The following is a 70,924-nucleotide window of genomic DNA, read 5'->3' as shown; positions in this document are numbered from 1 at the left end:
TATAGGGTGAGTTGGAAGCACAGTTTGGATACAGGCAGCAGAGGTCAGGGCTGCTTCCTGGAGTGACCCCCATCCTCTCTCAAAACTTATGTATTTATTATGTATCATAGTGTCGTGCCTACATGTATGCATGCACACCAGAAGAAGGCACCAAATCTCATTATAGATGGTTGAGAACCACCATATTGTTGCTAGAAATTGAACTCGGGACCTCTGGGAAAGCAGCCAGTGCTTTAACCTCTGAGCCACTTCTCTAGCCTGGTAATCAATCAATCAATCAATCAATCGATCCCTTATATTTTAAAAGATCTGTCTATCTATCTACCCATCCATCTATCCATCTATCTATCTGAGGGGAAGAACTCATGCCATTGTGAGACTGTGAGAGTCTGTTCTCCTTTCATTTATGTGCATCCTTGGGGCTTGACCTCAGGTAGTCAGGCTTAGCACCAAGAATGTTTTCCTGTCAAGCCACCTCACTGGACCTTATTCTGTGCTTGAGGCAAGGACTCATGTAGTCCAGGCAGGTCTTGAACTCATGTGTAGTTAAGAGTGACTTTGAATTCTTGAGCCTCCTGCCTCCTCTCTCTAGACTGCTGGGATTTTAAGCAATCACCCCACACATCCTGTGCTGGGGATTGAATCTAAGGCTTCATCCATGCTAGGCAAGCACTCTAACCAAATGAGCTAATTGTCCAGCCCTGGGTTTTAAAAACGTATTATTGTTGTGTGGTGTGTGTGTGTGTGTGTGTGTGTGTGTGTGTGTGATGTGTGTGATGTGTGTGATGTGTGTGATGTGTGTTTGTGTGTGTGGTGTGTCTGTGATGTGTGTGTGATGTCTGTGTGTGTGTGAGATGTGTGATGTCTGTGTGTGTGATGTGTGTGTGATATGTGTTTGTGTGTGTGTGTTTGTGTGAGTGTGTGGTGTGTCTGTGATGTGTGTGTGATGTCTGTGTGTGTGTGATGTCTGTGTGTGTGTGATGTCTGTGTGTTTGTGTGTGTGTGAGATGTGTGATGTCTGTGTGTGTGTGTGATGTGTGTGTGATATGTGTTTGTGTGTTTGTGTGAGTGTGTGGTGTGTCTGTGATGTGTGTGTGATGTCTGTGTGTGTGTGATGTCTGTGTGTTTGTGTGTATGTGAGATGTGTGATGTCTGTGTGCGTGCATGTGTATGTGTGTGTATGTGTGTGTGTGTGTGTGTGTGTGTGTGTGTGTTTGACGTGCATGGTCAAAACAACTCTGAGATTCCATCCCACACCCCTCAGAATGACTAAGATCAAAAAAATCAAGAAATAGCACCTGCTGGTGAGGATGTAGAGAAAGGGGAACATTCTTCCATTGCTGGTGGGATTGCAAACTTGACTACAACCACTTTGGAAGTCAGTTTGACGGTTTCTCAGAAAACTGGGAATAATTCTACTTCAAGACAGCTATACCACTCCTGGGCATATACCCAAAAAATGCTCCACCATCCCACAAAGACACTCGCTCAACTATTAGCAGCCTTATTTATAATAGCTGGAAACTGGAAGCAACCCAGATGTCCCTCAGCTGAGGAACGGAAAGGAAAATGTGGTACATCTACATAATGGACCACTATTATTCAGCCATGAAAAACAAAGACACGATGAATTTTGCAGTCAAATGGATGGAACTTGAGAATATCATCCTGAGTGAGGTGACCAAGATCCCGCGAGACATGCACGGTATATGCTCACTTATAAGCGGACCTTAGCCATAAGATATAGGACACCCATGCTACAGTCCACAGACTCAAAGCAACTAAACAAGAAGGAAGACACAGGCAGGGATGCTTGAATCTCACTGGAAGGAAGAATAAAATAGACCTAAGAGGCAGATGGAGGGAGAGAACTGGATGGGAGAGAGGACGGGACTGGGATGAAGGGTTTAGGACCAGGCCTGAAGGGCACAGGACAGATGGCCAGATGCTCATGAGAATGAATGGAAATTTGCAACTCATAGGGGTGGGAAGGTGGGGAACATCTCCAGAATATGACAGCGGCCTGGGATAAGGGAGGCACCCAAGATTCAATGGAGGTGACCCTAGCTGTGACTCACACAGCATCCGGGCTAAGGAACCTGAAGAGGATACCTCCTGTAGCCAGACAGGAACCCCACCCAAAATTTATCTTGTCTACAGGAAAAGCAGGTGGGGGTTAGGGCGGAGACTAAGAGGTTGGCCAACCAATAACCAGAACAACTTGAGACTCATCTCTCGGTCAAGCACCATTCTCTAACACTATTAACGATATCTGTTATGCTTGCAGACAGGAACGTGGTGTCCTCTGAGAGGCTCCACCCAGCAGCTGACTCAGACTGATGTAGACACCCCCAGCCAAACAGTGGATGGAGTTTGGGGAATCTTTTTTTTTTTTTAAATATGTAAATACACAGTAGCTGTCTTCAGACACTCCAGAAGAGGGCGTCAGGTCTCATTATGGATGGTTGTGAGCCACCATGTGGCTGCTGGGATTTGAACTCAGGACCTTCGGAAGAGCAGTCAGTGCTCCCAATCACTGAGCCATCTCTCCAGCCCGAGCTTGGGGAAAATTATGGAAGAATTGGAGGAAGGATTCTGGACCCTAATGAGGATAGGAACTCCACATGAAGACCAGCAACATCAACTAACCTGGACTGTTGGAGCATTTGGAGTCTGAACCACCAACCAAAGAGCACACACAGGCAGGACGTAGGCCTCCCCTCACACGTGTAGCATGGTGAAGCTTGGTCTTCATGTGGGTCCTGAACACCTAGTGCAGGGGCTGACCCTAAAGCTATTGCCTGTCTGTGGGATATGTTCTTCTAGCTGGGCTGCCTTGTCTGGCCTCAGTGGGAGAGGATGAACCGAGCCCCACAGAGACTTTAAATGCCAGGGTTGGGGGAGACCCAGGGGTGCCCCACCAGCTCAGAAGAGAAGGAAAGGGGGGATGAGAGGAAGGATCGTGGAGGGAGTGACCAGGAGGGGGCAGTGAGCAGGATGTAAAGTTAAAAGGATAGATCTATTATTCTATCTATCTATCTATCTAAAATAAAAACAAGCTGGGTGGTGGTGGCGCACTCCTGTAATCCCAGCACTCTGGGAGGCAGAGGCGGATTTCTGAGTTCAAGGCCAGCCTGGTCTACAGAGTGAATTCCAGGACAGCCAGGGCTATACAGAGAAACCCTGTCTCAAAAAAACCCAAATCCAACCCCCCCCCCCCAAAAAAACAAAACAAAACAAAAACAGCTTCTATAAACCTGTAAAAACATAAAGAAATAAAAATAGATAAATAATAAATATGAAATGTGCTGTTTTCAGTCACTAGAATAACAAATGTTTTAATTGCATATCATTTAACATATAAAAATTAACCAGAGTGTAAAAAAATATTCATGTGTGAAGGAAGGGGAAAAAAGGTGAGTTCCTCATGAGTAAAATCATTGTCTATGAGAGAAGCAAAAACCTATAGATAATGCATCATGAGGACACATCCAAAGATAATTATTCCTTTGAAATACCAGGAAAACAGAAAGTCAGAAAATAAGTTCCTTTTGAGACAGGGTCTCACGATGTAGTCCTGGCTGGCCTGGATTTCTCACACACAGATCCTGCCTCTGCCTTCTGAGTTCTAGGGAAGATGAGTGCTTCAGCCCCCGGAGAAGACACGACTTAAAACAATGACAACTGACAACGACAGAGAGTGCTTGAGAGTGCTTGCTGCAAAATCCTAACATCACAGCTTGATGCCCCAGCTCTCACTCAGTCAGGTGGGCGTCCTGCAAACTTCTGTAATCTCAGTTCCAAAATGAGTAGAGACTGGAGGGTCTCTAAAAGCTTTGCTTCCAGAGAAAAGGTAAGCCCAGTCCAGGTCCAGGAGAGACCCTGCCTCGAAGGAACAGACAGAAAGGGATAGATAACACCAACACACCTTTTCTATGTCCACTGCACTGGCATGTGCACACACACACACACACACACACAGGGGTTGGAGAAATAGCTCAGTGGTTTAAAATGATTCTTCTGCAGAGAATCCAGGTTCAATTCCCAGCACCCAAATAGTGACTCACAATCATCTCTACCTCAGATTCTAAAGGTCAGACGCCCTCTTCTGACCTCTTCCAGCACCAGGTACACATGTGGTGTGCATACATAGACTCAAGCCAAACATGCAAAAGTATAAAATAAAATATATAACTCTAAAACAATAACGATAACAAATCCCCACTAGCAGCTCTTTTTTTTTTTTTTTTGGATTTGGTTTTTTCGAGACAGGGTTTCTCTGTGTAGCCCTGGCTGTCCTGGAATTCACTCTGTAGACCAGGCTGGCCTCAAACTCAGAAATCCACCTGCTTCTGTCTCCCAGAGTGCTGGGATTACGGGCGTGCGCTGCCACCACCACCTGGCTGTAGCTCTTTTTCAAAGGATCAGGACTTGGGGTAGAAATGGCAAACTGTTTGTCTTAAAATCCCTCATGTACTATTTAGTTCTTTTTAACTTCAAAAAGTAGTTACTAGCAATATTGATTTATTTAGGAAATTGATTTTAATTTAAAATGAAAGTAGAGTTGCCCCCCCCCCCTCCAGTGGCTATTTCGCGTTAGCATTTCTCAATTGCGGCTGATTTTCATCTTGAAAGGGACTCTGGGCAGTGCCTGAAGACTTTGGTCATCACAACTAGAGAAAGGTTGCCAATTTTAGTGGGTGCCAGCCAGAGTTACTACTCAACCTCCCACAATATGAGATCCAGGCCTCAACACAACCACACCTGGGGTGGATGTCAGTCACATCTGGTTGGGAAACCGGCTTGACTTCATTATCTGATACACAATATTGACATCAGCTGACATCAATTCCCAACTATGTGACATCTTCTTTTTCTCATCTTCAGTTTTTGTATCAATAAAATGGGTGCTAAACTAGACATGGTGAGGCATGCCTGAAATCCCAGCACTTGAGAGGCTCAGGTTTAAAGCCAATGTAGTTTACATGGTAAGACCACCCCCCACCCCATGGCTTACTGGGTAAAAGGTACTTACACCAGGCCTGATGAACTGAGTTCCCTTTCTGGGATCTACAATGTGGAGAGGACCAATTCCCATTGGCTCTCCTCTGGTGTGCACATAAATATCATGGCATGCATATTCCTCCTATTCCCCAAAATTGCACAAAAAAATAAACACAATGTAATTAATGAAGCAATTTAAAACTAAGTATGGTATTGTACGCCTATAATCCCAAAGTTCAGGAGATACGGGCAAGAGGATCAGAAGTTCAGAGTCGTCTTTGGCTGCACAGCGAATTTCTGGCCGGCCTGGGACACAAGAGAATCTGTCTTTAAAATAAAAACAAATAACTAGAGGCTGTATAGGTGGCTCGGCCAGTGAGAGGCTCGCAGCAAAAGCGTGAAGATCTGAGTTCAAATTCCCAGCACCTGCGAAAGCATCTGAATGCAGCAGAACTCGGGAGGAGGAGCAGGAAAATTCCTGGGTTCTGCTGGCCGACCAGGCAGGCGAGAGACCCTGCCTCAAAATATAAGGTGGAGAGCACTTGAGGAAGATGCCCAACACTGACTTCCGTCCTATAGACAGACAGACAGACAGACACACAGACAGACAGACACACACACACACACACACACACACACACACACACACGCAAAGATGTGTACATACAGATACACAACAAGTAAAGAAGTAAGTAATTAAAACAGTACGGGACTAACCTCTGAACTGCTTCTCTCAGAGACTGAGACAGTGCTTACAAGGTACTGAGTCAGCAAAGTGAAAGTTCAGTTTATATTGGTTGTCATGGTGGTGGTGTCTGTTATATTCCTCTCCCTGGGAAAAGACGATGAATATATCCAGAACTGACTAGTGGGTCCCTTCCTTCCCTTACGAGTTGTTTTTATTTGCTTCGAAGCCAGAGGTGTTAGGATGTTTCTCACAATCTAGGGGCAGGGCGGAGATGAAATGAACTGAGATAAAGCAGTACTAATGAAAAAAAAATCTGGTGTCCTGATACAAGCCTGTCCAAACTGAGACAGGAGGATTGCCCAGTCTGGGCTAGAGAATGAGTTCCGGGTCAGCCTGGGCTACAAACTGAGATTTAAAAAAAGAGAGAGAGAGAAACAACAAAACAAACAAACCAACAAGGAGGGAAAAAATAAAGAGACTAATAGAATTTTTGGGAAACTAGGTATCAAGAGAAGATACAAAACACATCCAGTCAAGGACGTAGAGGGGAACATAGGTTGCCCTCTGTTCACTCCTGGGACAGAAAACTGCCTGGTAAAGGTATGTTTAACCGACTCTCAGAGTCAGCGAGATAGCTTGGCCCATAGAAGTATTTGCCATGCGAGCTTGATGGCCTGAGGCCCGACTCCGGGACCCACATGACAGAAGGAGGGAACCAACTCTTGCAAGTTGTCCCTGACCTTCACGTGCTTGCTGTGGCGTGAATACTTCCTCATTCACATACGCATCACACATACGCATCACACACACACACACACACACACACACATTAAAAAAAAAAAAAGAGTCTCTGAAACTCACCCATTCCTGGTCTTCCTCCACAAAAAGGCTGCTTCGACTCAGCCTTGCCTTGTATCCCCTGGGTGATCTTGAGTGAATGGCTTCCCATCTCATAGCCTCAGCCTGCCCATTTCACAGATATTTTGCAAGAATTTCTTGAGATAAAGTGGTTCGTTGGGCTGTCTAGCCCAAGAGAGAGACGAACCTTGGCTAGCTCTTAAGATTTTGATAATGTCGGGTTTTTTTTCCTCACCCCACCCCCACACCCATGTAGCTCACCCCAAACTCCCGGTGTAACCAAGGGCAACCTTGAACTCTGACGCTCCTATCTCTACCTTCCTGGGATCAAAAAATGTTCACCACCACTCCTGGCTCAATTTACATCGTCCTTTAAAAAAAAAATGTGTGAGGGGACTTTCCAGGTTGTTCTCATTTTATCTCTAGATAACTCTGGTCCCCAGAATGGCTGAGTTCAGAAGGACAGGACATGTTTGGTCCAAGGTCACCCAGAAGCCAGGGGACATTCCTGAAACTCAGACCACGAACAAAGTTAAAATCGCCTGGTTTTCTACCTCAAATTGGCCCATCCCATACTCACTGGTTAGTTCTAGAAGGGACAGCTATGCTCACAACTGTTGCCTAGTTCTCCAGCCCATCCTGGGGACGTTTATCTATCCTCTCTGTTCCCCAGCCTGATCCTTGTCTTGATGAGAACCGAGCGACAGCCTCCTTTTCCGTCAGGGTTAAGCTGTGGGGAAGCAGAGGGTACCAAGAAGAAGAAAATCGTTGGTAAGACTCAAAATGCTTCCTATGCTTCTAAATGAATTATGGTTCACTCGGAAGGAATCTTTGGTCCCGCTACCTGAGGAAAGAGGAGAAAAGACCCTGAGGAGTTGAGCTTTTCCTTGATTTTTTTTGGGGTGGGGGTGGGGGTGGGGAGAGCATTCCTGGGGTCTTTTTAAAAGGCCCTCCCCTCATTTCCGGCCGCTGCTGCCAACCTTGGCTGGGCGCCTGGATCCTGTTGCTATGACAACAGGAAGAGGCGGTGGCGGCGGCAAGCCATGCTGAAGAGATGGAGGCTAGTGGGGGTGGGGGTGGTGGCTTTGAAATGGGGTTGGGGGTAGGGATCGAGGGGATAGGGGTGCGGGTGAGAGGGAACAGAGATGTCCTCTCTCTGGCTTCCTCAGTGCATCTGAGATGGTCCCCTTTCCCACAATCATTCAATCTCTCTCTCTCTCTCTCTCTCTCTCTCTCTCTCTCTCTCTCTCTCTCTGTGTGTGTGTGTGTGTTTGTGTGTGTGTGTCTCTGTGTGTGTGTGTGTGTCTGTCTGTCTTTCTGTTCCCCCTTTCTCTCTTCCTTGCCATCCCAATTTCTTCATCACCCCTTCCTCTAGTCCTCTCCCTCTTCCCATGCTCTCAGTCTCTCTCTTCCCATCTGTCTCTCCTCCCTTTCCTCTGGATGACTACCTCTTACTCCTGTTCCCTTCCGTTGCCCAGACCCCGTCGCTCTTCCTCGCGTCTCCCCAGCCTTCCTCCAGCTTCCCCCTGCCCTCCTGTTTCACCCCCATTCCTTGCTGCTCTCCCTTTGCACCTCTCCCTGCCCCAGCCCCTTCGCTCTCTGGATATTTCTCCGTGTGTGTGTCTCCTCAACTTCCTTCTGCTTCAGCCACTGTCTCCCCCGATTCTTCCCTCCCCCACCTCTGTTCTCAGTCTCTGGATCTCTCTCTCTTGCCGAGTCTCCTTGTCTCTCTCCGTCTCCCTCCCTCTCTGGATCTGCTTCTCTTCTTCCTCAGCTTCCTTCTGCCACTCAGACCCTGCTCCCCAACCACTTCCCTTCCCCCCAACCCCTCTCCTCTCGGAGGCTCCCCCATCCCTCAGCAGCTACCCTCCCCCTCCCTCCCTCCCTCCTCCCTCTTCTCTTCCAGCTCCGCACTTTACCCAGCGACACGAAAACCAAATTGTCTCCTCACCTTTTCTTTTCTTTTTTAAATCCCGACCCTCACATCCTGACTGCCCAAGCTCCGAGCTACCCCCAGCTCCCCTCCCCCTCACTCTACACCCCTATTCTTCATACGCCTCCTCATCTCCATCCCCTCTCAACCAGGTCGGACGCCTGGGTCCCTTGCTGCTGGGGGAGGGGGAGCATCGAGAATCGGGAGCCCAGAGGTGTTTCTGGGGGGGTGCTGGCAGCAGGGGCTGGACCTTCCTCCCCAGTGCATCGGAGAGTTGACCTATCGATAACAGAGGTGAGAGATCTTTTTATTAATCGGAGGTGGGTGGGTGTAGAATTAAGGTTCTGTGGATCCCCCTGATTGTGAGAAAAAAGCTAGTCTCTTGAACGAAGGGCTGTGATTCCTTCTTCTATCCAGCAGCTTTAGAATTGGGGGGGGGTCCCCTATTCCTTTGCAGGTGGACTCAATGAAGAGTCTCCAAAGCAAAACAAATTGCCTCTCAAATTGATGAAAACGAAAAGCTCTTAAAAAATCTTTACTGATGAAGAAAGTCTCTCCTGGTCCCTTTCCTTCTATTCCAGGTTGTAGGGCCCACTAGGCATGGGAAAGAGGTACACCTCAGGATCAGAGCTCACGTCTGTAGAAGAAGCAATTTGTTAAGATAGTGGAGATAGCTGCTGGGGTGGTGGTGAGGGGCAAAGGCATGTCCGGAGGCAAGAAGAGAGAGAGAGAGACTCAGCCTGGGTCAGGGGCCAGCTTGGAAAATGGAAAGCTGAGAGCAGGAGAGAGAGAGAGAGAGAGAGAGAGAGAGAGAGAGAGAGAGAGAGAGAGAGAGAGAGAAGGCAGGAGCACACGTGTGGGGCACTAGGCCCTGTTGCCATGGAGACACCCCCCCCCCCATAGACAACCTTTCTCTCCATCCCCTCCTGGGAGCAGACCCAGTCCAGGGCCAGCTGGTGGGGGCGGTGGAGCCAGAGAGAGGAAACTGGGAGGCCAAGGTCACCCTGTACTAGGACCCGGGGTTTCTGGTTGCTGCCTCTCATCCTCAGAGCTTCCAGACTCTCCTCCTCCAGGGGGATTTGGGGAAGAAGCCCAGGGAAGACGGTAGAACAGGTAAGGGAGACAGAGAGGAAGAGGCACTACCCTGGGATCTTAGAGAAGACAGAAATGAATGCAGAGGAGTGAGTTATCCCGAGTTGTAGTTTAGTAGCTTTCTCCCCGCTCCTTTTTGAGATGGTGGGAGCTAAGTCTCTGCACAGGTGACACTGTTATGGGGAAGGGCTAGGGTTGTCCCAGTGACGTCCACGGGACCTGCGGAGGGGACTTTCCTACATGAAGGAGGTGCTGGAAGCTGCGGTGGGTGGAAGAAGTGGGCAAAGGGGAAGGGGATTCTCTAGGATGTTAAGAAGAAAGTTGGCAGGGCAGGTTCTAATATGTTGAAGAGAGTATAGCGGCAGTCACCTGAGAGCGAGCGTCTGGAACTGGGGGATTACTGATTACTGAAACTGTGGTGAGATGTCTCTGCAGAGGGCATGCTGGGCAGACCAGGAGAGGGTGATTGTGTTTTTGGACAGGTTGGGTATCAGGACGTTTCTGAATGGAAGGAAGTTGGGGTCTGGAGGACATAACTGCTGTGAGCAGGAGACCTTGCAAAGCTCGCAGAGCACATTTGTTTTCTTAATGAAGGAGAAGAAAGCAGTAGAAAGATGGGTTTGTGTAAGTTGTAGGGAGGAGAGAGGCCAGGTTCCAAATGCTTTGAAGCAAGATAGAGTGCGGAGTTTTCTTTGAGTCAAAACCATAGTAGGCTACTGGGGTTGGAAGGGAGACGGATGAAGGTACAGGAGGGACTGAGAGTCCGAGTGATGGCGGTAGGGGGTATAGTCTCCTGCATCTAGGGGACTTGGAAATTGCCCAGGGTGCTTTCTTTTCTGGATTTTTTTTTTTCCCGAGACAGGGTTTCTCTGTGTAGCCCTAGCTGTCCTGGAACTCACTCTGTAGCCCAGGCTGGCCTCGAACTCAGAAATCCGCTTGCCTCTGCCTCCCAGAGTGCTGGGATTACAGGCGTGCGCCACTACCGCCTGGCTCCAGGGTGCTTTCTAAAAACCCCAGGTGCTCTGACCACAGATCCGTTAAATTGGGATTTCTCAGGCAGGAGCCCAGGCATCAGAATTTTTACTTAATCTTCTGGGACTTTGAAGATGCATGTGTCGGAGGTGAAAGGCTAGCTCCTGAGGCACAGAGGCTACGAGAGGAAGAAAGGCCTGTTCAGATGAAACCGTGGAAGCCTTAAGACCAGTGAGCAGATATTGCACTCCTGTGACTAGTGAAGGCCACTTGAGAAGATTTTTTTTTTTAAGTTAAGGGGATAGTGAGGGATTTATGTTTCCTTAGTAGAGAAAATTATAAGGAGAAACGCAGGTGTCACAGAAACTTTTGGGGAGATTGGTATCCTGCTAAGGAGGAGAAAGAAAAAGAAAACAAACAAACAAACAAACAAAAAGCCATGGCCTTAGTGAGCATTTTCTTTTTTCTTTAGATGTGCTGTCAAGTAGCCCAGACTGGCCTCCAATTTACTGGGTAACCAAGGATGTCCTTGAACTGATCCTCCTGCCTCTATCTACTGGGTGCTGACATTACAGGCGCACACCACCATGTCCCATTTATGCTGTGGTTGGGATCAAACCCAGGGCTTTACACAGGCTCGGCCAACACCTACCAACTCTATCCCCTGACTCAGTTGCTGACAGGTGCTGCTCCCAAGTTGGAGAGATACTAGAGGTACAGTTGGAGACATATGAACCGGCTTTCTTGAGCAGTGGATCTACAAGGTGCAGGAGTATGTGTGTGGAGCACTATATGTAAGAGAGCTGGTAATGGGGGACGGGGCTCTAAGGTGTGAACGGAGACAGGGCATCCTTAGGAGGAGATAGCAGCAGGGTTTGACTTGAGAGTTGGCTTCACAAGAGGACAGAGGTGATCATAGGGAAAGAACTGAGGGGGCTGAATTATGACCTCTGAGTATATGGCTAATGAGGGATAATCTCTCAGTAGAATTTAGCAGGCAAGCAGTTTTGGGGCAAAAAAAAAGCCATCTCAGAGAACTAAATCCCTCTCTCTTTTGCCTCCACCAGCTGGAGACCATGGCTTCCCTCTGACCTCTGTCTCTGCAGCCACCTTCTCGCTGCCCACGTCCCCTCTGGCCCCTCGAGGCCCCCCAGCTTCTGCCTGTGCTGTGACACCCCCCAGCCGCCGGCACGGCCCCGCCTCCGCTGCCCCGGTGGTGGCCCACGGCCCCCCGGTTTCCCGTGGTGAAACTGGAGTCACTGAAACGCTGGAATGAAGAGAGGGGTTTGTGGTGCGAAAAGGGCGTTCAGGTACTACTGACCACCATCGGCGCCTTCGCGGCTTTTGGCCTCATGACCATCGCTATCAGTACTGACTACTGGCTCTACACGAGAGCTCTCATCTGTAACACCACCAACCTCACAGCAGGTGATGACGGACCGCCCCATCGTGGGGGCAGTGGCTCCTCAGAGAAGAAGGACCCCGGGGGCCTCACACATTCAGGCCTCTGGCGGATATGCTGCCTGGAAGGTAGGGTGCAGGAAGGCCCTGACTGGCCACCTCCTCTTGAAGCCTGTGCCTCCCTCAAATCGACTGCGAGCGTTCTGAGGCTCATCCCAAGGTCTTGAGGGCGGTGTGCTCCTCTGCTGGAGACACCGTGATTCCATGCATCCCTCTGTCCCAGCTCTCTTCAGGGATTCTCTTTTGATTTTTATTTTATATTGAATTTGATGATGCATGTGAATGTTTTGTCAGCATGGTCAACTGGCCACCACATGCATGCCTGGTGCCCTGTGAGATCAGAAGAGGGCGCTGGAGCCTCTGGAAGCCGGGTAACAGATGGTTGGGAGCCAGGTGGATCGCCATATATGTGTTTGTATGGCTCTGTGCTTTGCACACTTGAATGCATTCAAGAACCCACGGAAGCCTGAGTAAGGCCTCTGCTACACACGGAGTTAGTAATAAAATGCTGCCTGATACGGTGCTGGGAACTGGACTCCGGTCCTGCGGAAGAGCAGCTGCAGGGAGTGCTCTTCACTTCTGAGCCCTCTCTCCAGCCCCCTTCAAAACACGTTTCTTATCATACTATTTGTTTATTTAGTGTGTGCAAGTTCCAGTGTGCAAGTGGAAGGCGGAGAACAACTCGCAGGAGTTGAGGATCTTCTTCAACCCTGTGGGTCCCTGGGATGGGAACTCAGGTTGTCACGCTTGGCCACATGCGTGACCCCCGCCCACGAGCCATCTTGCCAGCCCATGCCATGCTTACCTTGCGCCTTCCCCGTGTCTGCCCTCACCCGCTTGGCTCTGTGGTTCCCAGAATTGAAACAAAGCTCTGTGTCTTATGGCCTACTCTGGTCTCACTCTGGTCTCACTCGGTCGGTCGGTCAGTCGCTTGGGTCGGTTTGTTGGTCGCTCTTGTTCTTGTAGGTCTTTCCGTCTCATCTGCAACCCTCAACTTCTCTCCCATCGGGACTGCTCCCAAGCTGCAACCTGGTCTTTCTAGTTTCAGCTTCTAAGGGCTTCTCCCTCACCTCCTGCCTTCCTCAGCAGGCTCCTGGGACATTTCTTGTCTGCGCTCCTCCCCCCCCCCCCCCCCGACAGTTTTCTTTTCTTGGTGATGCATCCTGGTTCCATCCCCTCTCACTGCAAGTCCCCTCATCTCCCCAGGACACCTGCTGTCTTCCTCCTCAGCTCCTTCTCTAGCCCACTTTCCATGTCAGTAATTCTTTCATACACATTTCGGGCGTACCAGCACGCATATAGAGACGTTGGGCTGGGAAGCAAGACTCTGGGAGCCTCACTGTGTGACCACGATCCTTCCTCCTCTGAGCCTTGGCACCCGTAGCAGTGGCTTCAAGGAGTGAACCAGGGACCTTGAAATATCTCCCATAGCACCAATAGGCTGAAGTTCTTTATTTTTCGTCTGTCTTCATGTCCATTGCCTCTAACTCCTCTGTCCTGACAAACCACTCATCTCAAGTGAGGAATGGGTGGACTTTGAAGATAAGTCTGTGGAATGTTTCGTACGGAAAACCAAAAAGTTAGTCACCAATGTATCAAAGCAGGGAGACTGCTTCCTGAAGGTCTGACTTCTGGCTCTTAGCCAGCCATCACAGAAGATCTGAACCCAAAGGCTCAGGAGTTCTGACCCCTCCTGCCCCTGATTGAGTAAGGGCAGTAGATTGCTGGCTTTTCTGGGTCTGGTTATGGAGTCACTCAGATATCATAGTCACCACTGCTCAGTCGTCACATGCCCCTCCTCTTCTCTGTCACTTCCCACCATATCCCCGGAGGCTATGTCATGCCACGCACACACTCTGGCCTGGCCAGACACAGGGTACAGAGTTTGCACCTGGACCTTCCATTCACGCATCCACTCACTCATTTTTTTTTTTTTTGATTTGGTTTTTTTGAGACAGGGTTTCTCTCTGTAGCCTTGGCTGTGCTGGAACTCACTCTGTAGACCAGGCTGGCGTCGAACTCAGAAATCCACCTGCCTCTGCCTCCCAGAGTGCTGGGATTATAGCCGTGAGCCACCACCGCCCGGCTCACTCATTTATCTGGATGCTCTTGCACCCATCAGTTTGTATTGACTTTAAACTGTGTAGCAAAGTTCTGAACTTTTTAAATTTATGGGCTGAGTGTGTGTCTCGGTGTGAATGTGGATGTCTGAGGAGAACTTATAGGAGTCATTTCTCTCAACTATGTAAGTTTGTGGAACTGAATTTAGGATGTCAGGCTTGGAAGCAAGACTCTCTACCCACTGAGCTGTTACCACCGTCCCCAGGTTCTCTTGGTTGATTCAAGAACAACAGGGGGCAAAACATACAGATCTCTGCTCTGGAAGGAGCAACAAAAGCATAATGGAGATAAACGAATAGGCAAAAAGCAGAAATGGAGAGAGGGAAGCATCAGGGCTGTGCATGTGCGTCAATCAGGAAGCCTGGGAGGTGCCACATGGTGGTGGAAGACGCCTTAATCCCAGGAGAGGCAGGCGGATTTCTGAGTTTGAGGCCAGCCTGGTCTACAGAGTGAGTTCCAGGACAGCCAGGGCTACACAGAGAAACCCTGTCTCAAAAACCAAAAAAAGAAAAAGAAAAAGAAAGAAAGAAGGAAGGAAGGAAGGAAGGAAGGAAGGAAGGAAGACTGGAGGGAGGCGTTTCATGCGGCAGTTGACTTTGGTTGGTGGCCTGAAAGAAGTGAGGTTGAAGACGCAGACAGGGTGTTGGGCTGTGGATACAGTCCCTGCAAAGGCCCTGAGAGGGGCGTGAATCTGTGTTTGGCCAACAGTGGGAGGCCGGTGTGGCTAGGACACAAAGAGTGGGGAGGGATGTGTGGTCAAAGAGAGATGATAGGCTCTCGATCTCACGGGTTCATACATATGTGGCATAGAAGAGTCAGCTTTTGCTTGCAGATGGGAGCAGAGAACCCCTGTGAGTGGCTTAAGTCCTACCAGGATGACTCCTGCTGCTGTGCTCAGAAACGGCTACTGGGAAGGGTGGGAAGGGAGAATGTGGGAGCTGTGGTTTGAATGCATAGTAGATTCCAAAGTTCCCCGTGGGAAGGCATTGCTGATGGAGCAATTATGGGATCTGAGAGGGAGAGCAGGGTGAGGGGTGTCTCGGAGGCGGGGCTTCTGAACCTCAGCCCCGGTGACATTTTGGGACTGAGAATTCTGCGTGGCGGGGGCTGAGCTGTGCATGGAAGGATGCGGATCTGCTTCTCTAGTCTCTGTCTAGTCCCGCCCACCCCCCAACAGTTGTGACAACCCAGATCATAAATTGTCTCCGTACATTATTTACATTCTCCAGGGAGGGGAGGGATTATCACCTCAGGTGAGCGCGCTCGGGTCTCAGGCGGAGGTGAAGCTTAGGCCAGAGCCCTTGGCAGTGCGGATCTGCTCTTTCGTCTCAAGAGCAAGCCTTTTTGTTTAAATTCCTTTTTATTTTCTCTTATTTAGCACATGTATTAAGGAGGGGTAGTGCAGGCTCTGTTGTGAGCATGTCTGATTTACAACGCTTGGTAAGAAATAATCCCTATGTCATGGGGCAGGAGAGAGGGGGAACTGAGGGCGTACTGAAGGGCTTCCAGCATGCGGTATGGGAATTGTTTACTTTAGGCTTTATGGAGCCCACGAGCAGTGTTAGCACTACTAGTGAAGCCGGCTGCACCACACGTGAGTGTGGCTGCTGTCCCCTGAGCGTCGTGTGTCATTCATGGACACCAGCGGTTGAATTCCTGCCCTCTGCCTTTCTCTTCCCCCTCCCCCACTTCCTCCTTCTCTCCCACTCTTTCTTCTCCCCCCCCCCCCCCCTTCTATCTCTGTCTCTCCTTTCTGTGTGGTTTGGTTTTTTTGAGATAGGATGTCAAGTAGCCTGTGCTGTCTTCTAATTTGCTGTGTAGCCAAGGTTAGCCTATAACTTTGTTTTTTTAAAGTAGGAAGTCTATCTTTTTTATCTTTATCTTTAAAGACTTTTTTATCTTTATTTTATTTACTTGTTTGGTGTGTGTGTGTGTGTGTGTGTGTGTGTGTGTGTGTGTGTGTTACACACCCATGCCATGGCCACATATGGTCAGTAGATAACTCCTGGCAGTTCATTTCTCTTCTCTTCCTACTGCTTGACTTCGACGGTGGAACTCAGGTCATCATCAGATTTGGCAGCAAGCACCTTAACCCAGCGAGCCATTTCATTGGCCCCAAACTAGATCCTCATGGCTCACTGTCTCTTAAAGTGCTGGAATTGCAACTTGAATTCCGATACATGGTTTATTGTTTCTGTTTTTAAGATGGGGCTAGGTGATGTAGCTCAAGCTAGCCTTGAACGTACAACAATTCTCTTGCCTCAGCAGCCTTAGGCCTGAGACCACAGGCATGAGCCACCACACCTGGCTCACCCCCACGCCCCAATAGGCTGAACCCAGAGCCTCGTGCATGCTAGGAAGGTATTCTAGCTGAGCTCTAGGCTCAGCTTTTTTGTTTGTTTTCTTTTGAGACAGAGTCTCACTAAGTTTTCCAGGCTGGCCTTGAACTTGCAGTTGTTCTGCCTCAGTCTCCCAAGCAGATGTAGTAATAAAAGGTCCGTGTCAAAAGGTCCATCAGAATTTTATGCTATTTTCAGAAGCCAAGGAATACACTCTTCCTTGACATGCTCTCCATCCTTTACAAATCACGCTAGGCCCATCTGTCGTTCTTTCCTCCCCTTGCCTGCTGGAGACGCAGTAGGGAAGAAGTCTGGAGATGTCAGTGTGACGGACATCAGTGCATGAGTGGACCAGGGTCATCTAAGAAGCAGCACAACCGAGTCACTTCGTAAAGGGCCTGATCTGTAAACACGAGGACCCGAGTTCAATTCCCAGAACCCACATAAAAAGCCAGACAGGGTGGCAGATTCTTGTAATCCTAGCACTGATGAGGTAGAGATCAGAGCATCACTGGAGCCTGCTGGCCAGCCTAGGCTCACAAAAGGCCCTGACTCGAATGAATTTGTCTTTAGAATGACACACACGCCGGGCGGTTTGGCGCACACCTTTAATCCCAGCACTTGGGAGGCAGAGGCAGGTGGATTTCTGAGTTCGAGGCCAGCCTGGTCTACAGAGTGAGTTCCAGGACAGCCTAGGCTACACAGAGAAACCCTGTCTCGAAAAACAAAAACAAAAGAATCTCTCTCTCTCTCTCTCTCTCTCTCTCTCTCTCTCATACACACACACACACACACACACACAAACATAAGAAAAATCAGTCAAACAAGCAAACAAAAAACCTTTGAAGCTAGGTATAGCGGCCCGCTTCTACAATCCAACACCTTGGGAGCCAAGGCATATATTTTCCAGGTCAGGCTCCATGTTCCAGATGGGCCTGGGCTACGCAGCATGACCTTGTGTCAAAACCAAACAAAATCCAGACAGTCAAAAGGTGTTCTAAAAAGGGACTTTTAATCTTATGATTCTAGGTGGCAGTGGATTGTTGTGGGGAAATCGAGGCAGAAACTTCAAAAAGCTTGACACATCAGTCCACCGTCGAGAACAGAGAGGAATGCATGCACGTTGCTTGCTTGTATGCTTGTGTCCAGCTTTCTCTCATAGACGATCCAGGACCCAAAGCCCTGGGAATGAAGCCACCCACAGTGGGCATGTGTTGACGCCTCTGTTAAGGCAATCAGGACGATCCTTCCCAAACATGCTCACAGTCCAACCCGGTTTCACTGTTCCCTCATTGAGATCCCTCTTTGGCACTCTCTTCTCAGGTGACTCTAGATTGTGTCCAGTTAGCAAAATTAAACCAGCCACCACAAAGGGTTAAACTATGAGGGAACTAGAGAAATGAATCACAGGAGAGTTGAGAAAGGATTAGATGTTTAGTTAAAACTGGGGAAGTCGGTTTGCTGTAAGTCAAAGAAGGTTAGTGTGTCAAGGAGCTAGCTGGTGAAGGCTGACTTGACTGTTACTGTAACTACCATCTATGTGCCACTCAGATAACCCTGCTAAAGAGCTACTGTTATCACCCCCAAGAGAAAACAAAGTCTCAGAGAAGCACAGTGTCTTGCCCAGCTTTACCCAGTTAACACACTGTAGCATCTGGATTGAAATTTAGGTCTGGAACAAGGCAAGGAAAACAGCAGCTTCCAGACCACTGGGGATTCTGAGACTGTCTCTAGCTTCCTTTGTGGGATCTGAAACGGGATAGAATATTGCCATTGAGACATGAACCCTAAAATAAGACAGAAGGGGCTTGCCTTGGGCTGTGTTCATACTCCCAGTTTCATTTTCATTCTTGCAGAAGGAGGATCACAGTAATGCCTTCTTCACAAGATTAAGGGGGAGTCCGCGTAAATCGGAAGGAATAAAGCACTTAGTAGGCTAGCTGGCACTGCACCTCCTGGTACTGTTGCTATGTATTTCTGTTTTCTTCTTATTGGTATTTCATGGGATTAAATTCAGAATCCTTCCTCCTTTAGCACTCAGCTTCTTTCCAACAGAAACGAATTGTATGGGAAACCCTGTCTTGAAAAAACCAAATCCAAAAGAAATTTTTTTTCCCTAGTACCTACATTAAAAGAAACAATTGAGCCGGGCGGTGGTAGCGCACGCCTGTAATCCCAGCACTCTGGGAGGCAGAGGCAGGAGGATTTCTGGGTTCAAGGCCAGCCTGGTCTACAAAGCGAGTTCCAGGACAGCCAGGGCTACACAGAGAAACCCTGTCTCGAAAAAAGAAAAAAAGAAAAAAAGAAAAGAAACAAAAGGCAGGGCCATGGGTGTGCACCGGTAGCACTTGCCTAGAACCTCCCATAGAGGGGCTGGGAATGTGACTTAGTATGCAGCACCTGCCTTGACGCCCCACTCCCACCCTGTGAGGTCTTGGGGGTACCGTTCAGTAGTAAAACACTTGTGTAGACTCCACCAATAAGGGCTTGGTAGAGTGGAGTCGGTGGTAAAACACTTGCCTAGAATTCACCAGGGAGGGGTCTGGTGGTGTGGGTCAATGGTAAGGTGTCTCCCTGGGATCGTCCAATGAGAGGCTAGGGGGAGGAGCTTTGCCAACCCATTCTGATGCAGCCCCATCTACCCGTAGAGAGAGACCGGGCTGGGGGGTGTTAGTGCAGAGTCCTTGGTCTGGTCTGGAGCCTGGAGACACTGAGGTGGCCTGTTCCATTGCTCCAGCACAGTGGGTTTAGATAAGAAGAGAGCTCATGATTTTAAAGCTTTATTATAGAAAAGTAGGGGGAAAGAAAAGAGATAGAAAAGCAAAGAGAGAAAGAAGAGATAGAGAGGTTAGAGCCGGCCATGGCCACGTGGAAAAAGAATGGAGAGAGAGGGGGAGCAGGGGAGCAAGAGACAAGGGAGAGAGTAAGAGAAGGAAAGAGGACAAGAGAGCGTGGGCAGGAGAGCCACGAGGGGCCACGCAGGCCCTTTTAGTGGGCCGGGCTACCTGGCTGTTGCCAGGTAACTGTGGGGCGGGGCAAACGGCTGTAGCCTGTAGCTAGGTGACTGTGGGGGTGGAGTCCAGCCAGAACACCATGGGTCTGGGGTGTGGCCCTACGTGACTGATGGCCACGCGGTTATGTCCGACAGAGCTTGGTGGTAGGGTGATTCTGGTATTACACTTGGGCTCCATTCCCAGCCATAGAAACCAAAATGAGGTGAGCTTGATATTTAAGCGAGTGTGACCCAAAGATCGCACATGATCAGTGTAAGGCATCACTCCTTTCCCGTTTTGCTCCTTCACTTACTCTTAGGAAGTCCACTGTCTTTCCCCCTCACAGCCCATCCCTAGGGCTGCAGTGGGGTGGGTGGTGACGCCCACACCCGGACAGCTGTGTTTCAGCCACGCTGAGAATTCTCAGCAATGCACCCAGCACCTCTCTGGGGACCCAAAAGTCTGGACCTACAGTCCCATTTATTGCCACCGACTTTGCAAACCCCTACGGTCAGCACTTTGCCTGCCTTATTATCTCATTGAGTCTTTGCAACTGTGCCGCAGGGAAGGTATTATTATGGCTCCTGTTTGTCAGAGCAGGAAGCTGGAGGCCTGAGAAGGAAAAGTGACTCAGGCTGCAGGGACACCCACAATGTGAGGCATGCGAAGATCACAGCGTGCTGGACCTGTTTGCCATGTGTCCCAGCCACAGCTGTGCGCTGCATGTTCGGCAGGTCCAGGGCGCCAGGGTTGGGGGGGTTCTAGAGACTCCGGGGCCATCTCACGACCATCTCTGGACATAAAAAGCTCCTGTGTAGGCCGGGTTCAGAAGTTAAGAGTCCTCACTGCCCTTCCAGGAAATGAGAGTTCAGTTCCCAGGATGCATGTCAGGTGGCTCACCACTAACTCCAGGGCAAAAGGGATCTGATACCCTCTTGTGGCCTTCCGGGGCACCAGTACTCATGTGCACAGATCCACCAGTCCCCAGTTAAAAATAAAACGAACCTGAGCGGAGTGTGGTGGTGCATACTTTTAATCCCAGAACCTGAGAAACGTACGCGGGCAGATCTCTCTGGTCTACATAGTGAGTTTCAAGACAGCCAGGGCTACATAGAGAAATCCTGTCTCAAAAAAAAAAATAAATAAATAAAAATTAAAATTAAAAAAAAAGAAGAAGAAGGAGAAAGAGGAGGAAAAGGAGAAGAAGGAGGAAGAGGAGAAATATAACCTTTTTTTTTTTTTTGATTTGGTTTTTTCGAGACAGGGTTTTTCTGTGTGGTCCTGGCTGTCCTGGAACTCACTCTGTAGACCAGGCTGGCCTCAAACTCAGAAATCCACCTGCCTCTGCCTCCCAAGTGCTGGGATTAAAGGCGTGCACACTACTGCCCGGCTGAAATAAAATCTTTAAAAGTAAAAGTTTCTAGCCTGGTGGGCTCAGATCAAGTTGGCACCTGCTGTAACTGTCACAGTCACAGGATCTGTGTTCACTGGAACCTCACCAGAACCCTCTAAAGCCACAATATCATCTTCCTTTCTCAGTGAGGAGACTGAAACTGGGGGAGGGGGGCATTCTGTTTCCTAAGAGCTGCCCTGCTGGCACTTGGCAGGTCTTGGATGCGAGTCTAGAAATGTTGGCTCAAAACCTGAGCTATGTAATGCCCCCCAAACCTGGCAGTGATTAAACCTCCTCCACAGGATGCAGCATCTGTGTGAGGCGCGGCAGCTTCTTCAGCGACCCTTGCCTCGGTCTCCTCGTTTATAGCGCAGGGAATCCTGCTAATGTATCCATTATAGGGCTGTGCAAAGTATTGAGCAATTTAAATTGTTTAGTGACCCTATCAAATCATCAGCAGTGACAGGGACGTAGTTAGCCGAGAGTGTATAGTGACTGATAACAAGTGAGGATTCTTTATTTTTATCTTATCCCATCTATCCATCTAATCTAATCTATCTTATCTATGTATCTATCATCTATCTAATCTATCTGTCTATCTCTCTATCATCTATCTAATCTATCTTATCTGTCTATCTATGTATCTGTCTATCTATCTATGTGTCTGTCTGTCTGTCCGTCTGTCTACATATTTGTGTGTATGTGTGTGTGTGTGTGTGTGTGTGTGTGTGTGTTCCTGCTTGCTCTCACATACTGGAGGCTTACCAGGAACGTGTGGAGGACAGAGAACAACTTTCAGAAACTGGTTCTTTCCCACATGCGCCTTTGACGCAGACTTTTTCTTGTCTCTGCCACAGGGCGTAGCCTAGGCTGGCTGACCATTGAATTTCGGGGCAGGCGTGCCATTTCTGCCTCTGATCTCTTTGTAGCGCAGGGATTACAGATGTGCACTTCTACATCTGGCTTCTTAACTGGGTTCTGGGAACGGAACACGGGCTGTCACACTTACCCGGTGCCTGCTTTCCCCCTCTTTACTCAGGGAGCCATGATAGTTCTTTGTTTCGGGACGGGTGGGCAAGGAGCAGGTTGAGGCTGTGGATGACCTCGAGTGCCTCATTTTCCTGATTACTGGCCCGTGTGCCCCACCTGGGGAATCGAACCCTGCCCAGGTACTTTGGGTCTTATGCCAGTGCCCGCCTAGCACCACCCTCTGAGCTGCATCTCTAGTACCACCTTACTCACTTTTTAAAAAAGATTTATTTTATGTATCGTTGCTGTCTTCACAGGCACCAGAAGAGGGTGTCGGATCCTATTACAGATGGTTGTGAGCCACCGTGTGGTTGCTGGGAATTGAACTCAGGACCTCTGGAAGAGCAGTCAGTGCTCTTAACCGCCGAGCCATCTCTCCAGCGCCCAGCCTTACTCATTGTTAAGCACACAGCTCAGTTCCTTTGAGTGTGTTCATGCTGTCTATAAACTAGTCTCCAGAATGCCTCTGGCCCTCGCAGAAAACTCATCAAACCTTTCCCCATTCCCTCTCTTCCCTGACCCACCCAAGTGGTCACCTTGGTCACCACTATTCTATTTCCTATATCTGAGAATTTGGTTCCCCCAGGTTCCTCCAATACATTTTTATTTTTATTACGTGTTAAATTTCTTCTTAGTGTTCCTGTGTGTGTTTGTGTGTGTAGATATGTGGGTGAGTGAGCATGCCTGGACCAAGGCATGGGCCTGAGGCCGGAAGACAACTTTCTTGAGTCTTTTTTCTCTTTCTGCCATGTGGGTCTCAGGGATTGAACTCAGACCTTAAGGCTTGGGGAAAGTCACCCTTACAGGCTGAGCCATCTCGGCAGCCAAATGATACAGTTTTTGTCTGTATGGCTTTATTTCACTTAGCATCATAACCTTAAAGTTCAAGTATGTTACAGCGAGTTTCATAATTCTCTCTTTTTAAAAAAAGATTTATTTATTTATTATATATAGGTTCACTGCAGCTGTCTTCAGACACTCCAGAAGAGGGCTTCAGGTCTTGTTACAGATGGTTGTGAGCCACCATGTGGTTGCTGGGATTTGAACTCAGGACCTTCGGAAGAGCAGTCAGTGCTCTTAACTGCTGAGCCATCTCTCCAGCCCACATAATTCTCCTTTTAAAAATCTTTTATTACCATATACTAAGGATTCACAACAAAGATGGTTTTATACATTTTATGCATTCTATTTTGTTCTGGAAATTTCCTCTTGTCTTGTGATGATTTTTTTTCCTGTTTGAGGGTTTTCCTTTGTTTTATTTATTTATTTATTTATTTATTTATTTATTTATTTATTTATTTATTTAGAGACATGATCTTTCTACATAGCCCTGACTGTCCTGGAACACATTATATAGATCAGACTGGCCTCAAACTTATAGAGATCCTCCTGCCTCTGCCCTCCTCCCCCAGTACTATGATTAAAGGTGTGTACCACTCACACACTCACACACACACACACACACACACACACAAAAGGGCTGGAGAGATGCCTCAGGGGTTAAGAGCACTGACTGCTCTTCTTAAGGTCTAGAGTTCAAATCCCAGCAACCACATGGTGGCTCACAGCCATCCATAATGAGATCTGATGCCCTCTTCTGGTGTGTCTGAAGACAGCTACAGTGTACTTACATATAATAATAAATAAATCTTTTAAAAAAGATGTGTACCACCATGCCCACCTTGGAGTGGTTTTGAAAACAATATTTTGTAGCCTAGGGGATCCAGGAGCTGCCTGAGATGGCCTTGAACTCTTGATGCTCCTGCTGGGATGACAGGCTTATCTGCCATCAGCCTGGTTTAGGAGGTTCTGGGGACTCAAACCAAGGTCCTCTGGTGCAGTAGGCCAGCTCTCTACATCATCAGCATAATTCCTTTTTAACGGTTGAATAATACGCCATTGCATGCATACTTTTTGTTTTGTTTTGGTTTTTGGTTTTTTAGGGTTTTTAGATTTGGTTTTTTGAGACAGGGTTTCTCTGTGTAGCCCTGGCTGTCCTGGAACTCACTCTGTAGACCAGCCTGGCCTCAAACTCAGAAATCCGCCTGCCTCTACCTCTTCCTCCCAGAGTGCTGGGATTTACAGGCACGTGCCACCACCGCCCGGCTGTATGCAAACGTTATATTTGGTTTGCCTAGTTCATTTTAAGAGAGGATTCAGATTATTACCAGTTTTTTACAGGGCAGTACATGGCTGAGATTGGCCTTTACCTCAGTATATAGCCTAGGATGTCCTTGGACTGCTGGTCCCCCTGCATCCTCCTTTCTAGGTGGTCGGATTACAAGCACGGTGTCTGCTGTTCCCACTTTTTGGCTACCATGAATTGGTGGTCCATCAGATCTATTGAAACTGGAGTTAGGGATGGTTATGAATTGCAATGTGGGTGCCAGGAAATGACCTCAGGTCACTTGTAAGAGCACCGAGTGCTCCTAACCACTGAACCGTCTCTCCAGTCCCCCCGTCTTTAACTTTTTGAACAAACCATACTGCGTCCCACAGTAGCCACACTGCACTTGATTCCTGCCACTGGTGCACTCGAACTCCAGTTTCTCCACATTTTGTCAATACTTGTTCCTTTCTCTTCTGTCCTTTGTCATTTGGATAGAAGGTGGTTTAATGGGCTGGGTGTGGGCTGCACACTTCCATCTCAGCAACCAGGAGGCTAAGGAGAGAGGATGGCGAGTTTGAGGCCAGCCTTGGCTACACAGTCAGACCCTTCTTCACCAAGCCAAAACAACTGGTGGGTGACACTGAATACATGTTTTTAAATTTTAGGTGTGTTACGTGTGTACGTCTATGTGTGTGTGAGTACAGCGCTCATGATGGCCAGAAGAGGGCCTCAGATTCCCCTGGAGTTGGAGTCACAGGTGGTCATGAGTCACTAATGTGGGTGCTGGGTGACAGAACTCGGGTCCTCTGCAAAAACTATGACGTTTCTAACTGCTGAGTCATATTTCCAGTCCCTAACATCTTTTAAGCAGCATTTGCATCATATTTATTAACTGATATGTTGATTGTGTGTGTGTGTGTGTGTGTGTGTGAGAGAGAGAGAGAGAGAGAGAGAGAGTGCACACGCATGTGCACATGCACTCATGTGCATGATCACTATTGAAAATGTGCACCAGAGTGAGCCTCTGGAGGTTGAAGGATAACTCTGAGAAGTAGGATTTTTTTTCTATGTAACCAAGGATAGCTGCGAACTTCTGAGTTTCCTGCCTCTATCTCCTGGTGCACCACCATGCCCTGTTTATGTGGTTTCAGGTATAGAACGTGTGGCTTTGCGCATGTCAGGCAAATGCTCTCCCAACAGGGCTGCACACCCAGTCCCCACTACGAGAATGTATTAAGCGTTTACTATGGATGTGGCCATGTTTGGGGTACTGGAAATCATTGATGAATATCCCAGATGCTGGCAGTCCAGTGGTGTGTGTGTGTGAATCCTTCAGTGCGAGGTCTGCTTCTGCCTTCATCATCAGTGCTGAATCGCCGCGCCCTTCTGTGCTCTGTTTTCCACATCTGCACGATGGGTGCTCTCTGGAGCTTCCGTTGCTGTGATAGAACACCGTGACCAAAAGCAACTTAGGGAGGAAAAGGTTTATTTCGTCTTACAGTTTATAATCTATTACCAGGGAAGTCAGGGCTGGAACTCAAGGCAGGAACCGGGAGTCGGAAAATGAAGCAGAGACCATGGAGGAACACTGCCTCTGGCTTGCTCCTCGTGACTTGCTCAGCCTGTTTTCTTACAGCAGCCGGAGCCGCCAGCCCAGGCGTTGTACCACCAACAGTGACCTGGACCGCTCATACCACTCACCTGTGAGAAATGCACACCATAGATCTCCCACAGGCAAATCTGGTGGGAGCATTTTTCTCAGTTAAGATTTTTCTCTTTCAAAATGACTCTAGCTTGTGTCAAATCAACACAAACCTGACCAAGACAGGTTTTTTTTTTTTTTTAATTTTTATTTATTTATTTATTTATTTTTTTTTTAGTTTTTCGAGACAGGGTTTCTCTGTGTAGCCCTGGCTGTCCTGGATCTCACTGTAGACCAGGCTGGTCTCAAACTCAGAAATCCGCCTGCCTCTGCCTCCCAAGTGCTGGGATTACGGGCGTGCGCCACCACCACCTGGCACCAAGACAGGTTATAATAGATAACAGAACATTAGATTATGTTCCAAGCAAAGTGTGTTAAATTTCTATATCTGGATCCTGTTTTCACATCAACATGAGTTAGATCTTATTTTCTGGATTTTTTTTTTTTAATATGTGAAGGCACAGATGCAATTAGTATATATGTTCACAAAGTCACAAAATAAGGATGGTATAGCCCAACAGAAAACAGTAGAAATTTTTTAAAAATTATTTTTATTTTCTGTGTATATATGTTCTGCCTCAATATGTGTATGTACACTGTGTGCATAACCGGTGCCCACAGAAACCCAAAAAGGCATTGGATGTCCTGGAACCAAAGTGAGAGACTGTGGGTAGGTGGCACATCGAGTCTTAGGAACTCGATCTGGGTCCTCTGCAAGGGCAACAAGCACCATCTCTCCAGCTCCCAAAGTGGGGTCCTGTTCTGTACAGGATACCAACCTTATCTCTTTATTTTTCATTAAAATTAATTAATTAATTAATGGGGCGGGCATGTTCTTTCCAGGTTGCCAGGCTTGGTGGCAAGCACGTTCGCCCACTGAACCTCTTTACCGGCTCCTTACTTTTGTGTGTATGTGGTGGTATATACATGTGTAGTGTGTGTGTGTGTGTATATGTGTGTGTGAGAAGTTAGACTGGCAGGTAGCTAGCCCCAAGGACCCTCCCGTGTCTGATCTCTTGCCTCCAGCACTGGAGTAATAGGCATATGTGACAGTGTCCGGTTTTTTGTTTGTTTGTTTGTTTGTTTTTTAAGTGGGTGCTAGGATTTGAACTCAGGTCCTCACGCTCGTAGAGCAAGCGGTTTTACCCACTGAGCCACCTCTCAAGCCCCTAAGGGTCTCTCTAACTGCTTATCAAGGGTGTTAATCATCACGGGAAGCATTTAAACAAGTGGGTCTTCACAGCTTACTCGCGGCGTCAGATTCATTCTTTCCAGTTCTTTCCTTTATCCTCATTTCTTCCCCTCTGTTCCTTTGCCTGGCTTGTTCCAGCTTCTTTCTATCTTTATAGTCATTCGTTATTCCATCCATCCACCCATCTCTTCCTTGAGGCGTCCTGGGAGCCAGGCTCTGTGCTATGCAATGGTCAGGACCCAAGAAGTCAGACCTTGGCCCCTCCCCCTTTAGGAACCGGGAGCTTGCAGAAAATAAAGTATCAAAAAGTCTCCCTGATGCACGTACTACACAGGTCAGCTCAGGGAGCTCAGCCCTAGAAAGCGGAACAACTTTGCGTGTGTTGTATGTGCCCCTGAGCTGTCTCTGCAGAGTAACTCTTACATCTGCAAAGACCCACAGGCTGGAGGTAGCTTAACGCTGAGAATACACGTATTTATGCAATTTGTTTTCCTCCAGCTATGCGCCACAAGCAGTATCACAGACTCTGTTCCCACAGATGAGATAGGCAGGCTCTAGCTGGGTGGAGGACGAGGATCAGAGAGAGGGAGGGTGAAGCGGCAAGATGATCTTTGGGTGCTCGGGAAGCGCGATTGTTTTCGGAGTCCCTGGTTTTTCCACTCATTTTCACACTTCTTAACAAGCTTAGGGTACAAGGGTGCCTCGATGTGGTGGGCGTGGCCAACACTGACTTGCTTGCAGGGGAGATGGGAAGCCACATAAATTGAGCGGTATTTTCTTCGTTCCCTCTCCCCTTTTCTCCTATTTTCGCTCCTATCTCAAATATCCCAGTCTGGCCCAGTGACCTTGAATTTCCTCCTTCCTCTATCTCTGGCATAGTGCGAGATCACAGGCTTGTACCCTTCTCTCTCTCTCTCTCTCTCTCTCTCTCTCTCTCTCTCTCTCTCTCTCTCTCATTCTTAAAATAAGTGGGGGGAACAGATCTGAGGGGTGAAAAGTTTGACCCGACACCAGTTGGGGACTAGGATGCCTACCTCTCAATCAGCCCCGAGACGGAGGGAGGACAAGGGTAATGATCTGATCTGGGAGCGTGCATTTGAGTAGGGGAGGGTCTTCTCGGAACACTTAGGGTCGCCTCTCCTCTAACTCTGAAGACCGCCCCCCCACCGTCCCCATCCCCTCTCCAGGGTTGAAAAGAGGTGTCTGCGTGAAGATCAACCACTTCCCGGAGGACACGGACTACGACCACGACAGCGCGGAGTACTTGCTCCGTATGTAGGGGGTCAAGGATCCGGGTGGGATGACGAAGGTGGGAGGGGAGGAGGAAGGGACTGGGCGGAGCTTGGACCTCAAGCCTAGATTAGTTTCCCAGCCAATCCAGGTCCAGATGCTAGGGTGGTGATTGGTCGGTTAGATGTCTATAGCCTGACAACTTTATATGGTAAAGGCCTGTAGATTGGCTGTTGTGGCGGTCAGGCAATCTGCAGTCCGAACTGGTACTCCCCCGGGGAAGTGTGTGGTGTGATTGGGCTGTTATCCTGAGAACGTGGCAAAGCCTTAACTATGATTGGTTGCTTTAACCGGGCTCAGAAATCGAAGAATCTGATTGTCGAGGGTTTCAGGAAAGGGATCGGGGGTTTCTTTTCTAAAAGAACGAGTGGAAAGGGAGAGTGGGATAAAGAAAAAAAGAGCGGCGGGGGAGGGGCTAAAGGATGAGCACACAGGGAGGGAGACAGGCTTGAAAATGGAGAGACATAGGCAGGAATGGACGAAGACAGAAAAGGAGTGGGAGCGAGAAAATGTGATAAAGGTGCAGAGAGAAAGGAGGGGAGATGAGGAAGAAAAAGAAAAAAACTTTTTTAAAAAGGAGAGGAAAATGAGACAAAGAAGCAAAGTGGCAGAATTAGCGAACTAAATTTAACTAAGCGGAGAGGGAAGCAGGCAGGAGGCGCGGTGGGCCCGGGGCGCAGCGGCCCGCCTGACCGCCCTCGCGTTTCCCTCTCGTCCCTTCTCTTTTCTTTCTTTTCCCCTAGGAGTAGTCCGGGCCTCCAGCATCTTTCCTATCCTGAGCGCCATCCTGCTGCTGCTCGGGGGCGTGTGCGTAGCTGCCTCCCGCGTCTACAAGTCCAAAAGGAACATCATCCTGGGCGCAGGGATCCTGTTCGTCGCAGCAGGTGAGAGGCAGAGGGAAGGGGCGGCGGGGCCCACCCACGGACGCGCGTGCGTGTCTGCGGGTGCATGGGTGCCTGCAACTGCAAAGCTAGCCTGCCCCAAGCGCCCCCTGGGGACCGGAGCTTTCCTAGGCGCCTCCCAAGCTGTGCCGCCTCCGCCTGGGTAAGGTAGATTTAGGTTTAGGCTTTTAGCCTGCTTAGACTGTGAGTAAAGTGGGAGGCAAGAAGGGGAGTTTCCCTGGCTGCTTTAGAGACGAAACAGGGAGGCGTCTGGGAAGGGGGAGGGGACCCGAGACACTTGGAGTCTAAGGATAGGGAGATGGGACTGACTTTAGGAAGATAGACTAGCAGGGCGGCGTGGTGGCGCACGCCTTTAATCCCAGCACTCTGGGAGGCAGAGGCAGGCGGATTTCTGAGTTCGAGGCCAGCCTAGTCTACAGAGTGAGTTCCAGGACAGCCAGGGCTACACAGAGAAACCCTTTCTCGGAAAAACCAACCCCTCCCCCCTCCCTCCCAAAAAAGGAAGATAGAGATTGAAGAAGAAGAAAATGACCTGGGTAGATCCTAAAAGGGGCTAGTCCTAAAAAAACCTTCTAAACTAGAGGCTCTCAACCTGTGGGTCACAATACCCTTGGGGGGCACTGAATGACTCTTTCACAGGGGTCACATATCAGATACCCTGCCTATCAGATATTTATATTACGATTCATAAAGGTAGCAACATTTCAGTTATGAAGTAGCAATGAAAATAAATTTATGGTTGGGGGTCACCACAGCATAAGGAACTGTGTTAAAGGGTCGCAGCATCAGGATGGTTGAGAGCTACTGCTCTAGGCCCAGGGAAAGGAAACTGAAAGCTGCAAGTGGGAAGGACAAGGCTTTACCTGTGTGAGGAGAACAGCCATTGGTCTCAGTCAGGGTTTCTATTCCTGCACAAGCATCATGACCAAGAAGCAAGCTGGGGAGGAAAGGGTGTATTGAGCTTACACTTCCACACCGCTGTTCATCACCAAAGGAAGTCAGGACAGGAACTCAGGCAGGTCAGGATACAGGAGCTGATGCAGAGGCCATGGAGGGATGTTTCTTACTGGCTTGCTTCCCCTGGCTTGCTTTCTTATAGAACCCAAGACTACCAGCCCAGGGCTGGCACCACCCACGAGGGGCCCTCCCCCTTGATCACTAATTGAGAAAATGCCTTACGGCTGGATCTCATGAGGGCGTTTCCTCAACTGAAGCTCTTTTCTCTGTGCTAACTCCAGCCTGGGTCAAGTTGACACACAAAACCAGCCAGTACAGCCATTTTCTGGAAAATTCAAAAGGAGAGGGGTTATACAAGAAGCTAGACCTAGGCCAGAATGTAGAGTTGGTTACCTCAAGAGTTAAGGCCTTGGGTCGTGAATGTGACGGAGTGCACAAAGCCCTGGGCTCCATCCTCAGCAAAGAGTAAGCCTAATGTAATGGTGCCTGCCTGTTATCCGGGAGGATCAGAGGTTCAAGGATCAACCTTGACTGCACAGAGAGTTTGAAGACAGCCTAGACATTGCAGGAAATCTCAAAATAAAGCCCCTCCCCCACCAAAAAAAACTGGGTCTAGGGTAGGAGATACCCAGGATAATACATCTTTAGGAGCAGAGCTGGGACCCACTCATTAATGGTAAGATTGGGGCCAGAAAGTAGGGTAGGATGCAGAAGAATGTCCCTTCTACACAAGGGATGGAGTTTGGACCAATGGAAATTGAGCTTGCTTAGATTCTACAGGATGGTTTAGAAGAATGGGCACAGGATTTAGACTTCCTCATTAGATTAATGACGCTGGGGCTTAGACTCCTAGAAGGGAGTTTTAACGCATTTAAATGGCAGGGTGTGTGTTGTAGAGAGGGGTGGTCTAGATCTGCACGAGGAGGGGCTATTTAGGTCTGAAAGAGGTACGTAGCAGGGGTGGAAGTCTAGCCTATTCCTACAAGGCCTGGGGTTTAAAAAGCTGGAGGGTGGGCCTGGAGCACAAGGGCGATCTATTCTAAGAAGGGCGAACTTGAGGCTAGCCAGAGTGAATTAGGCTACACACCTAGGCAAGGACTCTCTCTCTCTCTTTGTTTTTTTTGTTTTGTTTTTGTTTTTTGTTTTTTCGAGACAGGGTTTCTCCGTGTAGCCCTGGGTGTCCTGGAACTCACTCTGTAGACCAGGCTGGCCTTGAACTCAGAAATCCGCCTGCCTCTGCCTCCCAGAGTGCTGGGATTACAGGCGTGCGCCACCACCATCTGGCGGCAAGGACTCTGTAATGCAGGGAGTTAGGTCCGCAGTGCACGGAGCCTAGAGACTTAAGTGGGATTACATCATTAGCATCAAAAGAAGAGGGAGGAGCCTGGGGAGGATACAGGGTTACACTTTGGACAGCAGCTGGAAACCCAGCCTAAGACTACCTCAGGAAGGGTAGGTTTAAAACCAGTCGAGGTTGAGCCTGGATGTGCTGGAGCAGAGTTTAGGCCAGTGGAGGCTAGACCGAAGAGGCAGAACCTAGACTACCTGGGCGGTGATACCTAGACAGTGGAAAAGAATTAACATTATTAGGATAGAGAGGAGAGATTGTCAGCCATTGCCAGAAATCTCCTCAGAAGGTAAGGTCTGAGTCTTCTTGGGGTCAAGGCCTTGACCACATACGGGTGCGGTTGAGATCCATATAGGTGAGACTTACATATCTGAGCAGAGAGGGGGCCTGGGCTAGGTCAACACAGGGCTGATGTTAACTGGGGAATGGAGCCAGGCCTCCAAGGAAGGCACTTTAGGCCAGTGGAGGAGGGGCTTAGATGTGAGAATCTAAGTCCCAGTTTGGAAGATGGCACAGGCCTACGGGTACAGACCTTGGGCTTCTCTGGAAGAGTTTTGACTCTTGGAGGCAGGATTCCTGAGACAGAGTTAGCTCATTGGAGTGGTACTTAAACTTCGTAAGGGTAAAGTTCAAACCAACGACAGTGGGGCTTAGACTCCTAGGGTGGAATTTAGTCCCGTGAAAGTGGGACTTAAGCTCTTGGGTGGAGTTTAGCAAACGGTCTACACTGCTGGGTAGGGTTTAGGTCAGTGGGGCAGGACTCAGATTGCTGGAGTAGAATTCAGCTCAGCAGAAATAGGGATGGAGTTAAATAAAGGATTTAAGACTCCTGGGTGGAATTTAGTCCAGTAGAGATAGCTCTTAGCCTCTTAGAATAGTGGACTACTTAGACTCCCAATGTGGGTGAGACTTAGACCAGGTGGGCAGGACTTAAGACTCTTGAGGTGGAATTTTAACTCGGTGGGATCAAGGCTTAGACACGTTGAGTAGTTTTGAGTCCAGTGGGTCTCGGGGCTTAGACTCCTGGGATGGAGTTTAGCCAGTGGGGTACCTGGCTTGGAGTCTTGGCGCTTTAAGACAGTCAGGAGTCCTGGGGCCCTGGCGGCCCCGAGGCTCCCACATGACCGTCTCCATCCAGGCTTGAGCAACATCATCGGGGTGATTGTGTACATATCGGCCAACGCGGGCGAGCCAGGCCCCAAGAGGGACGAGGAGAAGAAAAACCACTATTCGTACGGCTGGTCCTTCTACTTCGGCGGGCTGTCCTTCATCCTGGCCGAGGTGATCGGCGTGCTGGCCGTCAACATCTACATCGAGCGCAGCCGAGAGGCACACTGCCAGTCACGCTCGGACCTGCTCAAGGCCAGCGGCGGCGCGGGCGGCAGTGGTGGGAGCGGCCCCTCGGCCATCCTCCGTCTGCCCAGTTACCGCTTCCGCTACCGCCGCCGCTCCCGCTCCAGCTCCCGAGGCTCCAGCGAGGCGTCGCCATCGCGGGATGCGTCTCCCGGAGGCCCCGGGGGCCCGGGCTTCGCCTCCACGGACATCTCCATGTACACGCTCAGCCGCGACCCGTCCAAGGGCAGCGTGGCCGCGGGGCTGGCGAGCGCCGGGGGCGGCGGCGGCGGGGGCGGCGTGGGTGCCTACGGCGGGGCGGCCGGGGCGGCGGGGGGCGGCGGGGCGGGCTCGGAGCGGGACCGCGGGAGCTCGGCGGGCTTCCTCACGCTGCACAACGCCTTCCCCAAGGAGGCGGCGTCCGGCGTCACGGTCACGGTCACCGGACCGCCCGCTGCGCCCGCGCCCGCGCCGCCCGCTCCCGCAGCGCCCACGCCCGGGACCCTGTCCAAAGAGGCTGCGGCGTCCAACACCAACACGCTCAACAGGAAAACCACGCCCGTGTAGGGAAGCCGGGGGGCGTGTCCGGGGCGCGTGCGCGGGCGCGCGTGCAACGAGGCCGCCGGATCAGGGTGCCCCCCAGGTCTATGCCTGCGAGCGCGCTGGACACCGCTGGGCCTTCTAGCCCCTCTCCGCACCACCTACCCGCCCCGCCCCGGGGGGCGCCACGCTGCGAAGCAGGGACCCTTGGGGAGGGGGACGGGCCGGGAAAAGGGGTTCCAGCGTGGGAGCGCTGTGTTTTATTTTTGTGTTGGGAAGATTTCAGGGGCGGGAGGGAGGGCCTGTGGTGTTTTTTGCAGTTTTGAGATGTTTTCTTTTTAAATGTTTTGCTGTGTGCATGTGGGGGCGGGGCGGGGGGAGGGGAGGGTGGGACTCCCAGCCCAGCCCAGCCCAACTCCTGGAGAGGGGCTCCTAGCACATGAATATAGAGTTACATCTACAACTATCTAAACACATGTTCTGTATAAAGAGACAGACCAAGAGATGGCAAAGGCCTAGGGAGGGACGCGCTGCCAGTTAGTTCACCTTTTCATTCATCTTTCAACAAGGGCTTATAAAGCACCTACTGTGTACCAGGTGATGGTACACAAGGTGGTGCCAGGGAGAAGGGACATAAACGCAAGGCGCATCTGTTCATTCATTCCTGGGCATTTTATGTGTGTGCGCGTGCGCATAACCGCTAGGCATTTGTACCCACCGCTGAACACACAGACGGGAAGAAAACAGGGCCCCCGGCATCTTCCGAGAGTTTGCATCTTGTACTTGAGACAACCATTGATCGCAGAATCACGTACATACCCAGCAAATGACACTGTAGAAATGTAGAGGCCCGCTGGGCTGTTGCTCAGCGTATAGAGTGCTTGCTCGACACAAGCCCTGGGTTCCACTCCAGCATTGCACACACTAGGCATCGCCGTAAACACCTGTAATTCCAGCACTCGAAGGTGAATCCTAAGGTCAGGGGTTCAAGGCCATCCTGGGCTGTATATTTGAATATTGAGGCCAACCTAAACTATGAGACTCTTGCATTTAAAAAAAAAAAAAAAGACACACGTTGTTGGGTGGGGTGGGGTTCTGAGATGCTACAGAGTTCCAAGAAGGGGATGTTAGCTTTGGGGGTTTTTAGGGAGGTAATCTGTTTTTGTTCTGACAGAAAAATGATACTAGTCAGTCAGACCTTGGGTGAGGCCGGAGATTTAACGTATCAAGATCCTAGGGACAGGAAGGCACTTCCAGGCTGTGAAGTGTCTGGTTTGCTTGGGCCAAGAGCCTGGAGACAAACTGTTCAAGACTTAAGTGAGGACTTAAAAGGTCAGCAAAAAGGGCCGTGAATTGGTTTTAAGCAGCAATGGAGCATAAAGACAGGGACTCTGAGGTAAGCGGTCAAGAGGCAACTGTCCCTTACTGGAGGCAAAATGCCCTCACAGAAGTGTTGGGTCTTAGGTATGGCATCCGGTTCCGGTGTTGAGGAGGCTCAGGCAGCTGGCGCCACTTTTTTTTTTTTTTTTTTTTTCTTTTTGGTTGTTTGGATTTTTGGTTTTTTCGAGACAGGGTTTCTCTGTGTAGCCCTGGCTGTCCTGGAACTCACTCTGTAGACCAGGCTGGCCTCGAACTCAGAAATCCGCCTGCCTCTGCCTCCCAGAGTGCTGGGATTACAGGCCTGCGCCACCACCGCCCGGCGCCATTTTTTTATGCCTTCAGCCACTCACCCACTTACTAGCTGTGTGAGTTGGGATCTCGGGTGATAGGTCACTGCTCTGCTTTCAGTGTCAAAATCATGCAACCCAGGCAGGGCAGTGAGCACTGTCCCAGGGTCACAGTGGTCATCCGAGAACACAACTGCCGAGAACACAACTGCCGAGAACACAAATACATGCAGGAGAGATGGGAAATCCTAGAGTATGCGATGTCTGGACTTGAAGGACCAGTCTGCTATGTGCTGATGGAGATGAAGGCAACTTGGGCGAAAACCCGGGGAAGCAAGACAGCAAGCTGTTCCTGGTCGGGGAGGAAGACAAGGACAATGAATCCAGGATGCGGAGGGACGTCCGAGTTGCCGGGCGAGGTAATGGATCTGCACACCGCGTTCCAGGCTGAGGGCTAGGCTGTATTCCAAGGAGAGTGAGAGGAGGACAGCAGAACTGAACAGGTCAGGGGGTTTTAGGGTAGACACAGAGAGGGGGCTTACTCCATTCAAGTTCTGCAAGTGATCTCGAGGTCTACACACCGTGATGCTGGAGATTAAACATGCTTTTCCGTCTGCCCCGCCTTAAACGACTTCCAAGAGGAAAGCAAGACGGTCTCAGAGGACACAAGGGAAGGAGTGGTTATTAGCATTAGTACCAAAACAAAAACAAACAAACAAAAAAGCCTGGCAGTGGTGGCACACACCTGTAATCCCAGCACTCTGGGAGGCAGAGGCAGGCGGATTTCTGAATTCGAGGCCAGCCTGGTCTACAGAGTGAGTTCGAAGACAGCCAGGGCTACACAGAGAAACCCTGTCTCGAAAAAAAAAAAATCCAAAAAACCAAAAACAAACAAAACCATTAGTACCAGTAGTGGCATTGCGGGACAGCAGAACTGGGGGAAAGCGTGGGCCCTGGGTCTGAGAAAGGTGCTTTCGGGGAGCCCTCGTGAATGGTGAATAATCTTAGTGCTTGTGAGGCTGAGGCAGGAGGACTGTCAATTTGAGGCTAACCCCAGCTATCAAGCTGATTCCACAAAATGTGGAGGAAGAGGCAGGGATATAAGCTTAGTTGGGGGAGAGCTTATCCAGTGTTATCATAAGACCGGGGGCTCAATGCTTAGCATTGTATAAACCAGTGAGTGCGTGTGATTCCCTGCATCTGAGAGGTGCAAGCGGGAGGACTGAAGTCCGAGACAGCCGGCCTGTGTCCCACACTGTCGGGAGGAGGAGAGAGGGAACTGGAAGGTGAGGAGGCTGAGTCAGGAATCTCAGAGGAAATCTGGGAGGGCGGCTCAGGAAGTGGGGGAAAGGAATGTAAATTAGTGGCCCTGGGAAGGACTTAGTGCTGTTCTGAGGCCTGATGGGATCTGTAGTCCGGAGGTCAAACCCCAAACAAAGGAGGTAGGGGGTGGGCAGGAGGAGGAGTGAGGTGGTGGGATTGAGGAGGAAGGGCAGAAGAGATCAGAGTCAGGTGTGCTTCAGAAACAACACAGATGAAGGTAATCCTGAGGGAGGAGAGGAAAAAAAAAACTAAAACAGAGAGTCTGGGAAGCTTGCCAATAAAAGGTAAGGCATTGCAAAGACACAAGACAGGAACAGAGAGCCTAAACCTCACAGAGAGAGAGAGAGAGAGAGAGAGAGAGAGAGAGAGAGAGAGAGAGAGAGAGAGAGAGAGAGAGAGAGAGAGAGAGAGAGAGAGAGAGAGAGAGAGAGAGGCAGGGGACACTGTGAGGTGCGGCAGAATGGTCTATTGTCTTTTTCAATTTTTATTTGAGACAGGGTATCGCCGTGTAGACCAGGCTGGTCTGGAGCTCACATAGGCCTGCCTCTACCTCCTGAGAACTGCCACTAAAGGTATACCACCACACCTCATCTTTTATTTTAATATTAAAGAAACATTGGCCTGGAGAGGTGGCTCAGTGGTTAAGGATGCTAACAGCTCTGTCAGAGGACCAGAGTTCAGATCCCAGAAGCCACATCAAGGGGTCTATGACTCCAGATTCAGGGGATCCAACACTGTCTTATGATCTCCTTGGGGATACCTCCTCATGCAAGTGCATGTGCGTTTCCTCCTCTCTTTCCATCCTCACCCCTCTCTCACACACGGGACATGCACACAAGCACAAAATTACAAGAAGAGAAAATGGTTTGTAACCTAGCCCTGGTGGTGCAGAGCTCAGAAAACTGAGCAGGGAGGGTCAACTGCTTACTGAGTTCAAGGCTAGCTTGGTGAGACTACGTTTCCAAAGAAAAAGCAATATGTGGGTTGAGGGTTTAAACCAGTGGTAGAGCAGTTGCCTAGAATTCTCCAAGGAAGGGCTAAGAGCATGGCGCTATGATAAGAGCAGTTGCCTACCCCGTGTGAGGAGCTGGAATCAATCACTGGTACAAAAAAGAAGGAAAACAAAAGAAAAAAGCTGGGCGGTGGTAGCGTACGCCTGTAATCCCAGCACTCTGGGAGGCAGAGGCAGGCTGAGTTCTGAGTTCGAGGACAGCCAGAGCTATACAAAGAAACTCTGCCTCCAAACAACCAAATCCAAAAAAAAAAAAAAAGAAAGAAAGAAAGAAAAGAAAAGTTTATCCTAGATCATCTGAACTGAAGAGACTCCTAACCTCGTGGTATACAGGAAGCCTAAATGTTTGGGACTAGATAGGCTCTCAAGGTACACCAAGTAACATCCTTAATTAGACCCTCTATTTTCACCTCTACCCCTGATAAACCCACCATATGAATCCATAAAAGGATTAACCCGTTGATTGAGCCTTCAGGATCTAATCATTTCCCCAAAGCCCAACAATCCAAAACCACATTCTTAATATTCCCCTGTGGCGGACATTTCATATTCAGACCACAGCAAGTGGCAAGAAGACAGACAGGGTCTGCTGGTTGGGGGACTTCTGCAAGAGACAAGCAGGAAATACTAAGGTCGGTAAAGGAAGGCTAAGCAGAAGGCTGTGGGCTGCTCAGGCCGCAGAGCGCTTGTTCTTTTTGCATTCACAAGGTCCTGGATTCAGTCCCCGGCACTTCCTAAACTCTGTGTGGTGGAGCCTGCACCCAGCACAGCAGCCTAGCAGTTGGGAGCTGACGGCAGGAGGAACAAAAATTCAAGGTCATTTTTTTGGCCACAAGAAATTTGAAGCGAGTCTGAGATTCGTGCGATATTTTTTTATAAGAAGAAATAAAATATGGGAAAAACAAAACCAAAAGAAAAGAAAAGCAGGAGTTTGGAGTGCTGGCGCATACCTAAAAAAACCCAGCCCTCCATAAACTGAAATAAGAAAGATGTGTCGCTCCAGACCACGCTGGCTGCACAATGAGACTTTCTCAACTGACTACAAAAGCCGCAGAGGACAAGGTCACCAGTGACAGGCCAGGGCCATGCAGAATAAGCTGGCTGAGATGCGGGTACGAACCAGGATCAGTAAGATACACACAAATTCCAAAGAGTAGGGAACAAAAGACGGAGGAGCCTCGGAGCCTTGCAGGGTGACGGTGGGGGTGGAATCTTACTGTCTTTCACCTCTTCCCTCTCTGATAGGAAATATCTGGAGAGCTTTAAACAAAAGCATGCTGGGGTAATAGTTTTTATTAAAACAAAGAAACAAAGCAAAACAGAATCTTGTTACTGTGAAAGAGGGTTGGGTGGAGAGTGGTGAATGTCTATAACCCAGCACTCCGAAGATGGAGACAAGAGGACCAGGAGTTCAAAGCCATCCTTGACTACTACGTGAGGCTGTCTCCCAAACAAAACGTCAGGGTCTAGGAATATTGCTCAGTGGGTAGAGTACGTTCCCAGTATGCAGGAGACCCCTGGGTGTATCCCCACCACTGGATAAACGGCATGGTGGCTCATGCCTATAAACAGTATTTGGGAGATAAAGACAAGATTGGGAACTTATGAGACCCTTTGTCAAAAACAGGAAAAAAAATCAAAGTGGGAGCGGGCCTGAGGGGTGTGGAGTTTTGCAGATTGTGTGAGAGCTAGGAATCTGAATCGAAGTTGCACCGTTACATACTGAATAGAAGACTCTTGGTAGGAGGGAGCGACCAAGGGCTCCTTTTTGGACATGCCCAGTTGGTGATGCCTCTGGAAATCCAAGTCAGGGTATCAGGTAGCCAGTTGATTATGACGGGAGTGGTGAGGAGGTCAGGGCTGAAAATACGAGTCTTAGTAACATCAGCATTCAGAAGACATTTAATGCCACGGAATGGGATAACTTTGAAGGGTAATGTGGGTAGAGTTATGACTCCGGTCAGAAATTTGGGAACTTTAAATCCTCTCCACGAGAGGGAGTGGCCTGAGGGGTAGGCAGAAAGCCAGACCCTCTTGCAGGGCAAAAGAAGTGTTGATGGGGTGTATGGCTCCTGTTTAGAATCCCCCAGTGAGGGGCTGGGGGCGTGGCTCAGTGGTAGAGCCCCTGCCTAGAATCCCCCAGGGAGGGGCTGGGGCGTGGCTCAGGGGTAGAGCCCCGCCTAAAATCCTCCAGTGAGGGGCTGGGGGCGTGGCTCACTGGTAGAGCCCCGCCTAAAATCCTCCAGTGAGGGGCTGGGGGCGTGGCTCAGTGGTAGAGCCCCTGCCCTATGTTCAATCCCCAGCACAGACTGAAAGGACGACGAGGGAAAGCACATAATGATTTAAGAAGGCGGAAGGCAGCCACGTGTGCCCAGTGCTGCTGAGGGCTGGGAAACGACCTGGAAGATTAGAACGTTTATTAAATGTGATCAGGGTGACAATCTCAATAGGAGGTGACTGCAGTCCAGTTTCAGAGACAGAAACCTGATCCAGCATCGGGGCGGGGGAGGGGTGTGTGGGAAGACGGGGGAGACAGAATCCAAGCAACTGTTATTTTGGTATGAAAATGATGAAATGAATGTAGTGGTCCATGACTACAGTCCCAGAACTAGAGTGACTGAGGCAGGGGGATCACCACAGTTAAAGGCATGCCTGAGCTTCAGAGAGAGACATTTTTTAAAAACAATAAAAAAAAAAAACTGTAAAGAGGGTCAGTGAGCTAGCACTTGCTGTCAGGTTTGACGGCCTGAGTTCGATCCCTACCTTGGGACCCACATGGTAGACGGAAAGTGCTGACCCTTCTGACCTCCACGCATACGCACAGGCCCCTAGACCTCACAAAGCGAATACTTTTTTTTTTCCATTTAAAAATAAAAAGGGAAAGTGACAAGGAAAACGGGTAGGCAAGAAGACAGCAAATACACACGGAATTTCCATAGCAGGTGGGATTGAGAAATATGGGGAGAGCCAGGGGTCAGAAGAGCGGAGACCAGCTCAATAGCGGGCAGGAAAGAGAGGCTCAGGAAGGCTCCCAAACGAGGCTGTGCTGCCCACCCTCCAGGGCCCGCTGATGACACTGTGTATCTCGCTTTGTGAGCCCATCAAGCCGGAAGCAGAGCCAGTGACATTTTCTTCATTCAGTAACGACAAGATAACTCAGTACTCAGTCATGTCTTCTGAGGGCTTGGCAATGCCAGTCCCCTGTCATTTCAGAACTGTGTCCGCCTTGTCACGGAACAGGGGAGGGAAGTACCTTAGCCAAGGAGAAACAGAGCTGAGTGTTCTGGTGGGCTTCGCAGACATCGAAGAGGGAAAGGGTCACGCCTTTCCTAGTCTGGGGGAGGGAGCTGTGCGCATGCCGTCTCATTCATTCACCCGTACTTCATTCATTCATGCTACCCAGTTGCAGTGTTTAAGGCTTCTTTCTCCTCGTATATCTGGCCTTGAAATGGACACTGGTCTCTGGGAGGCAGAGGCAGGCAGATTTCTGAGTTCGAGGCCAGCCTGGTCTACAGAGGGAGTTCCAGGACAGCCAGGGCTACACAGAGAAACCCTGTCTCGAAAAAAACAAATCAAAAAAAAAAAAAAAAAAAAAAAAAAAAGACACTGGAGAGGACCATGACCAGTTGGCCCAGTCTGGTGGGAGAGTCACACACAAGCAGTCACCTCCAACGGTAGTATGGATCCCAACCAAAAAGTCCAGAGCGGGGCCAGCAGCGGTGGCATGTGTGTCCTAGGGGCCTGGTCATGGCACCTGACGCACCTGGAGGGGGGGGCGGAGAAAGGAGTTTGGTGAACGGTGGGTCCCACCTGGGTGGTCCACAGAAGGGCTGAGAGAAGGAGTGAGGGGTTAAGAATCTGACCCTGCCGCTGCCATGCTGGATGGCTGTCCCCTGTCTGGGTCTCTGCCCCCGGGGGGGGGGGGAGCTGAAACTGTAAGATCGGGCACCCAGTCTAATAAATCCAATAAGGACAGTCGCTCTGCTCCACGTGTCCCAACACCCTAATTCCCTAGAGTCTGTCTTTTTCTACTTCCTGGGGGACTGAGGACTTGAACACTGAAACCAATCTAATGACACCGAGGATTCTGGCCATGGGGGCCTCTTCCAGGTTTTGCAGCAGAGGTTTAGACAACTCTAGGAATACAAGCCCCGGCTCTTCTCCTTCAGATCCTGGAGCCCCACCCTGCACCCTACCCCCACCCCCACTCCCCTCTCCTGACTGAAGAGTCAGGTTCCAGTCTCAGACCCAGAGTCCAGACCCCAGTCGTCCTCCTTCAGGACCAGAAGCCGATACTGAAGCCCTCCTCCCACATACCTAGGAGTTCAGCCCTTCTCCCTGAAACCCTGAAAGTCCATACCCGGGTTCTCCTCCCTCAGACTCTAAGAATCCAGAGCAAGCCTACCTCCTCCAAACCCAGAACCCCCGTACTTCAGACCCCACCTTCAGACTCAAGAATCCACCCCGCCCCCACCTCCAGTATTTCTTCCTCTGGACCTCAGAATCCAGCAGTCCAGCCTGGGAGCTTCCAGCCTGAACTGCTCAGGGCAGACACACAAGTTCTCTGTACTTCACTGGCTCTGGGAGATCCAGATTTTGGAGTATGGACTTTGCAGCTCGGTCCCGGGGAACTCCGGGGAAACAAATGTCCCTACGTTCGGCCAGTTGAAGACCCGGCCCCCAGCCCCTCCTTCCAAGAGGCCTCCCTCCCCCTCCCCTTGTCCCCTTAAAATACCCGGGTCCCTATGGCAACAGGCGCCTGCGACAGGTGCGGGTGTTATTTACGGGTCAAGCCCGAAATAGCCGGTGGGGTGAGGGGGTGGGTGGATGGGGCGAGGCTGGGAGCGAGCGCAGCAGGTCCGGAGGGCTGACTGGGTGGAGGAGAGCAAAGTCGGACGCTTCGGAGGCAACGCGGAGCTGGGGCCGGCGACGCGCAGAGGCAGGAGAGCCCGGGAGACCCGGGTGGGAAGCCCAGAGGCAGCGCGGGACCCTGAGCTGAGTCTGGAGCGATCCTGGCCGAGCAGGCCTTGGGAGCCCGGGGGAGGGGGAGCCGAGTGACTGCAGACAGACTGACTGAGAGTCCCTTACCAAATCCTGTGTCCCCCCCCTCCCCCCACACGCACAGGGTATTTTGCCTTGGTTTTCTGAGCCAGAGTGTGGACCACAGTACCTTGGTCTGAGCCCTGTCCTGACTACAAGTTTTTCTCCTGGGCCCTCAGAGCGTCCCCCAGCCTCTTTTTTTTTGGACCTCACTGTGATTCTCAGCCACTGTGGGAGACGTGGGCTCTTTTCTGAGTAGTCCCTGACTCACCCAGACCCCCTCAAATTCCAGTGGGGTCCCAGATTTGCTGTGAATACTGGAGGCTTCCCCTTGCCTCTCTGAGACTTGGAAGGATTTCTAACTTTACCAGTGAAATCCCAATTCTAACTCTTGTATAGCCAGCCCAAAAGGGTTCTGATTCCTCCTTTCTCAAATTCTGAGCCTGAAGAAGCCTAAACTGTCTTTCAAATACACGGAAGAGCTCAGCTCCTGTCTTAGAGACAAGTCCGAGGCTTACAGGAGACCCCATCGGCAGCCTTCGGAGACTGAGCAAGTCTTTCCCCTTGGCCTCCTAAGTCCTCCTGGGTAAACCTCAGAGCAGTCTAGCTTTTTCTCTAGGCCTCACCTGTGCAAAGTTCCTGTGCACAAGCCCTGGTGGCATCCTTAGGCCAAGAATATAGTTAGTTTGTTTCTCTCCTCGGGGTCAAAGGCTTCCACTCTTGCATTTGGGGTTCAGCTTTTTCTCATTCCCAATCTAGTTGACACAGCCCACTACTTCTTTTGAAAGTCCAGGCCCTGCTCCCTGCCCCTTAGGCCTCTCTGCACAGGTCTTTCTGACTCCTTGAAGCTCTCCTGAGCCCCAGCCGATCCCATCATCATGATGTGGTCTAACTTCTTCATGCAAGAGGAAGACCGACGCCGGACAGCCGTGGGCCGGCGCCGTGCCCAAGAACAGCAGAATCTCGGCCTGACTCCGGAGCGAGAGGGCAAGATCAAGCTGGGCTTGCTGGTGGTGATCGTGGGTGCCACTCTGGCTGTGCTGGCTGTGGGCACCGAGTTCTGGGTGGAACTCAACACGTACAAGTCCAACGGCAGTGCCGTCTGTGAGGCCGCCCATTTGGGGCTGTGGAAGGTGTGCATCAAGCGACTGTGGCAGGCGGATGTGCCCGCGGGCAGGGAGACCTGTGGCCCAGCTGAGCTGCCCGGAGGTGAGAGGCTGTGTTCTGTGCCCAGGTCTGTGCCCCACAGCCAGGGAGAAAGAAACTTTTGTCTGGGGTAACCTGGGTCTAGGAAAAAGAAAGTCTTATCCCCAAGAATGTTTGTGCCCAAATCAACCTGTGCTCACAGAAACTGGAGAGAAAGGGGGTGGGGAGAATGAGAGATGTTCAGGCACAGTTCATCTCCCTAATTAGCATATCCCCTAAAGAAACTTGTTTCTTAAAGTTTGTCTTCTAGTTATGACCTATGCCCCAGACCAGCCTGTACCCCTAGATCCAGCCTGTGTTTCCAGACCCAGCTGGTACCCTGCGAACAGCCTGCGTACACCCCCGCCGATCCGTATCCCTTAGAACTGCCTGAATTCCCCACCAGACAGCCATGCACCCACAGACAGCCTGTGCCCTTAACTAGAAGCCTGGAGACATCCCACATTTCCATTCTGTGTGCCTCTGTGGAGACAGACCACCCTACGCCCACCTGGAAGTAAAAAAAAAAAATCTGTGCTGGTTCCCTGTTTTCGGATACAATCAAATGAAGTTCTCACCAGGTGCTTCTCACAGTTCTGGGTGCACTCTGTACCTCCTTAGAATCGTTTGTTTCCAGGACCCCTCGCCTTGACATGGTCGGGGAAGATGTTACAACCCTTGCCCCTTACTCTACAGACACTCAGCGCCCTTCATTACCCCACAAGGCGGTTCTTTTGCTCTCAGCTGTGCTTCTTACTTTCCGACAAAACACGCTCTGCCCTGTGCTCAGCGGGATATTCTACCCTCCCCTGGGAACGTGTTTATTTTACCTCTTTTGACTCAAGGACAGTTTTTGACATCCATCAAATCCACTTTGGTTAGCATTGGATTGGTGAGATCTTTGCCGTGCTGCTCTCCAACACGTACCCACTATTCTCAGGACCCCTCCAGGAATATCCTTCACCACCTCTGGGCTCTGGATGGATTTCTCCATTCCCCAATCCCTGCTTTTTTAGCTGTGATACAGAACCCAAAATAGGATGTCCTAAGCCTTTGCTAGCTAAGTGGAATGCCTTCGCTGTCTGTGGCTTGCACTGCCTGTCTGTCCGGATCGGCTGTCTGTCCTGAACCTTAAACAGTTCCTTTCTGCTGTTTGTCACTGTTTGGGACTTCAGTCAAGATGATCCCAAGCCTCTGCAAAATGAGATAACAAAACAAACATGGATGCTAGTTGGGTCTGGTGGTGCAGTTCGGTAACCATAGGTGTTCAGGAGGCTGAGGCAGGAGGGGCTGTGAGTTCAAGGGCAGCCTGGGTTACAGAGGGAGTTCAGAGACAGCCTGGGCGACTCTGGGAGATCCTCTCTAAAAAATCAAAACCTGAGCTGAGGGCATATCTCAGTGGTAGAGCACCTACCTAAAATCCCTCAGAGAGGAGCTGGGGCGAGGCTCAGTGGTAGAGCCCCTGCCTAGAATCCCCCAGTGAGGGGCTGGGGGGGTGGCTCAGGGGTAGAGCCCTGCCTAGAATCCCCCAGTGAGGGGCTGGGGGCGTGGCTCAGGGGTAGAGCCCTGCCTAGAATCCCCCAGTGAGAGGCTGTGGGCGTGGTTCAGGGATAGAGCCCCTGCCTAGAGCCCCCCCCCCAGTGAGGGGTTGGGGGTGTGGCTCAGAGCACCTGTCTAGAATTCCCCAGTGAGGGACTGGAGCACAGCTTAGTGATGGATTACCTCCACACCTGTTCTACGGGGGAGAAAAATAAGGAGCAACAACTCTTTGCTCCCAATTTATGCCTTAGGATAGCTCTATGGGGTCTGACTCTCCGGCGTCTCTGTTCCTAAGAGTTATGCTTTACCTCATGTAACTGGTGCTTAAGAAGGCCTCAGAGGCCCTCCGTCTTTGAGAGAGACTGTCCTCTGCCACTTTCCTATGTACCTCCCTTTCTCCTCCCTCTACCTGTCAGAAAGGATGTCACCACGGTGGCACACATCAGCACTCACGAGGAAGACCAGGAGTACAGATCCAGCTCGGCTGCATAATACCTTGTATCAGAAACAAAACAAGAGGACTTGGGTTGGAGAGATGGCTCAGTGGTTAAGAGCACTGACTGCTCTCCCCAAGATCCTGAGTTCAATTCCGGAGAACCGTATGGTGGCTCACAACCACCTGTAATGGGATCTGATGCCCTCTTCTGGTGTGGCTGAAGGCAGCGACAGTGTACTCACATAAATAAAGTAAATAAATCTTTTTTTTTTTTTTTTTTTTTTTTTGGATTTGGTTTTTTTCAAGACAGGGTTTCTCTGTATAGCCCTGGCTGTCCTGGAACTCACTCTGTAGACCAGGCTGGCCTCGAACTCAGAAATCCGCCTGCCTCTGCCTCCCAGAGTGCTGGGATTACAGGCATGTGCCACCACCACCCGGCCTCTTTTTTTTTTTTAAATGAGGGCTTTACCTTTCCAAGGCTATTACCAGCTCCCCATAATTCTGTGTTATCAAAGGACCTATCCTGAGCTCCACTGTCTCAAAGAAATAACTTCCTTTAAACATTAAAAGAAAGTCCTTGCCGGGTGGTACTGACGCACACCTGTAATCCCAGCACTTGGGAGGCAGAGGCAGGCGGATTTCTGAGTTCAAGGCCAGCCTGGTCTACAGAGTGAGCTCCAGGACAGCCAGGGCTACACAGAGAAACCCTGTCTTGAAAAAACCAAATCCAAAAAAAAGAAAGAAAGAAAAAGAAGGAAGGAAGGAAGGAAGGAAGGAAGGAAGGAAGGAAGGAAAGAAAGAAAGAAAGAAAGAAAGAAAGAAAGAAAGAAAGAAAGAAAGAAAGAAAGAAAGAAAGAAAGAAAGAAAGAAAGAAAGAAAGAAAGAAAGAAAGAAAGAAAGAAAGAAAGAAAGAAAGAAAGAAAGAAAGAAAGAAAGAAAGAAAGAAAGAAAGCCATTGTGTTCCTTGGCTATGAGAGAGAGACTCGCCCTGTTGTTTCCCAAGTGGTGTGCCCCATCCTCCTGGGCACATGGACATAAAATCCTGTTGCCAGCAGTCAAATGAGATGCCAGACACCACACCCAGCCCCAGAAGGGACTCGTAGTTCTCTCATGGCTATAGACTGTATCCCCTATGAGTGTCTGCAAAGAGCACCTTTCTTCCACGGGAGGGAGGCGCCCTTGCCTCTTGGTGCGGTAGGACAGACTGCTCTGTACTCTTGCAGCTGCTCTGGCCTAGAAACTGCAAACCCTTCTTCCCTGAGCTGGTATCAGGCATGCCCCATATCATTGCTTGACATAGATTTAGCCATTTTGGCTTCTCCAAAGTGTCTGGCTCCCTTTCTGATGTTCTCTGCCCTCTGAGGTTCTGCTAACCTGTGGTTCTGTGCCCCCCCCCCCTTTGGTATTTCAGTTTCCCCATGCATAGAATAAAAGAATAGGTCACTCTAGAATACACTTTAGGAGTCAGGATGTAGGTAATTGGAAGAGTGCTTGCCCTGAGTCTGATCCCAGCACCACATAACACAGACATGGGAGGGGGGTACACCTGTAGTCCTAGCACTTGGGAGGTGGAGGCAGGAGGGTCAGAAGTTCAAGGCTATCCTTAGCTTCATGACAAGTTCGAAGTCAGCCTAGGATATGTAAAACCCTGTCTTAGGAAGTTAGAGCATTCTGTTGTTTAACTTTAAGCGTTCTCACATCTCAATTAGCAAAGGCATTTAGTGAATCTTACCTATGTTTACAAAAAGGATATCGTAAGCTTCCGCGAGGTCCTTCTTATGCTCTGTCTTTAAAATTTTTCGTTTTAAAGACAAGATCTTATGTAGCCCCTACTGGTACCACATCTCCCTATTTTAGAAACGATTTCCCAATTTATGCATGGTGATAATAACCTGTAATCCTAGCATTTGGGAAGCAGAAGCCGGAAGATTCTGTCAATTTGAAGCCGGTTCCAGGATAGCTAGGGCTTACACGGGGAGACCCTGTCTCTAAACAAACAAACAGCAGCAGCAATAACAAAACCCTTTCTTATTTCAGTCCTCTAATATGGTTGACATTGTATCCACGCACAAATGTTTTGACTTGGAAATATATAGAGTTTGAGTTTATATAGGTGTGTTTTGATTAGAAAAAAGGTATCATGCAAATTTTTATACTATTTTCAATGTAATTTTTCTTGCTCGACATTGTAGGTTTTTTTTAAAGATTTATTTATTTTATATGTGTGAGTGCACTGTAGCTGTCTTCAGACACACCAGAAAATGGTGTCAGATCTCATTACGGATGGATGAGAGCCACCGAGTGGTTGCTGGGATTTGAACTCAGGACCTCTGGAAGAGCAGTCAGTGCTCTTACCTGCTGAGCCAGCTCTCCAGCCCAACACTGCGATTTCTAAATCTCTATCATTTGCTTTATGCTTTTGTAATTCATGGTGACTTTATGCTGTAAAGATGTCCATTAGAGTATCTGTCTCAACTGTCTATTGCCCAAGAGATGGACACAAGATTAATTCCTACTCCAGCTCAGTAAACAGTGCCACAGAGAACAACCACATCTATAGTCCTATATGTGCTTTTTTCTTCTTGGAATATCCAGAAGTAAAATTATTGTGTCATATGGCATAGACACACAGACATATGTCACTTAGTGATAAAGATGTCTTCTTTTTTTTTTTTTAACTATTCTAAGTTGACTTAGAATCTTTATTATATGGAAGTACACTGTAGCTGTCTTCAGACACTCCAGAAGAGGGAGTCAGATCTTGTTGTGGATGATTGTGAGCCACCATGTGGTTGCCGGGATTTGAACTCAGGACCTTCGGAAGAACGATCAGTGCTCTTAACCTCTGAGCCATCTCACTAGCCCTAGAGATGTCTTCTGAGAGATGCATGTTAAGGACAACTCATCTTGAGACTCAAAGTGTGTGCTTATGCAGATAGATTATGATGGCTGCTCTTTGACAAAGCCTTGGCTTGTTTGATTTCTACTTTTGAATTATGTGCATATGTGGGGACGGTGTGTGCAGATACCCACAGAGTCCAGAAAAGGGCATTAGATTCTCTAGCACTGAGCTGCTATTGTAAGCCACCACATAGGGGTACCAGGACCCTAACCCAGGCCCTCAGCAAGGGTGGTGTGTGTGCTCTTAAGCACTGAGCCACCTCCCCAGCTGCAAGGTGACATATTCTTGCTGTGCCTCAGTCATACACACAGCCCACTGATGACGGAACCGTTTTCGCCTGCTGTACACCTGTATTTCATTTTCTAAGTATGTCAGAGTCCTTCACAAATAGACTAGTGAGAGTTTACACTCCCAGCTGCTTCCTCTTATCCTTCCAATGCTTGATATCGCCCTTTCAATATTTGCCCATCTAGTTGATCTGAAGTGGCTTCTCCCTGCTGGTTCAAGTTCCATTTCTCTGACTCCTGCTGCAGCAGAGTCTCTCTTCATGTACTTGTGAACTATCCACACTTGCCCTCCTGTGAATAACTATTCATATCCTTTGCCTGTGTTTCAATAGGGTTACTTCTCTCTCCCCTTGCTAATCTGCAGGAGCCCTTTGTGTATGTAGCATAGGAGAGGAATCTTTCCCGAGTCTCTTAGCCTCCTAGGACCTGCATCTTGGTGTCCTTTGTTGAATAAAATGATAACTCATTTTCAATCCACTTGCTTCTCAGATTCACATGAAAGAGCCAGGAGAGAGATTATCAGTTCATTTAAAGAGGAAGAAGCGAAGGGCCAGAGAGGTTAATGGTTCCCTTGTGTCAAAGACTTAGCTCGAAGGGCTTGAGATTAAAACCTGTCTCCGGACATCAGTGATGTGGCAAGTGTATTTCTACTTCAGTGTCATTTCCCACCTTTGTACATTTAATTTATTCCCCTCTCACAATGTGTGTGTGCACACGTGTGTGTGTGCACACGTGTGTGTGTGTGTGTGCGCGCGCGCGCGCACGTGTGCGTGTGTGTGTGTGTGTGTGTGTGTGTGTGAGAGAGAGAGAGAGAGAGAGAGAGAGAGAGACCCACAGGAGTCTTCTACCACGTGGGTTCCAAGGACTGAACTCAGGTCATCAGGTTTAGCAACATGCTAAACCACCTTGCCAGCCTGATTTTTCTCCTCTCCTCTATGTGTCAGCCATACTAATACTTTATTTTTAGTTCCCTGTAGTGTCTGGGAAATATCCAGCCTTGAGCTTACACAAAATTTCATGTCATCACCTCTCCCTGTTGTTTTTTATCCCCCTGCACCCCACAGAAGCAAACTGCACCTACTTCAAATTCTTCACCACGGGGGAAAATGCGCACATCTTCCATCGAACCACCAAGAAAGGTGAGGACATCTCCTACGGTGACACGGGAGGGCGGGGGGGGGGGTAGGATGACTGCTCTGAAGGAGTGATGGGTAGCGTTGTGCTCAGGATGGGTTCAGCTTCTGTGATTGTCTCGTATTTGGAAGATGATGGTAGGTTAAGAATGTGGACAACGATCATCAGAGCTTGTGCCTAACCCACTGGCCATCAACTCCGCCTGTGCTGTGTGGCTTGGGCAAATCAGACTTCCTCTCTGTAAGCAAAATCCAGCACCCAGAGTCTGTTTGCACAGTTCTAGCCCTTGCTACAAGCCAGCAAGTCTTGGACTCCAGTTCCATCATTCAGGGGAGAAAACAAGTCAGAAATGGTTAAGAGAATTACTTTCCCCACAGAAGAGCAGAGGCAAGATCCCAACCCAAATAATTCTGAATCTACAAAATTGTACGTGAAAAATGAAAATGTTACATGTATACACTGGCCCATATGATGGCCTCCAGCCACATGTGACAGCCTAGTACACAGAAGATGACTGGTGTAATGGGAGGAGATGCATTTTTAATTTTAACTTAAGTGAACTTAAAATGATGTCTAGTAGATACTACTGTACTCAGTACTGCAACTCTGAGGACTTTTCTACCCTAAGTCTAGCTTCTTGGACATCACTCCAGTGCCCCAGGGTCTCCATAAAGGAACTGGGATCATTCTACGGCTCTTATTCTTTGTTTTATTTTTTAAATAAGGATTTAATGAGGCAAAGCAGCTAAACATGGGAGTCCAGGTGTATACCAGTGCTCCTTATCTTTTACCTTCTTTTCTCATGTGGGCTGGGTCAGGTCTCTGTGCACCTTTGGTAAAATCACGTGGACCACCTACTGTGTTCTGAGTACCACACCAAGCACTTCAAATCGTGATTTTCCCAGGGATTTTCCAGAGCCTAAGATTGACAGGGGTGTAGGACCTTACCAGGATTTTCCAGCTGGAGAGTAGTTGGTGAGAATTACAACCTAGATAGTTAGAAGATAATAACTCACCTTTGTCTCTGTTCCCTCAACTTCATCATCTGTAACCCAGTGACGACCAAAGGATAAGCACCATCTGGCTATCCCAGTATCCCTGACCTGGCCTCATCCCCTCTGTGCTCTACCTTGAGCCAAGTAACTAATGGACCCTTCCGGGTCTCCATTCCTTCAACAATGTAACACACTCTCAGGAGGACTTTAAAGGCTTCCGTCTTTCTGGTTCTGGTTCTGGTTCTTACAGAGGAGTGCTGTCTATTCTCCTATTCCCATGTTCTCTACCTTTTCCTTGGCCCCTCCTTGCAGAGGTAAACCTGGCAGCTGCCGTGATAGCTGTGCTGGGCCTGACAGCCATGGCCTTGGGCTGCCTCTGTGTCATCATGGTACTCAGTAAAGGTGCAGAGTTCCTGCTCCGCTTGGGAGCTGTCTGCTTTGGCCTCTCAGGTGAGGGCTGAGTGTGTGGAGGCCAAAGACATTGCATGCTGGGAGGTGAGATCTCTACACACTGCTGCATGCTGGGAGGTGGGACCACACACAGTTATGTGCTCAGAAGTGGAAAGACCCTATTGCATGCTGGGAGGTGAGATCTCTACACACTGCTGCATGCTGGGAGGTGGGACCACACACACAGTTATGTGCTCAGAAGTGGAAAGACCCTATTGCATGCTGGGAGGTGGATCTCTGCAGACTGTTGCAGGGATCGCTACCAACTGTTGCATGCTGGAAGTTAGGAGCTCCACACATATTTGAGTGTTGAGCAGGGAGAATGCTACATAATGTTGCATGCTGGGAAGTAGCATCTCCAAGCATGTTGGGAATGAGGAGAAACCTGAAGGTTCTAGTATATTCAGAGGTGGAAGAATTCCAAGGACTTTTCTGGCAAGGTTTATTTAGACTTAATGCTATTTTAGATTTGGAGCTGTGAGTGCCAAGAATCTTTACACACTGAGAATGGGATCTCCACTATGCTGGGAGGAGAGGAGAGGGCAGTTCAAGGGCTGTTGTAGGCTCAAAGATGAAATTCCAAATCCTGTTGTTGCCAGAGGCGGAGACTGTCTCCGAATACTATTTAGGTTTGGACATGGGACCACCAAGGACTGCTTCATGTTGGGGGGGGGGGGAGGCGATCTCCAGGGACTGTTGCATGCCGGGAACTGGAGCAAGTCCATGTAAAATCTGAAAGCTAGGAACATGCTAAGCTTGTTGTTTCATGACGTTTGCATTCTTTCCACACGCTCGTTTAGATCTGGCCTGGAATCTCCAACACTGGTGTATCGTAGGAGCCTCAGGCAGGACTTTAAGCACTATTGCATGCTGGAGGTCAAGGAAGCTCGTGGATCGAGTGGGTCTCTGAAGGGAGAGAGTCTCAAGCCATTCAGAAGGTGTCTTAGTGTCCTATTGCTGTGAGAAGTCAACATCACTAAGGCAACACTTAGAAAGAAAACATTTGATTCAAAGGCTCAGTCTGTAACCATCACGACAGGAAGCATGGCAGCCTCGAGTGCTGGAGGGGCCAAGAGTTCTACATCTCGATCTGAAGGCAGCGGGAGGGGGGGAAGGGGAGGAGACTGTTCCACACTGGGCGGAGCCTGAGCATAGGAGACTTCAAAGCTTACGCCCACAGTGACACACTTCCTCCAGTAAGGCCAAGTCTCCTCAAAATGCAACTCCCTGGGGCCAAGCATTCAACTCATGAACCTATGGGGGCCAAACCTATTCAACCCATCACAGAAGGTCTTTGAGTTTTGGACTGGGAGTCTGCAGGTACTGTATTATATTCTTGTAGGTGAGGATCCAGGAAAAAAAAAGACATATCTTGTGACATGTAGACCTCAGTAATAACAAAGGCTTCAGTTTAGTTTACATCTAGCTCAAAGCATTACAGTGAGTGGACTAGCTAAAAGTTGCCATTATTTTATTATTTTCAATTGGTGTTTTGCCTGCATGCATGTTTGTGTGAGGGTGTCAGCTCTTGGAGTATTGATAATGGGATTTGAACCCAGGTACTCTGGAAGAATAGCCAGTACACTTAACAGCTGAGCCATCTCTCCAGACCCATTTATTTGTTTGTTTGTTTGTTTACATATGTATTTATTTATTTATTTATTTATGTGGATGTAGAGATGCTTTTTTTGCATGTATGTCCATTCCTGGGGAGTTCAGAAAAGGGCCCTGGGATCCCAGGAACTGGGGTTACGGATGGTTCTGAGCTCACATGTGAGTGCCGGGAACCCAGCCTGTGTTCTCTGCCCTAGCAGCAAGCGCTCTTACCCACCCAGCCACCTCTCCAGGCCCAAAGATTACGAGTTAACATTTTGTCGATAAGAGTACCGAGGTTCAGAAAAGTCAAGTGACTTCTCATAGCCACTCAGGCAAAAATGGCAGCCCTGGATTTTTTTTTTTAAATTGTTCACAGATTTACAGTCATACATATATACACAAACACATATCCATACGATATCCTATTCGTATTCCCACCCCCACTTATTTCCAACAAGTCCCACCCCTTTCTACATTGCTTTTTTGTTCCCTGCTGCATTAAATTAGGGTTACCTGTGTGGGTAAAGGGTAATTTCCTTTTTTTTTTAGGTTTATTTATTTTCAGACAAACCAGAATTGGGTATCAGATCTCATTACAGATGGTTGTGAGCTACCACATGTTACTGGGAATTGAACTCAGGACTTCTGGAGCAGCAGTCAGTGCTCTTAACTGCTGAGCCATCTCTCCAGCTTCAAGGGTTATTTACTTAACCTAAGGCAACTCCCCAGTGGCTACATCACTGAGGAATGCATCTCTCCTTGGCCAGAAGCCATTAATTGTCTATATATATCTCCCTTCCATGATGGATTGTTGGTTGTCCAATCTCCTGTATGTCTTGTGCAGGTAGCCACCCAGGGGCAAGGGTTGATGCTAAGCTCTCTTGATCTCTTTTTTTTTCACTGAACTGCATCATTGAATTCTGGAACCTTTGTTCCTGTGAGGTCTTTGTAGGATTAGCATGAATGCTTAACTGGAGATCATGTGTTATGTCCTACCTAGGTGCTAGCTAGGTGTACCCCGAATCATGGCTGCCATTCCTTATATTATCTAGGCTTCGTTGTTGAGCCAGATGCAGTGATTAGAAAACCCGTTAATTATATAAGCTTCACTCCTTTATTCCTTGTGTGCTTGTGAGCACTTGCTTTGTCTAGGAGACACTAGAGATCCAAGACTAAATCAAATAAGATGCCAAGTCTGCTATCAAGTGCTCTTCCCCCTGACTGGTAACAACTGGTCATTACATGTGCTTTTGTGATGAGGACGGATGTGAAAGCCACACTGTCGTGGGAGTGCATATCAAAGAAGCTCCCCAAGAAGGTGACATTTAAGCTGATTCTCAAAGGATAGGAGTTATCCAGAGTCTGGTAATGACAGTTGAAGTGGCAATGGGTGATGTCGGGATGGGGATTGTGTCAGTGTTGGTAATGATGGTGGTGCTGAGAGTGATGATGTGGGTAAGGTAATGGTGATAAGGTGATTATGATAGAATTGGTGGTGATGGTGGTAATGATGGTGACTATGATGGCATTGCAGTGATGGTGATGGCAGTAGGTGGTGATGATGGTGACTATGATGGCATTGATGGTGATGGTGATGGTGATGGCGGTAGGTGGTGATGATGGTGACTATGATGGCATTGATGGTGATGTGATGGTGGTAGGTGGTGATGATGGTGATTATGATGGCATTGATGGTGATGGTGATGGTGATGGCGGTAGGTGGTGATGATGGTGATTATGATGGTATTGATGGTGATGGTGGTAGGTGGTGATGATGGTGACTATGATGGCATTGATGGTGATGTGATGGTGGTAGGTGGTGATGATGGTGATTATGATGGCATTGATGGTGATGGTGATGGCGGTAGGTGGTGATGATGGTGACTATGATGGCATTGATGGTGATGGTGGTAGGTGGTGATGATGGTGATTATGATGGCATTGATGGTGATAGTGGTAGGTGGTAATGATGGTGATTATGATGGCATTGATGGTGATGGTGGTAGGTGGTGATGATAGTAACTATGATGGCATTGATAGTGATGGTGATGTGATAGTGATAGGTAGTGATGATGGTGATTATGATGGGAATGATGGTCATGGTGGTAGGTGGTGATGATGGTGACTATGATGGGAATCATGGTCATGGTGGTAGGTGATGATGATGGTGACTATGATGGGATTGATGGTGATGTGATGGTGGTCATGACAGTATAAGTGATGATGGTGACTATGATGGGAATGATGGACATGGTGTTGGTGGTGATGATGGTGACTATGATGGGAATCATGGTCATGGTGGTAGGTGATGATGATGGTGACTATGATGGGATTGATGGTGATGTGATGGTGGTCATGACAGTATAAGTGATGATGGTGACTATGATGGGAATGATGGACATGGTGGTAGGTGGTGATGATGGTGACTATGATGGGAATGATGGTCATGGTGATGTGATGGTGGTAGGTGGTGATGATGGTGACTATGATGGGACTGATGGTGATGTGATGGTGGTCATGACAGTATAAGTGATGATGGTGTTGGTGGTTATGGTGTAGTGATGGTCAGAATGGAAACCATGGCGTCGATAGGTTGCAGTGATGATGGTGATGCTAACAGTGGTGACTCTGGAGATGATGGTGCTAGATGTTAATGTCTATGTGGTAGCTGTGATGGCGATGGTGTTACTGCATCATTAGAGATGATGTAATAAGAGTTGTTGTTGTCTTAGGAGTTCTATTGCTGTGAAGGATACCACGCCCATGGGGAGGAAAGGTTTCTTTGATCTCATGCTTCTAAGTAACAGTCCATCACTAAGGAAAGTCAAAGCAGGAACTGAAGCAGGGTCAGAACTAGGAGATAGGAACTGATGTCAAGGTCATAGAAGAACACTGCTTGCTCCCCTTGGCTTGCTCAGACTACTTAAAAAAAATCTCACCCAGGAACGCTGATTTTCTTTTTTCTTTTTCTTCTTCTTCTTCTTATTATTATTATTTTGGTTTTTCGAGACAGTGTTTCTCTGTGTAGCCCTGGCTGTCCTGGAACTCACTCTGTAGACCCAGGCTGGCCTTGAACTTAGAAATCCGCCTACCTCTGCCTCCCAAGTGCTGGGATTACAGGCATACACCACCACTCCCGGCTGGAATGCTGATTTTCAAAACAGCTACCAGATTTTACACACACACTTTGCCTGCATTTGTTGTCATTTGTTTTCTTATATCCATAACTGACCTGGAATTTATTAGCACCCAGGCTGGCCTTGTTAAGGCCACCCTCCTGCCTTAGTACTGGGATTATAGGCATGCACAATCATTCCTACTTAAATTTTTTGGAGGTGCTAGAGAGATTGCTCAATGGTTAAAAGTATTTGCTCATAAGTGCCTGGAACTCCAATCCAGAAGATCTGCTGCCTTCTTCTGACCACTGTGGGGATTACAGACAGACAGACAGACAGACACACACACACACACACACACACACACACACACACACACAAACTCTTAATTTTTTTCTTCCTGACACATATTGTGTTCTGAAATCCACTTTCCTCCTCCTGTATTTGTTTCAGAAGGTGCAACATGGCAGCCACCAGGTCAGTGGTGTCTGCTATGGATTCTCTGTTTGGTAGAAGTGTCTAAGGATTTCCCTGAAGTGATTTTTAAAAGACTGGAGACAACCCCATAAAAAGCTAGCTAGGTATTGTGACACATAGCTATAATCTTAACACTCAGACTATTAAAGCAAGGATCATGAGTTGGAGAACAGCCAGAGCTACATAGCAAGACTGTCCCAAACCAAGAAACAAACAATTCCTTTAAAAATAATGATAATTACTGCTGGAGAGATGTTTTCGTGGTTAAGAGCACTGACTGCTTTTCCAGAGGACTCTGGTTCAGTTCCTCACAGCTATCTGACTCCAGTCCCAGGGGATCCTCTGTGGGATCTGTCTTCCAAGACCTGTGTGTGTGTGTGTGTGTGTGTGTGTTAAAAAGTGGAAAGTAATTGGGAAGGGCAATTGGCCTCTGGCCTTCACACCACACACACACACACACACACACACACACACACCACAGGGGGGGAGTTCTGCATGTTAAATACAGACATAATATTTCCAGCCCTCCATTTGTGGAATTAAGATGACTGTTGAATGACTAAGGAAAAGCATGAGAGAATTTTCAGTTCCTTGGTTGATAAAGGTGACAGCCTCAAACCTGAACTGGAGCTAAGAGCCTCCCTCTCTTCTTCCTGCACAGGCCTGCTGCTCTTTGTCAGCCTGGAGGTGTTCCGGCATTCCGTTAGAGCCCTGCTGCAGGGAGTCAACCCTGAGACCCCTCCAGCTCCACGCCTGGCCTATGAGTATTCCTGGTCCTTAGGCTGTGGTGTAGGCGCTGGTCTAATCCTGCTGCTGGGGGGAGTCTGTTTCCTCCTGCTCACCTTGCCTTCCTGGCCCTGGAGGTCACTCTGCCCCAGGTGGGGCGGCCCAACCACCTAGAGCTCTGGCCTGCTATCTGGAGGCATCTGCCAACCCTGCCTCAGTTTCCAACTTTCTCCTCAAGACTTTTCATCTCTCTTCTAGAGAAACTGTTTTCCCCTACTCTGGGGGGGGGGGCTCATTTCATAAAATGTCTTGGTCCCACATCTTCTCTCTGTGAATAGTGCTTTTGGGGGTGTGGGGCATGGCTCCGTAAGTAAAGTGCTTGAGGACTTGGAGTTTGAGTCCCCAGATCCCACTTTAAAAACCAGCACAGCGGGGGCTGGAGAGATGGCTTAGTGGCTAAGAGCACTGACTGCTCTTCCAAAGGTTATGAGTTCAAATCTCAGCAATCACATGGTGGCTCATAGCCACCTGTACAGCTACAGTTTACTCATATACATAAAATAAATAAATAAATTTTTTTAAAAAAGCCAGTTCCAATGTTGAGAAGGCAGACATTAGACAATCCCTGGAGCTTACTGACCAGCTAATTTAGTCAATTAATGAGGTCAGGTTTAGTGAGAGACCTCCTTCTTAAAAAATAAGGCAGAAGCAACAGAGGAAGATGCCTGATGCTAAACTCTAACCTGTGTGTGTGTGTCTGTGTGTGCGTGCGCCACCCCCCCCCACCACTTTTTTTCTTGGTAGATGAGTTTAGGTTGCTTAAGGTAGGATGGGAAGAGGTTATATGCAAATGGGTCTCCCTGGGGAAACTTCCAGAGACCGGATGGAGAGATGGGTGTGAACTGGCAAAAGGGCTGAGACCCAGAAGGATTCAGGAGCTTTCTTTGTCCAAGTCCATACTGATTCACTCAGGGTAGAGATGTCCTACAGCTGCCTGGTGGGACAGGGAAGAGCCCGGGTCTGACTTCACTGTCATCTGACTTGGGATTAAAGTTCGAAGATGTGACAGCCTTGAAGTGGAGCCTGTCTGTGGTGGAGCTCATGCTTTCTAGGGTGGGGCAAGGAAGCCCAGTGTTCCCCCTCACTGGCCGCATGCTGCTATCTTCCTGATATTGTTCACATGCACCCAAGTTCCAAGACAAGAACTTGGAAAAGGTAACAGTTCAGAACACAGACATTGCCACAGTTTAAATCTTGTTCATCCCTAAAAGTACACGTACCAGGGGCTCTCAGAGTCCCATGCCGCCTCATTTGGTCACAGTTTGGTGTGTGAGTGTGTGTATGTGTGTGCACATTTGCATTCAGATTCACTATATAAAAGTTAGGTTTTAGCCAGGAGGTGGTGGCGCACGCCTGTAATCCCAGCACTCTGAGAGGCAGAGGCAGGCGGATTTCTGAGTTCAAGGCCAGCCTGGTCTACAGAGTGAGTTCCAGGACAGCCAGTGCTACACAGAGAAACCCTGTCTCGAAAAAAGAAAAAAAAAAAGCCAAAAAAAGGTTAGGTTTTATGCAAAAAACGATTTCTAGATTTATTCATTTTTATTTATGTGTGATTATTTTGACTGCATGCCTGTGTACCCCTCGCCTGCTTGGCAACTTCAGAGGTCAGAAGAAGGTGTCACAACCCCTGACACTACTGCCCTGTGAGTGGGAATCAAACCTGCGTCTTCATCAAGAGTAACAAGTTCCCTTTTTTAAAACTTATTATTTATTTTATGTATATGAGTGTTCTATCTGCATATATGCCTGCATGACTGAAGAGGGCATCAGATCGCATTACAGATGGCTGAGAGCCACCATGTGGTTGCTGGGAATTGAACTCAGGACCTCTGACAGAGCATCCAGTGCTCTTAACCTCCGAGCTAACAAACTTGCTAAGCCATATCTCCAATCCATCATATGACATTTTTACAAATATATTTGGACCACTTCTCCATCATGCCCCTGACCCCACTCTTCTACCTATTCCCAAGTAGTTCCTATTCTGCTTTATTTTATTTTTAAAATTTGAGATATCGTCTCACTGTGTAGCCAGGTCGATATCCTGAGTAGGTCGATATCCTGAGTAGGTCGATATCCTAGGATTACAGGAATGAATGTGCTACCCCATCCAGCTCCAAAGATGTTTTTGTTTGTTTTGAGACCGATACTGCTTTGAAGTCCTGCCTTGTCTATGTAGCAAACAAGGGCTGGCTGCACACTTGGAGTGATCCTCCTGTCTCAAAGATGTATGTGGCTCTAGAGACAAGGTAGTGACAAAGATAATCACATCAAAGCAAGGGCACCATGATTGTCCCTAACTCAGCCCATCTAGGGAAAAGGAGATATTAGTCCACAGAGATGGCTACTCACAGAGGGAAGACAGCATAGTGGGACACAAGAATACAGCCATCTGTCCACGAAAGAGAAATCCCCTGGGTAGATCTCAGCCTCAAGCCTCCGAAGGAAGGAAGGAGGATCCTCAACCTGTATTTTATACTTAAAACATCCCGAACCATAAGGCGACAGGTTTGTTGTCCAAGCACCTGGCAGTGATTTGTGACAACATCCCCAGCAGGTGAATCCAGACTTTGGCACCCGAGAATGTGGTTGTTTCTAGAATAGAAACTGAAAACTGCGAAGAGGAGGGGCCATCGAGATTTGCTCAGAGGGTAAAGGCACTTGGTGCTAAGGCTGAGGACCCCAGTTCTATCCCCAGGACACACAGTGTGGAAGGAGAGGACCGACCTCCACATGTGCACCCTGAATTGTGCACACATGCACATAAATATGTTCTCTGTCCTGGATGCATGCACTATGACATGTGCACACATGTACACAAATAAATATAATTAAACATGTGAAGGTAGAAGGTCAGTAAAGTGCTTGGTATGCAAGCATGAGGACCAGGGTTGGAACTCCAGAACCCTGGAGTGCAAAAGCTGGGTCTGGTGGTCCAGGTCTGTAGTGCCAGCACTGGGGAGGCAGAGCCGGGAGGCCCCCCAGGTCTTGCTCTTCAGGTAGTCTAGCCTCTTCATGAGCTACATATGAAGGGTACTGTCTCAAAAATGTAGAGCATCTGAGTAGTGATGCCTGCGGCTGGCATCTGGCCTCCACAAATACACACACGAGCATGTACTGCATGCACACATGCATATGCATTCTATATGCAAGTGCCTTTGAGTGGTGATAGGTGGCGTTTAGGCAGTATTTGAGACTCATCAAAGGCAACTGCATCTTGCTGGGGACATGGAGGAGGGGTGAGGTTTTTTTTTTGTTTTTTGGTTTTTTGGTTTTTCAAGACAAGGGTTGCTCTGTGTAGCCCTGGCTGTCCTGGAACTCACTCCATAGACCAGGTTGGCCTCAAACTCAGAAATCTGCCTGCCTCTACCTCCCAACTGCTAGGATGCAAGGCGTGCGCCACCACTGCCTGGCTGGATTTTTTTTGTCTATATTATTTTTATAAGAAGTATCTTTTATTCTGTAACAATTTGATACATATAAGCATTGCTTGTCAATCATATCTGCCCCCTCCCACCCACTCCCACAAGGCACGCCAACACTATCTATATACATGCTAACCCCACCCCCACCCTGCTAACAGACAGAGTCCAATCAGTGCTTCCTGCTGGAATGTTGAATGATCCTTTTGCCTTGATCTTGGGCTGGCGACCAGCTGCCTTGAGTTTATGAGTGCCACGGCCACACTACGTCCTGAACACAGCATCTCACAGCACTCCCTCCATCCTCCTGTTCTTTACATTATTTTGGCTCCCTCATCCAAAATGTTCTCAAAGCCACCAGGCAGTGAGGGGTCAGATCTGGAGCCTCTCAACAGGAAGACCAGACTTCATCTCTTAGTTCCCTGCGCGCATACCACTGTGTGCTGGGCACTGGCCCAAGTGTTTTTGATGCACTGTCAGCCTGATACTCTGCTGTCGAGGGCTCAATACAAACACAACCCATCTGAGAACTTAACTGTGGCCCTTCTCAAAGCTGTACAACACACCACACTCCTATCTGCTACAAAGTATAGAATCATGAGACAAGCAAGAATGTTAAGCTCAAAATTCAGAGACTCCAATTGTGGCAGTACCCACCTTGAACCCTGCCACTCCAGAGGCAGAAATAAGCAAATCTCTGTGAGTTCTAGGATAACCAGGACCATTTGTGATTCCCTGTCTCAAAAATTATAACAGGAAACCCCCTTAGGCATTAGACTCCCTAGAAATAAAGCCCTCATGCTGTAGTCCATATATTCATAATTAGTTGTGATGATTAGTTTTTTTAAAAGATTTATTTATTTATTTTATGCATATGACTGCACTGTAGCTGTGTTCAGACACACCAGAAGAGGGCATCAGATCCCATTACAGATGGTTGTGAGCCACCATGTGGTTGCTGTGAATTGAACTTAGGAATTGAACTCATGGTGCTGGGGTTCAAACCTCTGCAAGAGCAGTCAGCGCTCTTCACCGCTAAGCTTTCTCTTCAGCCCCAGTTGTGATGATTCTTAAAATCCAATTGTAATTATAAGGAAAACACCAAGCAAAACCTAACTGAGGCATGTAGTGAAAATCACGCCTGAGCATGTGCCAGAAATGGGCAAAGGACGCTGAGGGTGGAGAGCTGGAGAACCACAGACCCTTCCTTACCTAGCAGGGGGATGTCTAAATGACGACAAATGGCGGCGAGGATGTGGGGCAAAGTGCTTTTACACGCCCAGGATCCCAGGAACTTGGTCACACCAGGATCTCAGGGTCCCAGAGGCAGCTTGACTCCTCACACCCAGGATCCCAGAATCACAGGATCACAGTGACAGCTTGACTCTGAGGAGTTCTGACACAACCAGGATCACAGGAAGGACAGGCTTCAGTCAGTTATTGTGAGGGCAGGTAGCGCTAGAGATAACCAGATGGTGGGAGGCAAGCGTAAGAACATAAGCAACAGAAACCAAGGCTACTTGGCATCATCAGAACCCAATTCTTCCACCATAGCAAGCCCTGGATACACCATCAAATCAGAAAGGCAAGATTTGGATCCAAAAATCACTTCTCATGATGATGATACAGGACTTTAAGAAAGACATAAATAATTCCCTTAAAGAAATACAGGAGAACACAGGTAAATAGTTAGAAGCCCTTAAAGAAGAAACACAAAAATCCCTTAAAGAATTACAGGAAACTACAATCAAACAGGCGAAGGAAATGAACAAAACTATCCAGGATCTAAAAATGGAACTAGAAACAATAAAGAAATCACAAAGGAAGACAACCCTGGAGCTAGAAAACCTAGGAAAGAAATCAGGAGTCATAGATGCAAGCGTCAGCAACAGAATACAAGAGATAGAAGAGAGAATCTCAGGTGTAGAAGATACCATAGAAAGCATTGACACAACAGTCAAAGAAAACGCAAAAAGCAAAAAACTCCTAACCCAAAACATCCAGGAAATCCAGGACACCATGAGAAGACCAAACTTCAGGAAAATAGGTATAGAAGAGAGTGAAGATTCCCAACTTAAAGGGCCAGTAAATATCTTCAACAATTATAAAAGAAAACTTCCCTAACCTAAAAAAAAAAAAAAAGAAATGCCCATGAACATACAAGAAGCTATGGAACTCCAAATAGACTGGACCAGAAAAGAAATTTCTCCCATCACATAATAATCAAAACACCAAATGCACTAAAGAAAGAAAGAATATTAAAAGCAGTAAGGGTAAAAGGTAAAGTAATATATAAAGGCAGGCCTATCAGAATTACACCAGATTTCTCACCAGAAACTCTGAAAGCTAGAAGATCCTGGGCAGATGTCATACAGACCATAAGAAAACACAAAGGCCATCCCAGGCTGCTATACCCAATAAATCTCTCAATTACCATAGACAGAGAAAACAAGATATTCCATGACAAAACCAAATTTACACAATATCTTTACAAAAATCCAGCCCTACAAAGGATAATAGGTGGAAAACACTGGAGTGACACAAGGAGGGAAACTACACCCTAGAAAAAGCAAGAAAGATAGCTTTCAACAAACTCACACAAACATAATTCCACCTTTAACAACAAAAATATCAGGAAGCAACAATCACTGTTCCTTAATACCTCCTAATATGAAAATTCATATTACCAACATATCCTAATCAATTGAAATTCAAAAATATGAGGAATTAGAAATTTGTTGGCTGGCACCCAGTGGTCTCTCTAATTTGGTAATTGGAGCAATATGTCCAATATTGTACAATCCATATATACTTTCTGCTTGTTTGTACCTGACAGTGTCTTGCTGCGTACCACATAATGGTCTTGAAATCTTGCTTCTCCCATCTCAGCCTCTCTATGAATAGGATTGTTTAATTTGATGTGTTTACACTATGCTATGGTTTTCAGAACAGCTTGCATATTTCAAGAGAAGTTGACTGAACTGTTGAGAAGTTGAACAGTTGATGAATGGCTTCATGGACAGACCATCTTAATACACACACCATTTCTTAAATGAATGTAACCCTGTGGACTGAGAATGATGACAATCACTCAAGTCAAATAGCTTCGACCATAGCAGGAAATCTGTATCCAAATAATCGTGCCTACAGTTCATTCCTTGGCCCAGCAGAACTGTCAACTCTTAGCTTAGCTACTATGGAGGTAAAATCCTGTGGTGATGTGAGAGACATTGAAGAACAGCCTTATTACTATGAACTCCAGTGTCTAAAAATTGTTCTTATTTTGGGTTTGTGCCACAGTAAGAGCCAAGATTTTAAGCCCTATTAAAAACAAAATGAACAAACAAAAAGACTTTATCTTTTTATGTTCATTTAATAACATGCCCATCATTTTTATGATTGATATAAAATACATATTGTGTTGAATATAATAAAAAATTAAAATTAAAAAAGGATAGTAAAGTTTGTTTTTAATATATATATTAAAGTTATATATATATATATATATATATATATATAGAGAGAGAGAGAGAGAGAGAGAGATAGAGAGAGAGAGAGAGAGAGAGCAACAGAATTCAATTCCCAGAATCCACCTCGAACAACTCTAGCACTCTAGCTTCAGGGACTCCAACTCCCTCTTCTGGCCTCCTCACTCACACACTCTCTCTCTCTCTCTCTCTCTCTCTCTCTCTCTCTCTCTCTCTCTCTCACACACACACACACACAGAGCTAAAACTATTTATTTATTTGTTTGTTTGTTTGTTTGTTTGTTTGTTTAGGTTTTTCGAGACAGGGTTTCTCTGTGTAGCCCTGGCTGTCCTGGAACTCACTCCATAGACCAGGCTGGCCCCGAACTCAGAAATCCACCTGCCTCTGCCTCCCAGGTGCTGGGATTAAAGGCGTGCGCCACCACTGCCCAGCTAGAGCTAAAACTTTTAATAAAAGAGGGCTGAGTATGGCAATGTATACTTTAATCCCCACACTTGGCAGGCAGATGCCAGTGGATCGCTGTGAGTTTGAGGCTATCCTGGTCTACACAGTTCTAGACCAACCAGGGTTACATAGTGAGATTCTGTCTCAAAACAAGTCAAAATAAAAACCATCCAGCCAAACAAACAAAAATCTTAAAAAGAAAGGAAATAAAAAGTCTGTTTTAAAGTGTGGCTCCTCCACATAGCTTGCTTAAATTACGTGTGTCTTCATTCCATCATCTTGAGGACAGCTCATGGGCTCAGCACAGAGCTGGATCTCCCCAGGGGCCATTTCAGGAAGCAAATGTGGCAATAATCCCTGCAAATCTGCTTGAAGGCCTCCTGGCACCAGATCATAGCTACATCTGCCTTTGCAGCTATTATTGTTTATTAAGCGGCACGCCAGGCCTGGCAGACAGAAGAGACTGAAGACAGACCCCTGAGAGCTGACAGTCTGCCCATGGAAACAGATATTAATCCCACCATCATGCTAATGGCCCTTGTCATTATAAACTGAGATTAGTGCTAAGGAAGATCACCAACCATTTGCTTTTCTCTTTGAGTTTGTGCCTACATTCCCGAGAGCTGTGTAGCTGTGGGGCTTAGCAGGGTGTAAGGCCTCTGGTTTGGGAAATGGTTCTGCCTTGTTGAATCTCCACCCGGAGCACATGCATGCCTGAGCCACAGGATAACACCAGGTCCTGTAAGACAAGCTCTCTCACTAAACTGAAAACAGTCTGTTTTGGCTAGATTGGCTGGCCAGCAAGCACCCAGAGTTTGCCTGCTTTAAAAATGGGGCTGAGAATCTAAAGCTTACACAGCCAGCGTCCTTACCCACTGATCCGTCTCCCAGCCCCCAAGTCTCCTTCCTACCTGCGATCATGACAAGGAAGGCACTGTCCTGGGATATGACAACGAAAGAGTCTGCAACTTTCCTCCAAGCCTCCCCAACCATGGCTCTCAGGAAGTAGGAAACTTTTTGCCACTGTGAGAAGATGGTTGATAACAGATGATCAGTTTAAGGCCAGTGTAGTGGTGGATACCTGTTATGTCGGAACTTGGGAGGCTGAGGAAAGAGAGTCTCCCAGGGATTCACAGCAAGGCTTTGTCTCAGGGATTCACAGCAAGGCTTTGTCTCAGGAAACATGTAGCTTAGCAGTAGAACCCTAACATACACTGGTAGGAGGGCCTGTGTGCCTCAGCAGGAGAGTGCTTGCCTGTGATTCACTAGGGAGGGGCTGGGAGCGTGGTGGTAGTAGTGGCGAGCTAGAGTTGGTGCTTATGTGTAAGACTTTGGGTTCCAGCCCAAGATAGATAGATAGATAGATAGATTATAGATTATAGATTATAGATTGGTAGATTATAGATAGGTAGATTATAGATAGATGGGTTATAGATAGATAAATTATAGATAGAAGATAGATAAAATATAAATAGAAGATAGATAAATTATAGTTACACAGATTATAGATAGATGATAGATTGATAGATAAATTATAGATAGAAGATAGATAGATAGATAGATAGATTATAGATGGATAAATTATAGATAGATAGATAGATAGATAGATAGATAGATAGATAGATAGATAGATTATAGATAGGTAGATTATAGATAGATAGATTATAGATAGATAAATTATAGATAGAAGATGGATAGATAAATTATAAATAGAAGATAGATAAATTATAGATAGATAGATAGTTACATAGATTATAGATAGATGATAGATTGATAGATAAATTATAGATAGAAGATAGATAGATTATAGATAGAAGATAGATGGATAAATTATAGATAGATAGATAGATAGATAGGCAGACACATACATACATGCATACATACATACATACATACATGCATGCATACATACATACATACATACATAGAGTGATGGTTTGTATATGCTTGACCCAGGGAGTGGGACTATTAGGAGGTGTGACCTTGTTGAAGTAGGTGTGATCTTGATGGAGGAAGTGTGTCATTATGGTCATGGCCTTTAAAACCCCACTCCTAGCTGCCAGAAAGCCAGTCTTCTAACAGCCTTAAGATGAAGATGTAGAACTCTCAATTCCTCCTGCACCATGCTTGCCCGGATGCTGCCATGTTCCTGCCTTGATGATACTGGACTGGACCTCTGAGTCCTGTAAGCCAGCCCCAATGAAATGTTGTTCCTATAAGACTTGCCTTGGTCATGGTGTCTGTTCACAACAGTAAAACCCTAACTAAGACAGATGGATAGATAGATAAATGACTGATGACAGACAGACAGACAGACAGACAGACAGACAGACAGACAGACAAATATTAAAGGAAACCTTTGCAAAACTTAAAAGGGCTGATTTTTTTATTCGATATATTTTTTATTTACATTTCAAATGATTTCCCCTTTTCTGGCCCCCCACTCCCCGAAAGTCACATAAGCCCCCTTCCCTCCCACTGTTCTCCCACCCACCCCTTCCCACTTTCCTGTTCTGGTTTTGCCCTATACTGCTACACTGAGTCTTTCCAGAACCAGGGGCCACTCCTCCGTTCTTCTTGTACCTCATTTGATGTGTGGATTATGTTTTGGGTATTCCAGTTTTCCAGGCTAATATCCAATTATTAGTGACTGCATACCATGATTGATCTTTTGAGACTGGGCTACCTCACTTAGTATGATGTTCTCCAGCTCCATCCATTTGTCTAAGAATTTCATGAATTCATTGTTTCTAATGGCTGAATAGTACTCCATTGTGTAGATATACCACATTTTTTGCATCCACTCTTCTGTTGAGGGATACCTGGGTTCTTTCCAGCTTCTGGCTATTATAAATAGGGCTGATATGAATATAGTGGAGTACATATCCTTATTACATGCTGGGGAATCCTTTGGGTATATGCCCAGGAGTGGTATAGCAGGATCTTTCGGAAGTGACATAAAGGGCAGATTTTTTTATTTTGGCTTACAATGCCAAGTTTCAGCCCATGGCCACCTGGCCCTGTAACTTCGGGTTTGTTGCTGTGGTTGAGGAGGTGGGCACACCCCATGGCAGCAGAAAGCAACGAGGTGGGTCCTGACAGTTCTCTAAAGGATACGCCCCATGATTTCATTTTCTCCCTCTAGGCCTTGCCAGTTTGGCAAAGTGGGCTAGCCAGGGAGTCTCCAGAAACCTATCTTTCTCTGCCTCTTCAGTGTTCCTAACGTCGCATGCCACGATCCTCCAGTGGGTGTGCGGGGCTGAACGCAGTCCTCCTGCTTGTGTAGCGAGTACTTTACCCACTGAGCCATCTGAGGAAGTGCTTTTGCCCTGACATTTGTGCTCTCTGCTCCTCTGAGTTTGCAGGCAGCTGCTTTCTGTGAGTGTTATAAAATGTAATTTTATATTATGTAATATTAGTGTAGTGGCTATTCCTGGTTGTCAACTTGACTATATCTGGAGTGAACTACAGTCTAGAATTGGAAGGCTCACCTATGATCCTAATCTGGAGACTCAGAGATATAAGTTTCTGACCTGGATCTTGGTATGGAGATCTTGAAGCATAGTGGCTAAGACAAGGAGATCTCCGAGTTCAAGATCATTTGGGATTAAAGGCATGGATGCACACGCCTTTAATCTGGGCCACACCCTCTGCTGGAGACCTACAGCCTTTAATCTGGGCTATACACTGGCTGGAGATATATAAGGACATTGGAAGAGGGAAGATTTACTCACTCTTCCTTGCTTGCTTGCCTCGTGGCACTGAGAAACTGCTAGATCCTTGGACTTCCATCCACAGCTGCTGCTGACCATTGTTGGGGAGTTGGACAATAGACTGTAAGTCATCGACAAATTCCCTAACTATATAAAGACTATCCATATGTTCTGTGACTCTAGAGAACCCAAACCAGTACAATTAGTATATTAAATATATAAATAAAATATAAAATTGTAAGTACAATAAAATGTCATTCTGTGTCTGTCTGGGTCAACGATGCCCTTTTTTGTGCTTGTGGGTCTGAGTCCAAGGCCTGTGGGATGTCTCTGTGATCTGTAAGTTCATGCAGGGGGGGGGGGGGGTTGTGCTTCTTTGTCCAGGAAATCTGAAAAGGGATGCCTAACATTTGAAAGGCAGAGATATTGGTAAAGCAAAGAAGAGATATAATAGCGGGGGGGGGGGGGGGGGGGGGGGGGAGGGGGGGTGGTGGTGGTGGGGGTGGTGCATGCCTGTAATCCCAGCACTCTGGGAGGCAGAGGCAGGTGGATTTCTGAGTTCGAGGCCAGCCTGGTCTACAGAGTGAGTTCCAGGACAGCCGGGGCTACACAGAGAAACCCTGTCTAGAAAAACAACAACAACAAAACAAAAACAACAAAAAAGGAAGAGATATAGTAGAGATTGTGCTGAGGAAAAGAAGGGAACTGCCCCGAGGCCAGGCAAGAGCCACTTCCCCTGGTCCTCACTGCGTGATCTTGCTCAAGGTGTTGAATCTCTGCCTCAGTGTCATCCTGTGTCCAATTATAATGATATCTACTTTATAGGATTGTTGACAGGGTTAGTGAGCAAATTTTTAAAAGAAGCCTCTCATATCATATACATCTAATAAATATGACCTGACTGGGCAGTGGTGGCAACATCCTTTTATTCCCAGCACTCAGGAGGCAGAAACAGTTGAATCTCTATGAGTTCAAGGCCAGTCTGGTCTACAGAATGAATTCCAGGACAGCTAGGACTACAAAGAAAAACCATATCCCGAAAAAAATTTATTATATTTTTTTCTATTTCCTCCCTTGCCTTTCTCCCTGAGGCCGCTCTAGGCCCTGCTTGGTCCTGCTCGATAGATATCTATCTAGGTTACTTTATTTGTTTCTCATTACGGATGGTTGTGAGCCACCATGTGGTTGCTGGGATTTGAACTCGTGATGTCTGGAAGAGCAGTCAGGGCTTTTTAACCACTGTGCCATCTCACCAACCCCTAAAAAAATATTATAATAAATAAAATGTAATTTTACATTGTTAGTTTATTCAATATATAAATAAAACATAAAATTATAAATACAATAAAAATACATTTTGCTCATGGTTGTAGTACACACAGCTGAACGGTGGCGATTTTTGTGTTATGGTTTCTCATTTAACTGTTCTGTTTTCACTCTGCCCTTTGAGTTTGGCCAAGTTGAGACCGAGTTCCAGGGTTTTCGAATGAGAGTGAGGGCTGGAGCAGTGGACAGCGTGGCGACAGATGTGTGAGGACTCACAGTGCTGCCTCCCTGTGAGGGGCTGGACCCAGAGAGGAGACTGGAGGGGATGAGGGGTGCTCAAACCTTCCCTCTTGAGAATTTCTCATTCTTGCTCCCCAGATCCTCCAAACACTGCCTTCCACCAACCCTCTCCCTCCTCCCTCCCCTTCCACTCTCCCTCCTCCCTCCCCTTCCACTCTCCCTCCTCCCTCCCCTTCCACTCTCCCTCCTCCCTCCCCTTACTTATTCTAAAAATACACACCCCGACACATGCACGTATTTGCAGTTCTTCTGAAATACTTTGTTGGTTTTTCAATTTACATTTTATTTATTTAACTATTTTCTTTTGGTGGGGGTTGGGGTGCCACAACATGCATATGGAGTGGGGGGGGGGGGCGCTTAGGGTGTGCCCTTCCCCCAGCCTTAAGCAGGCTAAACAGACCTTAATTGTTTGCCACAGAGAGTCTTCTACCACCTGGTTGGAGTGACCTGGCCTTGACACATTTGCATTTCCCTACCAGAGCCTTGAGGAGCAGACTGTCCTCTGAGCTTGCTTTGCAACATAATCCAGCTGAAACGAAGAATGGGTCTTTGGGTTTTTCCCCTACATGAACGCAGAGCTGAAAATTAAACTTTGAGCCTTGATCAGAAACCTTTGTCTGAGCAAAACCTTTGGCCTCATTCTTCTCTTGCAGCTGGTCCTGTTTCATTTCCAGCCTCCCTGAACAGCTACATTAGGGGAGGAAGCTCTTTCTCAACACCAGGTGTGTTGGTAGCAAGCTGTCCTCTAGCCTTTGAGCATCCCCCCCCCCCCCCCCCGTCCCAGTTATTTTGGAGACAGAGTCTCATGTAATCTAGGCTTAAACCCACCAAGTGGCTAAGGATGATCCTGAACTCCTGATCTTCCCCTCTCTACCTACAGACTCTTCCACACCACACAGTGTTTATGTGGTGCTGAGGACTCAACCTAGAACGTTCTAGACAGGTGTCTACTAACTGAGCTATATCCCACATTTTCCCCTGAAAGTGTGATTTAAGTGGGAGCCTTGTGAAGTCCGGTCATTCGATTTGCAAAAGCTCCCTGCATCTGTTGCCCTGATACCAGGGTGCTACAGTGGGAGAAGATGGATG

General features: G+C 48.1%; 2 protein-coding genes across 2 annotated transcripts; both read left to right on the top strand.

The window, feature by feature from the left end:
• The first annotated feature begins 11,727 nt into the window (after positions 1-11,727).
• Cacng8 (calcium voltage-gated channel auxiliary subunit gamma 8) lies at positions 11,728-33,283 on the top strand. Its single transcript, XM_052180477.1, has 4 exons — positions 11,728-12,077; positions 28,075-28,158; positions 28,921-29,061; positions 32,523-33,283. The coding sequence occupies exons 1-4, from the start codon at positions 11,900-11,902 to the stop codon at positions 33,281-33,283; spliced, it is 1,164 nt and encodes a 387-aa protein (XP_052036437.1). The 5' UTR covers positions 11,728-11,899.
• An 8,910-nt stretch (positions 33,284-42,193) lies between these two features.
• Positions 42,194-57,407, top strand: Cacng6 (calcium voltage-gated channel auxiliary subunit gamma 6). Its single transcript, XM_052180468.1, has 3 exons — positions 42,194-43,507; positions 49,712-49,786; positions 57,077-57,407. Exons 1-3 carry the CDS (start codon positions 43,177-43,179, stop codon positions 57,313-57,315), a joined length of 645 nt encoding a protein of 214 aa, XP_052036428.1. The 5' UTR covers positions 42,194-43,176; the 3' UTR covers positions 57,316-57,407.
• The last annotated feature ends 13,517 nt before the right edge of the window (positions 57,408-70,924 follow it).

The sequence above is a fragment of the Apodemus sylvaticus genome, chromosome 1 (genome assembly GCF_947179515.1).
Source record: "Apodemus sylvaticus chromosome 1, mApoSyl1.1, whole genome shotgun sequence".
In the NCBI taxonomy this organism is placed as follows: Eukaryota; Metazoa; Chordata; class Mammalia; order Rodentia; family Muridae; genus Apodemus; species Apodemus sylvaticus.
This window is presented reverse-complemented; position numbering and strand designations above follow the sequence as displayed.

Coding starts and splice junctions, on each gene's coding strand:
- Cacng6 (XM_052180468.1), top strand. CDS start 43,177: ATGATGTGGTCTAACTTCTTCATGCAAGAGGAAGACCGACGCCGGACA. Junction 43,508..49,711: donor CCCAGCTGAGCTGCCCGGAG/GTGAGAGGCTGT, acceptor TGCACCCCACAG/AAGCAAACTGCACCTACTTC. Junction 49,787..57,076: donor CCATCGAACCACCAAGAAAG/GTGAGGACATCT, acceptor CTTCCTGCACAG/GCCTGCTGCTCTTTGTCAGC.
- Cacng8 (XM_052180477.1), top strand. CDS start 11,900: ATGACCATCGCTATCAGTACTGACTACTGGCTCTACACGAGAGCTCTC. Junction 12,078..28,074: donor GCGGATATGCTGCCTGGAAG/GTAGGGTGCAGG, acceptor TCCCCTCTCCAG/GGTTGAAAAGAGGTGTCTGC. Junction 28,159..28,920: donor CAGCGCGGAGTACTTGCTCC/GTATGTAGGGGG, acceptor CTTTTCCCCTAG/GAGTAGTCCGGGCCTCCAGC.